We start from the raw sequence: 67003 nt of genomic DNA, 5'->3' as shown, positions 1-67003 counted from the left end.
AACCTGCTAGATGTCTGAAACGTGCTCTTTAAAACCGAAGAATGAATTCTGGGAACAGGAGGTCAAGAGTAGGAAGAGCTTAGCCAGGCGTGGTGGCACGCACCTGTAACCCCAGCACGCGGGAGGCTGAGGCAGGAGGATTGCCGAGAGTTCGGGGCCAGCCTGAACTACAAAGGGAGACCCTGCCTCAAAAAACTAAACTCAACCAAAGCCAGTGACAGAGCCACAGCCCACCCATAGGGGAAGGCCCATTTTATAGGTGCAACACCTAAGTGATCCATCCACGGATAAAGAGAATGGCCCGGGCCCGGGGATTCAGTGGTTCCACTGCCTGCCTCGAAAGCAGAAGGTCCCAAGTTCGAACCCTGGTACCAAATAAAATAAACAGGAGGGAAACAAGGGGCCAGGGATTTAGCTCAGTGGTTCTGCCGTCTGCTGCGCAATTGTAAGTTCCTGAGTTCGATCCCTGGTACCAAAAAAAAAAAAGAGTGGCCCAGGCTTATTGTGTTTTTAAAGGCCCTAGGAATTGTTGATTGCATTTCTGTCCGGCAACTGCAGTTTGCATTAAAAGTACAACTTTAAAATTATGTTTTTTCTTGTGTCCTTTTTGCCTGCCCTGCCTCAAAACCCTGGCAGAGGGCCCAGGGTGGGTGACGGCTCTGTCCCCCTGGGCAGCGCATCAGCAGCGGGCTGGTGTAACTGCACTGTGAGGCAGAACTTGAAAGTTAGATTTTTTTTCCCTCCGAAGACGAGTGGCTCACCCAAGTGTTCCCAGCCTGGGGCATAAACAGCTGCCCACCTCCCACCCAAAGTGTGGACAGAAGGTGCTGATCCTGGGGTGAGGCCCAGCCCAGTTTCATTCCCTCAGACAAGAGCAGGAGAGGTGCTTCGCGGTAGGACGAGCGGCCTGACCCCAGACGCTGTCCCTCGAGTAGAAGACCCCACAGGCCTGGATGCTGGAGATGGCGACCCAGGCAAATGGGCCTGTGTCCTCGGAGCCAGCTTTGAGTAAACCCCTGCTCCTTTTACCCAAAGAGATGGCCTCCTTGGATCTGGTCAGCGGTGGGCAAACGAAGCTGTTGTTTGAACCTAGGTGCTGGGAACTCTGGACCGAGCCAGATCCTGTGCGTGCTGTGACCACATGAAGAGGCAGCTGCCTAACACAGAGTATGGAGGGAGGCAAGGCCGAAAATGGGAGAAATAAGACCCACAGTTAGGTCCCTGGCGGTATTACAGACGGCCAAGTTAGGTAGAAATATTATAGGCAGTCAGGCAGGGCCAGGCCCTCAACAGAGTCAGCACGCAGAAGATGAAAACACATTACAACTGTGGCCGGAGACACATCTATTGGACACAGGCCTCGAGATAAAGATGAAATGACCAGGGCTGCATACTTCCCCAAGGACAAGGCACAAGGAAACTCCAGGCCTAATGAAGTCCAGACAGGTGTCAGCCACCCCGGTGACCAAGGCCTCCAGACCCATCGTTTTCTGGAAAAAGTCTTTGTTCTTTGCACGCACCCTTGTTTTGTGCCTTGCTCCCGCACTGGATCACTATTACCTAAGTGGCTATACTTGTAACCTTATTGGTTGTTCAGAGCTGTAACTCACATTGTACCCAGGTGGTTTTGCTTTATAAAACTTCCTTGTAAGTGGGGTCCTCAGCTCCCCATTTGGGGTCCCTCCTGCCTCTCAGGAGCCATCCCCTCAATAAACCTTTCTTACCCTTGACCTCCGTTGTTCCTAGAATTCATTCTTCCGTTTTCAAGAACACAGACTCGGTATATCAGACATCTAACAAGCTGGGAATGATAATATTTCTCTTGTCATTTGGAGGGCCTAGTACTGTAGACAGATAAGTTAATTAGTGGGCTTGTGGGCAGTTAGACAGGGCTGGGCCCAGGAGTTGATGTGAAGAACAATCGAGACATTTTCACTGGAGGTCAGCATTATAAAAAGAGAGAACCGACTCCACCCCGTGCTTTCGCTGGGGATGGACAGCAGTGATTGATATTCTACATAGGCATCAATCACCTGGGGGGGACTGAGACCTCAACCCACCCCTTTCTGGAAATGTGCCTGACCCAGGCCTTCCCGGAAATCCTTGGTGTTCCATGTACCCTTGCTAGCAACTTGCTTCCCCACCTGTTTTGGTTTTCTTTGGTCCGGGGATCGAACTCGGGACCTTGTGCTTTCGAGGCAGGCACCAGAACCACTGAGCTACATCCCCAGTCCATGCTTCCCCATCGGATCCCCATTTAATCAGTGTTACCTAAGCGACTGTACTTGTCATCTTACTAGTTGACTATAGTTTTGTCCCACTTTGTACCCGCCCCACCTCTTGGCTTTGCTATATAAAAATCCCCTAGGAAACAGAGTCCCCCAGGCAACCCACTTTCCGGTCCCCCTTCTGTCTCTCTTGGACAGAAGCTGTCTTTCTCTCAATAGATTTTCCTACTCTTTACCTCCGTTGTTTCTAGAATTCATTCTTTGATTTTAGAGAACTCACATTTCGGATACCTAGCAGGTTTGGGAGTTCCATCTGTTCCCCTATATCACTATTTTACCTCCTATATCATCCCTGTATAGCAAGACACCCCCGCCTTTTAAGGACCCAGTGTTCTAATCACAATCAGCAAGTTGGCCCAGGTGCACTAGGTACAGTGTTGGCCCTGATGAAGTCTTGAAGCCTGTCTTTGAAATGGGGAGGCAAGCCAGGCGGGCAGTGCATTGAATTCTAGCACTGGGGAGGCTGAAGCAGGAGGGTTATGGTACACATGAGGCCAGCCTGAGCTACCTCCTGAGACCTTGTCTCAAGAAAACAAGAAGGAAAAGAAAGGGAAGGGATGGAGAGGGCCATGTGGGGTCTTGTGGCACGGGAGGGAGATGGTCCGAGAGGCCATGGGGTGGGTGTCAGGAGGGTGGGGTTGTGGCTTGGAGTGGATCGGAGGAGGCAGCTCCCCTTGTTTGAGGCCTTGGGGCCGGGTGAGGCCAGCACCTTTGCAGGGCTGAAGGTGAGGCTGACTGGCCGGCCAGCTTTGTCTGAAAAAGGTTTGATTTTCTTCAATCCTTTCTTTTCTTTTCTTTTCTTTTCTCTTCTTTTTGAAATAGGGTCTCACTTTGTAGTGCAGACTGGCTTTGAACTCACTATATAGCCCAGGCTGGCCTTGGACTCTTGGTAATTCTCCTGCCTCAGCCTCGAAAGTGCTAGGATTCCAGGAATGCACCACCACGCAGGGCAGGAATTCATTTTGTTTTTTACTACCGGGGATTGAACTCAGGAGTTTGCACTTTCGAGGCAGGCGTGGTGCCACTGAGCTAAATCCCCAGCCCAGGAATTCACTTTTCGTTTATTTGTTTGTTTGGTACCGGGATCGAACTCAGTCCCTTGTGCTTGTGGAGCAGGTGGTGAAACCACTGAGCTAAATTCCCGGCCCAGGAACTCATTTTTAATAGAAAAAATAAAAGCTAATATTTTCCCTAGATGTGAAAGGGCATGGCCTCACTAAGTCTTTGGCAATTCTATTTCAAAGGTACTTATTTATAAACAGGGTGTCTCAGTCTCTTCCTGTCTCAAAGTAAAGCACTGAGCCTGGGTCAGCTACATGCAGAGAAGGCCACTGCCCACAGCGGCGGGCTGGAAGCCAGGGCACCAGTGCGTGGCCGTAGGTGCAGACCCTTCCTGTGTCCTCTCAAGGCCATGGGAGGAGCGAGCTCCCTTGGGCACCTTTCTGAGAAGGACACTGGCCCCACGCAGTGTGCCAGCTCAGTTAGCATATTCACAGACAGTCAGGACAGCCTGAGCCTGAGTGGATAAGAGGGGACAGCCAACTCAAGTAATGCAGCAAGTTAAACTCAGAAATAAATGTAAAGACGACCCAGGAAAAAGATAAAAAGTTGGGACCAGGAGGGAGAGACAAGTGGGCTTCCTTCCAGGATGAAGGTTCTTAGGCAGAGTAAGCTAAGCCAGCTGCCCGTTCCTCCCTCCCTCCTGCTCTTCTAGGAACATTAGAAATGCAAAATAACCAGTTTCCTTGAACTCAGTTTCTTTGGGAGGAGCAGAGGACTGAGTCTTCTCCTGCCTCTGCTTATTCACATGGGAGCAGGACACAGAGGACAATTTGGACTTCCATTAGGACCTGCTCTGGGGACAGGAGCTATTTCTCTTATTTTGTGATAGCCAACCTGACTCCACTTTGTGCCCCATGCCCATTTCCCCCATTTCACGTAAAGCTGAGTGAATCTGAGTGGTCCTCTCCAGAGCCCTCCCCGCTTGGGAGTCCCTTGGTTGATGCGGATGCAACCCAATTGGTAGAGCAGTCTGCAGCTGTGTGTTGTCTTTATGACCTTGTGAACAGAATACTCCACACCTGTGTGGTATTTTGTTTCAACTAAACTGTGAAACTTCCTAGACCCCCACTAACTTAGCACAGTGCTGCTCCTGTGAAATTCCCCTGCGGCCCCCCTCCTGGAGTCCTCCCCAACTAGAAGAGCTGCTTAAAAGAAACATGCGGCCACTTTCCGGGGGTCGAGAGTTTTTCTATGCTAGCCGCTCTGGACGGCCAGCAATAAAGGACTCGGATTTGGCTCAGAGTGTGAAGATTCTCTATAATCTCGAGATTGAGTATAATGATTTCTAATAAATACCCTCTAATTCCTCCTTTGCCCATTCTTTGAGTTAGTGAGGCTTCGAGCTGTCACCCCCACAGGCGTCCGGGGAGAGCAGGCTGTGCCCTGTGCTCACCCCATCCCGTAGGGAACAGTGGTTTTCCGGCTGTCCCTTGCTCCGAGGGACTCTACTGTGAAGCACATCCTCTCCACCGAGTGCAGGTGCTGAGCAGTGTTAGGCTGAGATCTAAAGTGTCCCCTGGGCTTCCATGTCAGAGGTGGGGCTGTGGAAGGAGACGGGATCATGCATGGGGCACTGCGGTCACCAGTGCGTTAGTCTACTCATCCATTCATAGCTGGACCGCTGTGGGGGAGAGCTGCACTTGGCTCTCAGCTTCCTGCCTGCCATGGGTTGAGCAGTTTTTCTCTGCCTCAGAGCCAACCGAGCATGCACAGACTAACCCTCCTGAAACTGCGTCTTAGTTACTTTCTTGTTTCTCAGACACAGTGCCCAACACCCACAGCTCTAAGGAGGAGAGGCTTCTTTCAGCTCAGCATGTGTAGAGGTCTCAGTCCCTAGCCCACTGGCTCCAAGGCAGGCAGTGTGGCAGAGGGGCCTGCAGAGAAGTAGATCACAGCATGGCAGCGGGAAGCAGAGAGACCGAGGGGGAGCTGGGCCCCCGGCTACGCCCCCAGCGACCCACCTGCCAAAGGAATCCACCTGCCAACTTTGCACTTAACCCCGAACTCATCGGTGCAGAATCCACTGATGAGTGTCACACCTGTGGCTCAGTTGTCTCCCCAAAACCCCACCTGTGAGCACGTGAGGCTTGGGGGACACCCAGATATAACCACAACACCCTGTGAGCCCAAATGAACATCGCCGCCTTTAAATCCCGGGTGTCACGTATCTCGGCCCGGCTGTGGGAGCCTGACCAAGGCAGGAACCACGACTCGGCGTCCTGCCCAGCAAGGAGAGAGCCGTGCTGGACACACAGGACTTACTGAGGACAACGGCCGCCCCCAAAGCGTGCTCAAAAGGCTCAGACTGATAAATAACTTATCACCAAGTAAAAATTACCACCTGTGAATATGTCACTTTAAATCAGGGGCACATCAAAGCTAAACAGAGAAGTCGGGTCCACGCGCTTGCCAGGCACCAGGCCACCCCAGGAGGCAACTCCTGCCCTGGAAACATGACGGAGTAGCCTGGGCACTGGTGCAGCAGTACCAGAGGACCCAGCACCTTCCCAGACCCCCTGGAGTTACAGGTGACCTTGAGGGACTCCAGCTCCCTTTGGGGTGTCACAACACCACCCAGGATTTGGGGCAGAGGATTTGGAGAGGGAGTGGCTCGCATAGCCTACAGGGGAGCGAGGAGAGGCAGCGGGAGCCCCTGTGGGCCGCTGTCCTGGCCCAGGAAGATGAGCAGGACCACGCTGGGCCAGGACGCCACAGAGGCCAGCTTTCCTGGACATTCTGATGGAGGTCTTATTTATTTTCTGTTCACGTGATTGGTTAACAGAATAATCAGTGGCGTGTAGCTTGAGAGCCTGGTGAGTTTAAATATAAATAAATGTGCACTGCCTTTAATTAGGCTGCCATCCTAAGGTTAACACAGGGACACGATTGGGCCTCAGGAAACTTGGGGAGAGTCTTTTCCGGTGCCCCTCACATCACTGAACAGATGAGACGGGAGGCTGTTCCTGAAGATGCGCGCCTAGGCTCGCCTGGCCGTATGTCCGGGCGGGAGGAACGCAGAGGCTCTGGGCCCCGTGGCGACGCTGTCTTGAGTCCTAAGTCACGTCCGGTGGGGGTCAGGGTTGCGCTGGGAGGGCCCCATCAGGTCGACCCCTATGGCCTTGTCTTCCCCAGGGGCTCCTAGCTGTCAGCAAACTTGGGGTTCATGACGGTGGTGGTGGCGCTCTTGAACAGGGGGTTATCCTGGGGAGACACCGCACAGCTTGTGAGCACAGAAAGGGCTTGGGGAGTGGACTCAGGGAGCCTTTACTCAGAGGCTGAGCCAGAGCCGGTGGCCCGGATGCCAGCCCCGCAGCAGCTCTTGCACACCCTGCACACACTTGGGGGCGAGCTTCCCGCGCTGGTGTGCACACTCCTGCAAGGGCATCCACGGGCCCGGAGCCCGGCCTTGGGGCCACCTACATTGTTCCACTGGGATTTGCTCCTCTCCTTCTCAAAGCGCCTGTACTCCCGGAGGTCACTCAGGTGGGTCAGGGCCTTCCAGACGACCAGGAGGAGGACGCCGATGAGCACGATGCCCGCCACGGTGCCCCCCACGATGGCGGCGATGTTGGGGCCCTCCACGCACTCTAAAAGCACGCACACAGCCATCAGGGCCCCCGGGTGGCGGCCATGGAGCTTACACCGCCACCCGCCCACCGCTATGGGTGGGCAACAGAACCAGCCCTGAGGCTCCAAAGGGCCTCAAAGACCACTCGGCACAGCTGCTCTTGGGACGAAGCGGAGGCCAGCTCAGGCTGTCGCCAGCCTGCCCACCGGAGGCCTCATCTGCGGGGACGGCCGGTTGTGCACCCCAGAGCTGCAGGTGCCACTCAGCTGGGGACGAGCCTGAGGGGCGGGGATGGGAACTCTCCACCCGAGCAGGCTCACCAGGGAGGCGGCCCTGGGAACCCAGGAAGGCGGGGCCACTGGAGGAGCAGGGCAGGGTCCCCCGATGTCACTGTGCCCTCCTCCTGGCCTGGGCCACGCCACAGCCCCCGTGTGGTCTCCCTGACGGCACCCCGGCCTTGGCAGGGAGCCCATCATCACAGGGGAGGCCGGGCCCCATCTGCCTCCCGTGGCTCCCGCCTCGGGAGGACTTGGGGCAGAGCACCCCAGGTCTTGGGCCTGTGCTTCCTGCGGTCACCTGTGTGTGCTCCCAGCTCATCCCTCAGGTCCCTGAGACCTAACAGGGTGGGGAGCTGAGAACCCAGGGCTGTGGGTCTAAAGCTCTGAAGCCCTTCATGTCTTTCTGCCCAGGTGCAGGTCCCCAACATCGTAAGCTATTGTCACCCAGCGTACAGACCAAGGCCCTGACCCTAGGTCCCCACGCTGTCTGCTGGGCCCTGCACCCCGACCCCCACCATCCCTGCCGTCCTCAAGGGCAGGCTCCATCCACGCCGCAGACCCTCCCTCCGCCCACCTCACTCTGCCGGGTCCTGGAGGAGCAGCAGCCATGGGGCTGGCAGCGTCCACCCGGCCGCCAGCGACTTGACCGTGAAAGCACAGCTCTGGCAGGTCCGTCTTCCGGACACTGTGAGTGGCTTCCGGGGGCCCAGGAACAGACCTGCCCCTCCCAACGCTGCATCCCCTGCGCTTCGCCCAGCACCGGACCTCAGGCCCTCGCTTCCCAGGTCCCGATGCCGTCATCGTCCCCGAGGGGACCACTGACTCCTGACTCAGGACCCGAGGGCTCTGCACCCTGGTGACACGGCCGCAGCCCACGCTGAGGAATCTGGGTCTCGAGTGGCCCAGTGCCTCCGCCCCCCTGGAGTGTGAACCCCAAGAGGACCAGGTTGGAGCCTCCAGTTCACAGCCTTCCCTGGCCCTGCAGGACCAGAGTTGAACAGAGGGCCACGTCTGGGGGGCAGCATCTAAGACTCCACTAAGATCCTAAGACTCCACTTGGGATCCTGATCCCCCTGGGGGACACCAGCCCTGGGGACCCTGCCACCCAGCAGGGACCCGGTTGCAATGCCTCACTCCAGGCCACAGAGTGCTGCCCTCCCTGGTGTGGGGCAGGGAGCAGAGGAGAGGGAGAGGCCGGCGGGCAGGCAGAGGGACGGTACCAGTCTGGTCTGCAAGGACCCTGCCGAGGGTCCCGGGCCTGCCGAGCACCGTGGAAGAGAGAGCCGTCCCTCTGACGCCACTCGCTGTTTGCTCACTTGCGCCTCCTGCCCACCTTACCTCGGGTGTCCTCCACGTGGATGTCGTAGCTGTCCCTCCCGTCCCGCTGCCGCAGGGTGTAGGTCATCCAGCAGCCCTGGGAGTCCCGCTCCCGGCAGGACTTGCCCGTTGCAGCTGAGGTCAGCGGCTTCAGGTGTCCACACGCCGTGCTGCAGTTCTTCTCGAAAGGGCCTGAGACGAATTTCAGGCACTCGGCACAGGAGCTGCAGGGGCCACGAGACACGGAGGGTGTGCTGGTCTATGAGGGTGCACTCGCGTGCCAGGGTGCACAGCGGAGAGGGTGCAGGGATATGTGCAGTCCACGGGCATGCAAGGGTACACTGGAGTCCGTGTGCATGAGTGTGCAAGGGGCTTGGGCAGCTGCACAGCAGTGGTTCCCAAGAGTGGCCGGGGCCCTCACCCGGTGAAGGAACCAGGGTGTGGACGCAGGCTGCTGTGCTGGAGGGGAAGGCAGAGCGGCTGTGTGGAGCCCTGGCCCGGCTGCAGAGGCTCAGGCCCCGCGTCCCCGGTGAGGGCCCCGCAGCCGAGCCCATGAGGAGGGCAGGGGGCGCTGGCGCCTGCAGAGACCCCCAAGGCCACCACGCAGGTACCCTTGGGGTCCCGGGGAGCCCTGGGCAGCGGGAACACTCACATGTGCTGGGCGCAGGGCGAGGGGCAGACAGCACACTCCTCGCACAGGGGCGGCTGGTAGCCCATGTCACACTCGCACGTGTTGCAGCGACACCGGCCGCGGCCACTGCACACCACGCGCCGTGCGTTCAGGCAGCCCTCGGTGGAGCTCTTGCACTGGCACGCGGAGCCCTCAAAGCCAGGCTCGCAGAGGCACCGGCCACAGTCACAGAGCCCCCTTCCTGCAAGACAGCGCAGCCACCCGGGCTCAGCTCCCCGCAGGCCAGGCCCAGGACAGCCACGGGGCGTGCGTGTGCGTGCGTGTGCGCATCCTCTGCTACCGCCTCCAGGGGCTGCCCCTCCACCTGCCCTGAGCCCCGTCCTCGCAGGTCCCCTCCTCCTGCAGCTGTGTCCGAGCACGGGACTGGGAGCAGCAGGCCCTGACGTCCCTCCCTCCACCAGCCTGGCCTCCACATCCCACCTGGACTGGGACCCCATCCTGTGGCCGTCGCCCCAAGAGACCCTCCCATGAGCTCGAGACACCCACAGAGGCAGGGACCCGCCTGGCAGGTGGAGGTCGCCTGGTCCTGCTGCTGCTCAGTGGCCCAGAGAGACCCGGGACCGAGCACCTGTGCACAACGTGCTCCCGCTGTCCGGTGCAGTGGACAGGACAGCCCCCCCAGGTCCCTCTGGGCTGGGCCGGGCACTCACGTGGGCCGCCGCACACCTGCCCGTCGTAGCGCTCACAGTTCATGTTGTCACACTCGCAGTAGCGCCCATAGATGACCTTGTTGGGGATGTCGCTGGTGTGGCACACGCACTGCCCGCACACGCAGTCCCCCAGCCCCGAGCACACGGTGGAGCTGTTGTCCTTCCGGCAGCTTCCCTCCAGCTCCTGGCTGCTGCGGCCCTGGGTCTGGCACTCGCAGCTCTTCCCGATGTAGCCGGCCTCGCACCTGGGGGAGGGGCGCGTGCTCAGGTCCTCCTGCAGGACCGGGCCGCCGCTCGGGCCCAAACACCTGCTCTCCCCTCCAAGGTCTCCTGAGCCAGCGGGACCTAGGCGGGCCATCCTCCAGAGCCACACAGTGACACCGTCCCTTTGAGCCTGGGGGCCAGCGTCAGGTGTGGATGTGGCACTGCGTTGGCAGGAGGAAGCAGGACAAGGCTTGGGGCACCCAATGAGCAGCCAGCTGGGGTCCTGAGCAGACGCCTGCCCCGGGTGGGGTGGGCGCCATGGAGCCTGTGCCCTCACCTGCAGACGCCGCACTCCATGGAGCCCTTGCCCCCGCACAGGCCCCGGTTCTGCCGCTGGTCTCGGCACCGGCACTCACACTGGGGCAGGACCCGCACGGTCACCGTGTCCGTAAAGCCCAGCGCCCGGATGTCGAGGGACTGCGCCTGGATGCACTCTGTGGCCGTGACCTTCACCTGGAAGGTGACCTGTGGGGTGGGGGGGCTCAGGGGGGGACCCTGGGTCACCGGGCCGCTCCTGTCCCTCTCCTGGCTGTGGGACGCGCAGCTGGTGTGGGGTGGAGGGCGCTGGGCTCCGCGGCCCCTGGGAGGGAGCAGGTCCATGGGGCCAGGAGGGTGGGCGGGTCCCGGGTGGTGACAGCCCCAGCGAGGGGGCTCCTGGGCCTCCTGGGCTCAGGCTTGGGAGGGGACGTCTTTGAATACTTCCTATCACGCCAGCAGCGAAGGGATTCCCAAGGGACCTCAGGGGGCGCCATGAGCATTTCCTGTCCACGGTCCAGGGCGCTGAGACGCGCGACCCCTCAGGAAGGCCGGTCCTGGGCCGCAGCTGCAGTCCAACCCCGGGTAAAGGGTGAGGGCCCGGCCAGCGAGGATGGCCAGGGAGCAGCGGGCCCGGGGTGGGCACCGGGCAGAGCCCACGTCCCTGCCACACGCTCCGCACAGCGGGGGAGGCCGGCACTGGCTTCAGGGAGCCGGCTGTGTCGGAGTGGAGGCTCGGCCTCGGTGAACTTCAGGATCTCTGCTCGCACTTTAAGACGGAGCAGGCTTGGCAGTCAGACTGCAGAGGAGCACCCGGAAAGTGGAGTGGAATGGGGTAAACGCCCGGCAGGGACACAGCAGGGTCCGGAGTTTTGTAACAATTCACATGCAAGATCTAGGAAGGGACGGGTCTGGAGGAATTCCGGATTCCGGTGTCAATGTAAAGATGCAATACACTCTGTAACCCCAGCGCTGAGGGAGGCTGAGGCAGGAAGACTGCAAGTTTGAGTCTCACCTGGGCAACTTAGCCACTTAGCAAGACCCTGTCTTGCCCGGAGCGTAGCTCAGTGGTAGAGCACTTGCTCAGCATGCCCAAGGCCCTGGGTTCCAGCCCCAGTGCCTCAAACAAAAACCGGAGCAAAATTCAGGAAAACCCAGCCCAACCCGCTCCACACTTCCAGCAGCTGCCCCCAGGGGGCGCTGTCAGACCCCAGTTCAGTCCCATAAGGGACCTGGGCTTCCCCTCTGCGCTGATACCTGGCTCTGGGGCGAGGAGTGTGTCCTGGCTCCCGGCCTCTCCCGGCCTCACGGTGGGACCCGCGCTGGAGGGCCAGGCCGGTCACAGAGGGGGCTCTGGGGAGGGGGCTCTGGGGTGCAGGTGGACGCCGTGGCTGCCTCCCTCCTCCCTGTCCCTGGGGCTCGGGGACACCCTGGGCTGGCCAGGCGCTGGGCTGGAGGCCCGGGCCCTCGGAGCCAGGCTCACCGGGACGCTGATCTGCACGCCATCGCAGTCCCCCTTGGGCTGGTCGGTGTGTGTCACTCCGTTACTGCAGAAGGAGTCGTAGGTGACCTTCAGGGTGTCGGGCAGGGTGCTGTGGCCCAGGACGACTCTGGAGGAGAGTTTCTGCAGGGAGAGGGCAGCGCTCAGGGCGGGTCCCGCTGTCCCACTGTCTGGCCGGCCTTGTGGACTCTGGAGCCCTCCCTCCCAACAGCAAGCCACGGGGGCAGGAGCCGGGCGGGTGCCAGGGGCCATGGAGGGGCCGCCAACACCACAGGGCTCCCTCCAGGGACCTGCAGGGACCTGGAGCCCTCAGGACTGTCCCTTGCCCTGGACCGCGTGGCGTCGGTGGCTGAAGGGAGGAGAGAGGCAGAGACAGGGACGCCGACTCGAGAGACAGAGGAGAGAGACAGGGGAGAGAGACAGGGGAGAGAGACAGGGGAGAGAGACAGGGGAGAGGGACTGCAGGAGAGGGAGGGTTAGGGAGGCGGAGCTGGCGAGTAACATTCGGTGATGAGCCCACAGCGGTGTCACCTGCGTGGTTTGTGTGGACACTGACACAGGGACAGGCACAGGAGGGTCTGCATGGGGTGCGCAGGAGGCTGAGGAGGAGACAGAACCCTCCCGGGCTCAAGTTCACCCCAGCCACGGTCCAGCGCTGTGTCCTGCAGCCTCGAGGACCTTCGGTGCAGCCCACTAGGGGGCGCATCTCCAGGGCCCTCAGAACCTGCTGGCCCCAGGCCCTGAGCAGTGCCTGCCCCACCCGTGTCCACCAGGACCACGGGGACCTGGACGGCTGCACAGCAGGGAGGGGGACAGTGCTTGAGGGTCCCAGCAGGGCTTATGGGGGCCTGGAGCTTAGGGGCTGACCCACAAGAGACGCCTCCTTTGTCGCAGGCCAAGCCCACTGCAGGGCCCACCCCGGGTCAGCCTCGGCCCTCTGTCCCAAGCCCTCGTCCTCGGGCTCTTGCTCCCTGGCTGCCCGGCCGGCCTCCCCCACGGGGACTCACGTTGTAGGCGTTCTTGATGAGCTGCACCACATTGCTGGAGTCGTCGGACAGCTCCCCCACAGCCGCCTTGGGGATGATCTCGGCCAGTTTCTGTGGGGACAGGATGCTCGGGCGTTCAGCGCCTGGCGCATGCGCGAGGGGCCGGGACGCTGTCCACAGTCCTTACTTCCCACTGAGCCCAAGGGGGCGCCACTGGGGGTGCTGCCCAGGGAGCCAGGCTCTCAGGGAGGAAGAGGCCACTTCCTGCTGGGCATGGGTGCCCCACCCCGTGTTGCAAACTGGAGAGGTTGCTGAGCTGGGAACACACCAGTGAGAGTGTGCTGAGAGCTGCCAGGCCAAGGAGCAGCCACATGGGGTAAAGTGAATCAGGAAGGCTAAGTCCTGAGCATCTCAGGGGGCTGAGTGATTCCCCCGCTTTTTTAAACCCAGGGCCTTCACACTGAGCTCCATCCCCAACTCTTTTACTTTTGATTTTGAGACAGGGTCTTGTTAAGTCACTAAGTTGGTCATGCTGGGCTTGAATTTGCAATCCTCCTGCCTCAGCCTCGCAGAGTGCTGAGTTTACAGGCCTGCGCCATAACGCCTGGCAAGTGACCTAGTCTGAGCAGTGGCTGTCACACGGCGTTATGACAATCCTCGCTGGCAGCACAGTCCTGCTCTGCGCAGTGCCCCTGAGTGTGGCCGGCCAGGGTCGCTGGGGCCCAGCTGTGCTCCCTGTGGGCACGTGCCCTCCTGACTTCCTAGAATGCACCTGGGCCCCCCGAGCCCTCCCCAGCACCATGGCACACCCCCCCCCCCCGTCACCACCCTCCTCTGGATCTGTGGCCCGCCTGGGGAGCCTCTTCCTCTTGGTCCAGGGCAGGTGCGGGGCTCTGGTATGGCTGCTCCTCATCTGCCCCTGTCATCTTAACCCTGGGGCGAGAGGCCCAGCAGGGCTGTCACCTGCGGCACAGCGAGGTGGAAGTGAAGGGCAACCCCAGTCTCCACCTGCTACTCTTCCCTCACCGCCCTGCTGTCTCCTGCAACATGATGACCACTCCGGGCAAAGCCGTGGGGCGGCAACAGCACTGCGCGGAGGGACCATCAGCCCCCTGGGGATGAGGGCGCAGGTGCCATGGCCTGGCCAGCGGGCAGGCTTTCTGCCTGTGGCCCTGTATGAGCCCTGCCACTGGCCTGGCAGCCTGGTGGAGGGTCTCACGGACACCTGCCTGCCTGCTCCTGTGTCTCCAGCTCCTCCTGTCCCTGTCTGCAGCCCGGGGAGCCGGGCAGCAGGAAGACTGGCCCTGCTGGTGACCGGGGAAGCCGCAGTCTTGACTCACTCCTGCTATGTGAATCTGACACCCAGGCCCTGTCGTTCAGCACTGGTTTCCTACAGCCACCTGCTGGGGCGCTGTGTTTTTCTTCCCTAGAATCCAAATTCATCCTCGGTTCTGACCATGGAGGTTCACAAGACCTTTGAAGGTGAGGACTGGCCTGGACTTCGCACTGGTCGCTCTCTAGGAAGGGTGGTGCTGGGAGGAATGTGTAGGGCTGGACGCTGCACCCAGGGGGCAGGAGAGCATGCAGATTCGGCTCAGTAGCCCTTTGGCGTAGCGTTGCCCTTCTCATAGAGGAAAGATTGAGGGTTTCCGTTAAGAAATGGGCTCAGGCCATCCAGGTGCGACAGAGCAGGGAGCTGACTCTTAAGGCTTTGCGAAGGGCATCAGACTTTCTAGAGGACGCCCGGGACCATGTGCTCCTCTCTTTACTCTGTCGGCAGGGGCCAGGGCCATGCAGGAGAGGTGAGCAGTGTGCTGCTGGGTGGGCTGCAGGGAAAGGCTGGGCCTTGCCTGTCTCTCCTGGCACCTCCTGCTGGCAGGATCCTCTGTGTTTACCTGGGGCTTGGCTCGTCCAGGGGTACAAAGCATCACCTGGGGGCTGGGGCCACGAGAATCAGCTCAACCTCTGCAGGGGCCGGGCCACAGTCAGCCACGGAGACAGCAGGCCGTGTCCACAGGACCAGGCTGAGCCTGATGGAGCTCCGACTCTGAGGTTTGGGTGTCTGACTCTGGGTGACAGCACTCCTGCTGTGATCACCCGCTGCTTTGGGGAGAATTAGGTGATGTTCACAGCTCTATGGCGAGGGGACACCGAGAGGCCCACACTAGGTTGCTCTGCGAGTCTTACTCCCAGGCTGCGATGGCACAAACTGGAACTGGCCCTGGTGGCTTCCCGAGACCGGAAGTCCCCCTAGCAAACCACTGCACTGCAGAGTGGACACAGGACCCTGGAGGCCCCTGAGCACCTTGTACACCTTGTCCTTCTGGCCCTGGGGACATCGGCCTGGCATGTGGCTCCCTGTCCAGTCGGCAGCAGAAACACAGCCTCAGGACCACTCTGACCTCCTAAATGTAGTGCCCCCTCAGCCACTCCTTTCAAAGCCACGTCTTTGGATCCAGTCATTGCTGTCCTCACAGAGGAGGGGACACGGGGTGGGGGGGGCTCAGTTTTCTCCTGAGCTCCTGGATGCAGGGCCTGGTTCTAGCTGTGTTTTCCAAACTTGGCACTTAGTGGGGACAGTGGCTGCCTCCCTCCCCGGGCAGGCGGGGCCGGGCTGGTCCCTGTGGCCCAGACACTTCCGGGAGGCTTATCCCTGGGCACAGATGGAAGTAGGGCTCCAGTGGCTGGGGCCAAGGAGCGCAGACTCACACAGGGCTGGCCGTTTGGCTTTTTCCTTTTCGAAACACCCAGCTCTGAGCTCGAAGCTCTAAACTTTGCTTTATGTCTCACACTCCATGAAAATGTCACCTTCAAGCATGTGTGGGTATAAAACATGAGTTTCCCCAAACAAAAACTCAGCTCTGTGGATTCCAGAGACTTGGGGTGTTCTGGCGAAAATGGGAACAACCACCCACACGGAGACAAACACTGCTGTCAGGGCCCTGAGGGAGGAGGCGTCTCTCACACCCACAGGACAACATCTGGTTGCGTAAAGGGAGCTTGGCTCCTCCACCCGATGCTGGCACCCAGAAACACCTTGAGTGTGGCGGCGGCCCACAGGCCGGGTGCAGAGGCGTGGTGCACTGCAGGCTTTGTCCCCTTCCAGCGTGACCCCCCCGCCAGCTCAGCATCAGCTCTACTCACCTCATAGGTTGTCACCATCTTCTGGGTCACCGCAAAGATGGGCTGGATGTTGCTTTCGGTCAGTTTGTGCACCAGCTGGCCCACCGACGGGTAGTCCTGCAGAGAGGGCACACTGGTCAGCTGGCCCCGGGCTGGAGACGAGTCCTCTAGGCGGCCTGGCGGAATCAGGCGCCCAGGGCCGGAGGGCACAGACAACAACTGCCTGACAGGATCACGTGGGAAGCCAATCAGGTTGAAATACGGCTGAGAAAATATTGTGCCAGGCATGGTGCAGGCCTGTGATCTCAGAACACTGGGAGGCTGAGCCAGGCAGATGGCAAGGTCGGGCCCAGCCTGGGCAGTTAGTGACTTAGTGAGACCCTGCCTCAAAACACACAAAAAAGGCTTGGGATGTGGCTCAGTGTGAAGACCTGTGTTCAATCTCCAGTACTGAAAAGAAAGAATGAAAAGAAAGAAAGAAGAAAGAAAGAAAGAAAGAAAGAAAGAAAGAAAGAAAGAAAGAAAGAAAGAAAAAAGAAAGAAAGAAAGAAAGAAAGAAAGAAAGAAAGAAAGAAAGAAAGAAAGAAAGAAAAGATGGATTGTGATGTGTCTTGGTCAGCATGATAAATACTGTAACTTCTCCCGACTTCTGAAGCCTTTGGGAGCTTGGGCGGCATTTTGAGGCGTCCACACTGGGGAGAGCAGGGAGCTGCTGGGTTCTGTTGGGGGCAGAACCTCCGACAGCTCCCTCCCATGGGCGGCCTCCTCGTGTGACCCAGGGACCTTCAATTCTGGGCGGAGGCTCATGTCCCCGTTCAGGATCTCCAGAGTCTGCAGGCTCCAGATGGGGACCCTGAGCTCCACAATTCTAAGTCCTTCGTAGCACCGTGGGGGGCTGCCCAGAGATGGGAGCTGCCCTCAGGGGGCTTCTCCAGGGGAGGTGGGGGCTGGCTGCAGCCTGGAGAGGAGGGGCACTTCCTGCACCTGGGGCAGCTGTTGGGGACACTGTGAGGGTGCTGCCCCACTAGCCACGTCCCCCCGGCCTGGGGCTGGGTCCCAGGGCCTCACTGCCCCAGGGCTGGAGCTCCTGGCTGTGTTGGAGGAAATGCCTGTCCCCAGGCGGCCTGCATGCACTGGGCACGACCTGGCGAGAGTCCGCCCCAGGGGTCCCTGCCCTCTCCAGGACAGCCAGATGGGCTGAGGGATGCTCACAAACTCATTGCTCCTCTTGTACATGTTGTCCTCCAGGTGGCAGTGCCCATCATTTGGGGTCAGGATGGCGCCCAGCTTCCCATCGCCCGCGAAGTGGAAGCCATCATCCGTGGCGAACACCAGCAGCCGTGTGACATTACGCCAGCCGATTTCCTCCTGGGCAGAAGGCAGCGGGGGTTGCCTGCCTCAGTTTCCCAGCTGAGCTCCCAGAGCTGGGCAGGCAGCCAGGGGTCAGCACCGTTGCCCCCACACCCCAGGGCTTTCACAGCCGTGGGGGACTGAGAGCAAGGAGACCAGCTGGCACCAGGAGGAGCCCCCTGCATGCCGGCAGAAGGGCCAGAAACGCACAGCTGAGTTTGGAAGAGGCCATTGTTTCAGACCTGGGAAGAGATTCTGAGAAAATAACCCCAAAGAAGAAAATCCTGGGCAGAAATGTCCATTGCAATGAGAAACTTCGCAAGTGCAGAAGGACCTGAGGGCCCCCAGCGGAGAGCCACGGCAGCCCTGGGAGGTCCCTGAGGAAGGCACGCTTGATCATGTGTGTCATGGACTGTGGCCTTACACACATGCAGTGTGACTGGTGGGACCAGGAAAGCCCAGGCCTGGAGAAGCAGGAGAGCTAGGCAGTGGCTGAGCAGGGGGAGTGTGCGTGGCCGTGATACAAAGCCAGGCCAAGGATGTGTGGGCAGGGACCCGGAGCAGGGGACACCTGAGCTGGGGCAGCTGTCGCCTCCTGGCCTAGGGAGGAGAGGCGAGTGTGCTTCAGGAATGACAGCGTCAGGCTGCCCAGCAGCCCGCTGTGGGCAGGACCGCTGCATGTTCAGGCTGTCGGGGTCACGAGTCAGCAGTGAGAACTGAGGTGCCTTGGGGTCCTGTTGCCGCTCTCCCACCCGGGTGGCTGGGTCACCCTGGTGTGGGGCGGCTCTCCCAGGCCAGGCCGACTGGGGTGGCCAGGCAGGGGGAGCACACCCGGCTCCTCGCGTGGGGGCCCGTCTGCAGAGACCCGGGTCTGGCAGGGCAGCGGCTCACCTGGCAGGCGGCCACCTGCATCATGGCATCCAGCCCGCCCTCAGGGGCGTCCAGGTTCCCGGAGATGAGCTGCTTGCCCACCTCGGTGCGGAACTGGTTGGAGTTGTTGGTGAGCTTGAGCACATGCCGGAAGGCGAAGGGCGGCTGGCACTCCTCCTCCTTGCTGGGGCACGGGTTCCGCAGCTTCTCGGGGTGTGTGTTCACGAAGGGCAGCACCGTCTTATCCACGAAGGACCCGAAGCCTAGGGTGGGTGGGGGTGGCGCAGGCTGGGGATATGGGCGGCAGCCCTGGGGCTGAGGGCTGGCCTCGGTTTCCCTAAGGCGAGACGGGCCCGTGGGGTGCACTTAAGTGTGAGGCGTGCAGGCACGCGTGTGGTCACGCGTGTGTGCATGTGATGCATGCATTTGCTCGAGTGTGCTCTTTACCTGCAAGAATGACCATGTGCAGACATGCAAGCGTGTGCCTGTGGTTGCATACATGTGCATGGGTGTGTCACGTGCTGTGTGTGTGATCGAGTTCATGTGTGACCATGTAGCTGTGAGTGTGACTGCATGCTTGTGCAGGAACACATGCATGACCAGACACGTGTGAATGTGCGTGCATGGCGAGTGAGTGTGTGGACATGGTGTGCAGCATGTACGAGCACACGTGCACGTGTCCGGGCGTGCACGTGTGTGTTCCTGCACACAGAGCGGCCAGCAGCCCTCGGGGGCAGAGCACTGGGGTCCAGCACCCCGTCCCTCACACTGGTGTGTCCGTGGCCCTCGGTGACCCTGTCAGTGCTGCCCTGGGCCCGGAGGAGACACCGGGGGACGCTGTCCAGGGCCTCTGCGGCCGCCCCTGGGACCTGTGTGGGCGCAGGACAACAGCACTGGCCTCACCGATGCGGCCGGACTCAGTGATCTCGTTGAGCGCCTGCAGCAGGTCACCGCCCAGCTTCTTGACGTTGATGAGGTCATCCAGCATGGAGTAGGAGAGGTCCATGAGGTAGTACAGGTCGACGGGGTAGCCCTTGGCCCGCCGGAAGGTCACGTTGAACGTGGCTGCCTGGCCTGCATCGGGAACAGCGGGATGGGAGCCCCCTGGTGCAGCCTGCACTTCCCAGCCCCCAAATCCCAGACAGCTCCTCTCCGCGTGGCAGCCTGCAGCACCCATGGGTTGGACGCTCTGGGCAGATTTGAGTTCAGGTAAAGACCAGTGCTCCCAGGTCCAAAAATGGCCATTGGTTCAGCCGAATGTCTGTATCCACCCAACCCACAGCTTGGACCCTCAGCCTCCAGGCGATGGCAGAGACGGAGGTGGGTGTGAGGGTGGAGCCGTCAGAGGCTGTGCAGCCCCCCACGCCTGTCACCCAGCTAGGCTGAGGCAGAAGGAGGGAAGGTCAAGCCCAGCCTAGCAATCAATAACTTATCCAGATCCTATCTCAAAATTTTTTTAAAAAGGACTGGGATGCAGCTCAGTGCAAAGGCTCCGGATTCAATCTCCAGGTCCTAAAAAAAGTGCTTTCTATGGCTTGTTGTCCTTTCTAAGATGGAACCCAGGGCTGAAAGAGCAGATGGCGAGCTGTGCACAGCGGGGTCTGGGGAAAGGGCCGTGCAGGGTTCCCCGAGCCCGAGGCCTCACGCACCCCCTTGACGAGCAACCTGCACACTCGCTGGCTCACGGGGCGGCCCTGACCCCGGAGCCGCCCAGCCCCTCCCGGCCGGCGCCAAGCCTACCTGGCCTCAGGTACAGTGTGACCTTCTGTGGGAACAGCTGCTTCTGGCCCCCTGCGTGGTCCTCCTGGGGTGCGGCGAGGCTCCTGGGGTCCACGATGTCATCAGGCACACAGCCCCTCTTCAGCAGCTGCTCCCGGGTGTCACAGCGAGCAGAGTCGGGCTCCCCTGGCCCCGTGAAGTTCTGGGGTGAAGAGTTGGGTCAGGAGGAGCCTGGGGCAGAGGCCTCCTGGCCTGGGGCCTGCAGACTTGACCCGCAGCCTTGCTGTAACTGAGGCTCCGGAGCAAGGCGCTTCCCCACCTTCAGCCGCCACCGCAGCCAGAAGGAAGGAGCCGGGAGGGGCCCAGTGTCGCCTGGCGCTGGTCCTGGGACTCAAGCCCCTCACCTGTGGGACCGGATCCCATGGTTCTGCTTCCCCAAGGGAGCCTGCATGTGCTGTCACCAGCATAGGGACCCCCGGACCCCAGGAGATGGGCCAAGCTCAGGCCTAGCCCCGTGCAGCTCTCTCCGGGGCTCCCTCTGACCCAGGGCTGGCTTAGGGCAGCTGTGTGTGTCCTGTGTCCCAGACAGTGCAGGGTGGGGCCACGAGCTCCTGGGCCCGGGGAGGCAGCCGGGGCTCAGGCAGGAGGAACGGGGGCCCCGGCGCCTCTGCACCTCCCTTACCAGGTTCTGGCACCAGGCGCAGCCGGGCCCCGACTGGATGCAATCCCGGCAGGTGCTGACCTTGTACTTGGTGCATTCCTGAGAGAGGGCTGGGGACACAGGTGGGCGGGCGTGATGCAGGGGCACGGGGAGGCCTCAGCCACAGCCCCTGCTGCTGGGGACCGGACCAGCATCTGCCACTGCCCCCGGCCTCCCAGGAACAGCATGGCCCAGGTGGTGGGATCCTGCCCAGCACTCACCGGACCCAAGGCAGAGCAGCCCCAGGAGGGCGGGTGGCAGGCACGGGGCCAGCATGTCCTGGGAGAGGGCAGTGCCTGGGAGCCTGTCCTGGCCGGGGCCCCTGTCCTTCCCACCACAGGGTGCGGGACCTGCATGGGGTGGCACAGGGGTCACCCTGAGCAGGGCTGCACCCTTGCTGCAGTGGATGTCAGCACCACCCTAGTCCTTCCCTTTCGCGGAAAGCAGAACCCACGGCCTGGGGTGGCTTCCTGGGTGCAGTAGCTGTGGGGAGGCGGTTGGGGTTCACCGAGAGCCCCACCCTCCCCATCCCCGGGGTGCGGGACTCAAGCTGAGGCAACTGTGGCTGGCCCCACCTCCCCTCTGCCGCGCGAGGCCGCAGCCGCTCTGGGTAGGGCAGGGAGCAGCCCCCAGCACCCCCGGCCATGCATACAGTGCCATAGGACAGCAACCTTGGCTCTGGGTGTGAACCTACAGCCCCAGACTGGGCTTCCCACCCCCACAGCACTCGTGACGATCGGCATGGAAGCACCTTGGGTCCCCAATGGGGAAACTGAGTCCCGATCGGCAGCAGGAGGCAGAGCTGGGCGGCCCATCACTTACACACCCCAGGGAGGGGAGCATTTGGTCACAGCGAGGCCAGCCACAGACCGCAGGACCTGGCCTTGACCACAGGAGGCCGACCGAGGACTAGGGCTGCACCTCCTGCTGAGCTCCCAGATGGGTAAAGGACAAGCCTGGCAGCCAGCCCTCCTCCCTGCGTGGGGGGCAGAGTAGGAGGCACCCCAGCCACTCTGCCCCGGTTTCCTTTGTGTGGCTGAGCCGACCATGGGCTGCTGTTGGAGGGCAGGCTTGGGTGACTGCATCTGGAGCAGTCCCCAGGGCCTGACACATAGCTTCCATGCGGCAGGCAGCGGTGCACATGAACAAGGAGGCGTCTGGCCACCTGCAGTGTCCCCAGCACCCTGCGGAACCGAGAGAGGGGAGGGCGGGCGTGGGGTCCTCTAGCCGCCTGGTGGGGCTGGGCAGTGCTCTGCCCTGCAGTGGCCACCCCAATGGTCATCAAGGGTCCTCCCTGCCACTGTGCCCCAGGTGGGAACGCCCGTCTCCTCCAGCCCCCAGGCTTTGACCCCAGGCCCCACACCAGGACACAAAGTGCAGAGCCCAACAAAGGCAGAGGCCTTTGAGAAGCCCGAGCCCCTGTCAGGCTGGAGCCAGGAACGGAGTCCCCGTCAGCCTGAGCCTGCCCAGCAGCCAGGGACCATGCACACGTCACTTCCGCTCTGCCCCCCCCCCCATGTCCTCCACTGTGACAGAGCAGGGGTCCTGGGGGGGTGGATCTGTTGGCACCCAGGGCCCCTGGACCCTGACATCTGCTCACACAAAGGCAGAGGGGACTCCGGAAGGGACTGAGGGCATTTTAGGTGCAATTAGCATTTGAATCTAACCACTGAGAAAAGCAGATTGTCCTCCAGCTGCAGTGGCCTCCTCCCATCCCTGGGCCACCAGCCAATTCCACCTGGCCTCCAGGAGCTGTGGCCCCCAGTGGGAGGGCCCTGGCTTCTCGCTCCGCGGTAGGGAGACGGCTGGGGCTTCTGTGCCTTCCCTTCCCCTTGGCAGTGGGTGCTGCCCTCTGGGGCCCCCAAGTGCCTGCTCGGGCCGGGACTGCATGGGATGAGGGTGCTGAGCAGGGGCTCAGCAAAGCCCAGGTCCCCGGCTGCAGCCTCTGTCCCTGCTGCCTTGGCCGCCTGGACACCTGCTCCAGAGGGTTGGCCCGAGGAGGCCTGGCTGGCACAGCACGCACAGCCAGCTTCTCTGCCGAAGGGACAGGGTGGACATTAGTGCTGCCCAAGCACTGGACACCAGCTCGCCCCACCTGGAGAAGGTCTCCCTGCTTGGGTACAGAGGGACTTTGTCCTGAACCCGCCACCCCTTGGAGGACTGGTGCCAGCCGTGCTGAGTGATGCACACGCGGAGAGGCAGGCCGGGTCCCGGTAAGCAGAGGAGGTGTCTGCCTCTCGGGGTTGGACGGGAGCACAGATCCAGCCGTCACCAGGCCTGGGCCGCCCGCCAGGCACAGGGCCTCGGGTGGGACCACAGCTCTCACACAGCCGATGCCGGTCCCACCTGCCCCCTGCAGAATATCTGTGGCCTGAGTGCACAGAGCTGACCAGCAGGGGCCCCTGCTGTCCCCACAGTGCCATCCGGGAAGTGAGTGCGAGTTGCTTTCGAGCGCAGGACAGCTGGAGTTTGTACGGTTGGCCAGCCCGCTCCGCAGTGCGCACATGCGGAGAGCAAGTCCCAGCCCCTCCCGACAGCCAGCGGAGCCCTCCGCGGCAGGCAGCCCCAGGCCGACCTGCAGGGCCCCTTGTGTTTCAGGCTTCCTCTGCAGGAAACGCCCGCAGGAAACTTGTGCCCTGCACACCTTCCATGTGATACCGCTCCAACTTCAGCCTTGGTGGTGGGACTGGAAGTTGGACCTCTCCAGCCCACCCCTCCCTTGTGACTCCGGGTCCTTGTCCTGGGCACCTCTGCCAACCGCTCACCTATCACCTCAGACCTGACCTCGAAGGACCCTGGTCCCTGTCCACCAGGCCCTGCAACCAGGTGGCTACAGGTGGCCCTGGACAGATCTGCCCGTGCTCGAGCCGCAGGCTCTTCGGGGACCGCAAGGCCCAGACACACAGCCATGCACTTGGGGGCTGGCTGGGCCTGTTCTGAAACAGGAGTCCTGAAGTCGCCTGTTATCAGCGGCCAGGTGATGGCCAGGGCCCTGGTGTTGCGTGTCCTGTCCATGCTCAAGTCTCCGGCAGCCGCCCAGTACATGGATCTGGGTCGCCATCCCAGGGAGCAGTTGACAGCGCCTGACTTCTTGGCCCACAGTGCGCCCGGCCCTGCCTCCTGACTGCTGCCGCTCCCATCATGGCTGCCCCTCCTCCCAGTGGTGTCCTAGGCACCGCGCGGAGGGGCCCCGCATGTCCCTCACCTGCCACCCCCTCCCCAGGTCTCAGGAGCAGGGACCGGGCCTGGACAGTCCCCAGCTGGGGACTGAGGAAGCAGACAGGACCCCAGGGCTGACCCCAGGGTCAGGGTCTCGGGGCGCAGCTCCCAGGGAGCAGGGAAGCCGGGGCTCAGGCGTCCCCTCCTGGGCCACCAAGGCCATGGGGCCTCACTCACCGCTGGCTCCCCGGGCCTGGGCCGGGTCGGGCTGGGCAGGCGGTGTGTTCACCTGCTCCTTGCCAGCTGCGCTATGGTCACGTCTGGGGGAGCAGTGGGGCCCGTGGGGAGGCTGGGCTTCCTGTTCCAGCTTCCTAGAGGAAGTGGAGTGACACTGTGACATTGGCAGTTCCCCACACTGCCCCACCCGCCCTCTGCTCCCCACTTGGGTCTGATGCCGACGGCAGCAAAGAGGCAGAGTGTGGGGCTGGGCACCTAGGATGCACTGTCACCGTGAGGGGCAGGACGGTGGAGGTCAGGGGCCACTGTGGGGATGGCACCCGTGTTGAGGGCCGCAGGACCTGAGGACCGCAGCAGGGCCGGGGCCGGTGCGCTCAGGGTCCTGGGGAAGCCTGGGGTGCCCAGGAGCGTGGGTGGAGGACAGCGCTGCAGGGGCCCGCAGGTGGCAGACAGCCGAGGCCACACAGCACGGTGAGCAGCAGGAGGAGGCCGTGAGCACATCCTGGGCAGACTGAGGCCACAGCTTAGGAGGGGAGCGGGGAGAGGGCCGGGAGAGGGCCGGGCGCACGGACGGACAGCAGCGTCCAGCTCAGGAGCTCCAGGCAACGGGCAGCAGGGGCAGAGGGGGGGGCCCAGACGTAGAGGAGGGAGAGCGCTGAGGTGAGACCCGGACCAGGGGTCTGTGTGGAAAGGACTGAGGCCAGGGTCCCAAGGACAGCTGCCCTGGGACCATGTCAGCAAGGTGGACACAGAGGAAAACAGGCGGGAGGAGAGAGGTCGATTCTCCTTCAGAAGAGCAAAAGCAGACTCCTGGGTAAGCAGGGCCTCCACACTCCCCCTTGAGACCCAGAAAGACCACGCGCTCCAGAAGTGGGCGACCTGGAGGGATGACCCAGAGACAAGGACATGCTCGACGGGATGATGTCCACCCTCTGTCGGTTTAAAAAAATGCATCTCAGCAGAAGCAAGGGGGGGAGCGTGGAGTGCTTCAGTGCCCGCTGTCTAGGGAGGGACCGTGTGACACACACGGGAGGGTCCGATGGAACACAGCACTAAGGATCCGTGACCGCAACGGGATGCGGATGAGGATGGACACAGGGTGCGTGCATCTGAGAGAAGGACAGTATGACAGGAAAGGCACGGAAGTAAAAACGGAGAAGAAATGTAAACAGAAAACACAAGAAGATACGGGGAAAGATTTCAAGTTTCCCAGAAGTCACAGTACCTGTGGGCGGGTTCTGGGACTCTTCAACTAACTGTTGTACAGTTTTGTTTTTTCTTTTCTCTTTTTTTCGGTAACAGGAATCGAACTCAGGACCTTACACTTACCAGGCAGGCTTGGCACCACTGAGCTAAATCCCTGGCCCTTGTTTTTCATGTTTTGAGACTTGGCTTCGCTATGCAATTCAGGCTGGCCTGGAACTCACAGCAATCCTCCTGCCTCTGCCTCCCAAGTGCCGGGATAACAGGTGTGAGTCGTCACACCTGGCCTTGCATAGTTTTCAAAATAAATCAACGAAGCAAGTTCTAAAGAAATGTTCTCTGTTCCTTCTAGAGGGACCCTAGAAGGGGGATACATGAGGTCTCACACAGGCCTGCGCGTGAGCCGAGGGCGGGGTCCACCTAGGCTATGATGGAGCGGGCGGCCGAGAGGGTGTGCAGCCCGCGGACAGTGAGCTAGGGCCGGGTTAGCCGCACATCAGGGGCCAGTGGCCAGGGCCCTGGAGACAGGCGGCGGATGGCAGAGTGGCGAGCAGGGGAACGCAGAGCAAGGGGCTCTGGGAGGCTCGGCCCTGCAGCGCAACCACATCACGGCTCGGCAGCTGGCTTTGCAGGTGTGAAGGTGTCCTGTGGTCGCGGGCGGCGAAGCCTCCGCTTTGCAGCTGCAGCTCACACCCTATGGCACGGGGGTGGGGGGGAGCTGCCGTGGGGTGGGGGCCTCCGGGTCCTTTACACCATCCTCCCTGCTTCTGTGTGTGCGAGACACTTCTGTTGCAAAACTGTTTAAAAATACTTTTAGAGGAAGTGTGAGCTGTTCAGTGGGGGCAGAGCTTTGGTTTTGCAAGATGAAGAAGCTCTGAAGGGGCCCTGGTGACAATCTCAGCAACAGGGCCCCTGAGCCGGACACTTAAATGGGTGAATGGCAAATGCTATGCTGTGCACATTTTAAGAGAATTGAAAAGAAAAAAGTATAAAATACAAGCCGGGGGTGGCAGCGCACGCTGTAATCCCACCACCTAGGAGGATCGCTGCAGGTTTGAGGGCAGTTACACGGAAAACATCCGCTGACAAATGTGCAAATGCTCTGACTGCAGTTCCCGAAAGAAGACGTACAGCGGCCAACAGGTACATAAAGAAGCGCTCAGCATCACTGAGGATCAGGGAGATGCAAATCAGAGCTCAGTGCGGGGCAGGTGTGGGAAAGCAGAGCCTCCACACAGCCCGCATCCGGGGTACAGGTCTCGGCGGCAAGGGGGCCCGGGACAGACGTGTGCATCACGGCAGCACGGCCACAGCGGCCCGCGTGGGAGGAACGGAAAAAGGCAAGGTGGAGGGTGAGGCAGGAGGGCCAGGAGTTCAAGGCCAGCTGGGGCAACAGGGCAAGACCTGCCTCATAGAGAAGGAGAGAGCAGAGAAGCCTGCAGCTCCGGGAAGCAGGTGTGAGAGCTTCAAGGTTATGCTGTGAGATTTTGTTCATTAAAAAGAAGGAAGAGAGCGGGTTCCTCCAGTGGGAGCGCAAGTGACCAGTTTGCACACCCCAGCTCTGATACCTAAGGGACAGGAAAAGTCCCAGCCACGTGTGAAGATCCGATAACGGGTGGAGGTGTGGAGGTGCTGGTTAGTGGCACCTTCATTCGCCCTGTGTTCTCTAAATATTTTGCTGTTTAAAAAAGAGCACAGTGGTACACGCCCATGATCCAGTCCTCTGGGCGGCTGAGGCAGGGGTCCTGAGTCGGAGCCCAGCCTGGGAAGCAGTGATTTAGTGAGTTGGGTATGAAGCTCAGTGTGAAGGCCTTGGGTTCAATCCCCAGCCCCAGAAGAGAGAGCGAGGAGCGAGGTGGGACGGGAGGGAGGGAAAGCAAGGCGCGAGGACGGGTGCGGGCAGCGGGCAGAGGAGCGGCCCTTCCGGGTGTCAGGAGCGTTCTCACGCTGGATGAGCCATAAGCGACCGCCACAAGCTTGACTACAAATCGCCACATTTTGCGCCGGAAGCGAGTGGGTGTCAGACACTGCCAGCAAGGTTCCACTCCAAGATGCCGTGGGCCAGAGCACTGGGAGGAGAAGGTGGCAGCGTCTGGCCTGGACTGGCCTTGCGGTCCCCGACCCCGGCCACGGGGCCAGAGAGGACCAGCGCGGAGGCGAGGGGCTCGGATCCTGACAAGCCCCAGGCGCACGGAGCTGCGGCACACTGGGGGCACGCAAGGCGGGCGGTGCCCTCAGTCTCAGGGCCGGTCGCACGGGCCTCGGGTCCATCCCCACCCAGCACAGTGGGCATGCAGCTCACAGCAGGAGCGGGAAGAGAGAGCAGACGGGCGCCGGGCCTAGGGCCTGGTGGTGCGCGCCTGTGACGAGTCCAGCACTCTAGGAGGACGGACGGGGAGTTCAAGTCCAGCCCGCGCACCGAGTGAGACACTGTCTCGAAATGAAACATAGGCCGGGCTGGGACACAGCTCAGGGCAAACGTCCTGATTCAGTCCCAGCGCAGAATAAGAAAGAAAGGAGAGGGAAGGAGGGAAGAAAAAGGGAAAGGAAAGGAAGAAGACAAGGAAAAAGAGAAAAAGAAAACAGAGAGGACAGGCAGAAAACCACTCCTAAAAACAAAAGCGCGGAGGCCTAGATGGAGGGCCGGACCCCAGCGGGGCCGTCAGGACGGGAAGTGCGGGTCACCTCAGCATGGGCGCTGGCCGGGCGCCGGCGGGAGGGGATAGAATGAAGCCCGCTGCATTTTCACTCTAACTGTGCAGTGCTGGGGTGGCACCCAGGGCCTGGGACAGCACTCTGCCACCAGCTACGCCCCCATTCCTGTGGTCACGGTTTTCACTTTCTTCTCTCCCTCTCTCTCTCTGCCCTCTTTTCCATGCCTTCCCTTCTCTTTCCTTCCTTCCTTTCCACCCACCTAATTGTCGGGTGTTAGGGATCAGACCCAGGGTCTTCACATTGAGCTACATCCCCAGCCCTTTTAAAATTTCTTTTTATTCTGAGACGGACACGAAAGTCATTAAGTTGCCTGACTGGGCTCAAACTTGTGATCCACCTGTCCTAGCCTCCTGCGAAGCTGGGATCACAGGTGGGCACCACCACTCTACACAAGGTAATAAAACAGGCTAAATGGACGAGGCTGGGAAGGGCTGAGACCCTCAGAAGGGCCACTTCAGGGCAGGGCCCGCGCTGGGCAATCAGGGCCCCCGGCAGCAACTGTGTCCAGCGAGAGAGGCCAATGCCACTCAGGGGCATTGCTGGGGCCTTGGGCAGCAAGAGCACCCTGCCCCTCGGGACATCAGAGCCCACGGGCGGGGTGGGGGCGCGGGTGAGGGACCGGGAGAACCGCGATGTGCTCCCTGCGCAGGGGCCGGGCGCCAGCTCCTGCAGTGGACAGAGGGACCGGGAGGCAGAGGCAGGACGTGCTTCCACTTGCTGGGTGCCCAGGGGAGCAGGTGCGAGCGTGGGGTGCGTCTGCCCCACCTCCCCGCCTCCCGGCCAGCCCTGCGGTCTGCGGCCCCTGCCCCGGCGGGGACCACTTCCCCCAGGGCCGCCTGTGTGCTCTGAGAGCAGCCCCAGGAGCCGCCCAAGCCGCCCCTGCCCCTGCCCCACCGCAGGCGACTGGGCCGCCTGCTCCCCACCTTGGTGCAGCTCAGTGGGGGCTGCCAGACCGAGTCAGGGCCCCACCTTCCACGGATGCTGAGACGCTGAGGGGCGCTGCCTGGGCCGTGGGAGGGCAAGAAGATGCGGCTCTAGGCCAAGGGAGATGGAGCAAGGATAAAAATTAGGTAACGATCAACTGGGGCGGGGGGCAGGAAGCTGTGCAAGGAGGAAGCAAACGGGATCATAGTCTGTTTGTTTGACTGACTCAGTAGTGAGCCATGTTTACGTGCTCAGCAGAGCAAAAAGATCACAGTGTGGGAGGCCACGGCGGGAGGATCTCAAGTGTAGGAGTTTGAGACCAGCCTCGGCAACACAGCAACTTCCCGTCTCAAATCGGAGCAGCTCTGCTGGGGCTGGGGGGAGAGGAAGTGATGCCCCCGGCTGCCCGCCACCCTGCCACCTGCGTCCTCTCCCAGGCCGCCCGACCGTGGCCCAGGCTCCCCCTGGGCCCACCTGGCAAGACCTGGCCCTGCAGTGTCGCTTCTCTCGGGCACTTACCGAGCCCCACTTCCTGTGCAGTGCGGCTGCCTGCTGCTGGTGCCGAAGTGCCCCTCCCATCTGGCTCTGCTCCCACGGGCAGGTTCCAGGCCGCCCTCTGCCTGGGTGGGGGCACCGAGACCACGTTAGAGCGAGCTTGGCCTCGGGCTCTGATGTGGACCTGGAGCCGCAGGGACACCCGAGGACCCCTGGTGCCTCCTCACCCTTGCTGTGAGTCCGGAGGAGGGTCGGCACACAGCAGGCGCTCGGTAGCGCAAAGGTGTAGACAAGGAGAAGATGAATGAGACTCAGCTGGCTGGGCACACACCTGTGATCCCAGCACTGGGGAGGCTGAGGCAGGAGGATCGCCGGGTTATTTAGTGAGTCCAAGGCCAGCCTGAACTATGTGACCAGACCCTGACTCTAAATAAATAAGTAAATAGGGCGGGGGATTGAGCTCAGTGGTTCCCGCAACAGCCTCGAAAGCGCAAGGTCCTGAGTTCAATCCCCGGTACCAAAAGCAACAAAACAAAACAAAAATAAATAAACAAATAAATAAATAATAAAAAATCACAGTGGATCTACGAGGACATCAATAATTATATAGAGTGGAACATCTATAGCTGGACTTAGAGAGAACCTTCTTCCCATTGAACTTTCTGCTTCTACCTGTTAACTTTTGAACCTGGAAGAACCGTTTTAACTTTTCTGCCTCAGCTTCCTGTGTCACGGGCAGGAATCAGGTTATCCCTTCCTCTCCTTGACAGGTGATGAACTGGGCCCCTCGGTTCTCCAGACGACAGCTCGGCCTGGCCCCGGTTTCGAGGACGGCCAGACAAGGAATCAGGGCATAAGGGCGTTGGGGCTCTGGGAGGACAGGGGAGCGCTGAGAGGTGGAGGCGGGCTCTGCCCTGCGGCTCCCCGCCCCCCGTGCCCCCCACCAAAGGTCTGACCACAGCTGTCCTCAGCCCCTGCACCCACAGCGCCCCCTCCCCGCTTGTCCTCCCCTCGGGTCCCTTGCTGGTGGCCGGCATCCCTTCCGGGCCGCTGTGGCTCTGGACAAGGCAGGCAGGGGGCGGGGAGGCGGAGGTGACAGAGGCCGGGCTGGAGGAGGAGGACAGAGCTGAGCCTGGCAGAGGGCTCCAAGTTCCTCCCTGGCCAGCGCCCCGCGCTCCTCCCCCTGCTGCTCCCCAGGGACTGCAGCTCCCAAGCCGGCCTGGGTCCCAGAGGCAGCACAGGGCCTCGGCCCCCCAGCCCTCGCTCTGGGCCCCCAGGGAGGGGAGAGGCCGCCCACTGCCGGATGATGCGAGCCAAGGTCTGTCTGTGCCCAGCCCTGCAGGCTGCCTCGGCCGCACTCTCTTCCCCGTTTCTGCCTCTCAGAAGAGGCCTGGGGCAGGCGCAGGAGGCGCTGTAGGTAGGAGAGGCTAGGACGAGGCTGCGCTGAGCTTTGCTAAGATCAGTAGGGAACTTGTAAAAGCAGCTTCTGCCTTCATAGGCAGACTCTGCAGCTGGGGTGATGACAGAAACAGGAGGGAGAGAGAAAGTAGAGCGAGAGGGCACAGGTTAGTTGCCGTGAGCCTTTCTCAAGAAGGGTTCATACGGAGGAAGCTGGACACGAAGGCAGGGGAGCCTGCTGTCCTCACCACCAGACAGAGCGCAGGGAAGGAGAGAAAGACACCTAAGGACTCTGACTTGATGTGCCAGACACGTATGCACACGTGGGCACATGCACACACATCCATGCACACCCATGTGTGTGTCCTCACTGTAGCTCAGTGGCTCCAGCGTCCACCTGGGGAGGGGAAGACATCGTGTCCCATAAAGGGAGCCCTGGACGGGAGCTCCTGGGCCTTTGGCTCTGAAGCCCCTCCTACCCATCCCAGAGCTGTCTATCCTGTTTCTTTTCCATTTTTTCTCCCCAGATAAACCGCCTTTCATTACGCTAAACTTGCCCTTTCTTAGTTTGTAATGGCGCCGGGTTTAGCATAGGGAAGCGGGGTCCAGAGAGCAGTGGCACAGAGCGACACAGTGCAGCAGAGGCCACCCCTGGACGTGACATGGGGCGGGCAGCAGTGGCTGCCTGGGCCTGTGTGACAGAGTGACAGACCTGCCTCCGGGCCCCTGACGGACAGGGCGGCCCAGGCCCGGGAGCCTGCCGGGCGGCAGAGGATGGTCCGAGGGCTGAGGCTGAGACTGAGCGGCCCGGAGCAGAGGACATGTCCTGGTGCCGGTGTGCCGGCCCACACGTAGAGCAGCAGACTCTGCAGGCTCGGGAAGGCTGGGCCACCTGGCCACACACTGGAGAGGGTGATGATTCCAAGTCAGAACCGGCTTTGGAGCCAGGGAGTGCAGACCCAGCTGCAGCTCTGGGCAGTGGGACCAGAGAGGTTTTGACTTTTAGCAAGGCGTGGTGGTGCACGCCTGGGATCCCAGCACCAGGGGAGGAGGGGGCAGCGCGTCCCAAGTTTGAGCCAAGCTCGGCAACTTGGTGACTTACCCTGTCTCAAAATCAGTCAGTCAGAAATGAAGGGCTGGGGACGTAGCTGACTGTGAAGGTCTGGGGCTGAACCTCCGGGGAGAGGGAGAAAGATTTCCTCTTCTTAGACCCACACTCTATTCTGCAGGGCCTGCAGTAGCCGCCACTCCCAGCCCAGGGAGAGTGACCTGAGTTCTCCCACTGCCCACTTCCTCCACAGCCTGGGAGCGGAAGCTGCTCACAGTTTTTACCCCTGGTGCTTCCGAAAGTGGGAAATTCACAGCCCCAAAGTTGCGGCTGAACTCCCCATAGTGCCCTGGGCAGACCAGGCAGGAGGATGCCCCAGGACCGTGCCCAGGAGGGACGCGTCCTGCTGGCCAGCTGCCTGGGGGGTGGGAAGTGCCACAGGACCCTCCTCTCATGCCCAGTGCGCCCGCCCAAAGCCCAGGCTGCTGCCCCTGGGCAGAGGTGCCGGCCCAGCAGTCTCTCGTGGGCCAGGCGAGCAGAGTGGCCTTGGTCTGGCGCTGGGCCGGGGCTGGCCACTCCCGAGGACAGTGTCCCGGGACCAGGTGGGGCAGCCACTCACCAGGGCGGTGCCCTTCGGGGAGCTTCAGGAGTGAGCAGGGCGTCCTTGGGGCGCTGGGCCGAGCTGTGCAGCGGTCCTGCCTGCCTCAGTCTCCAAATCTGTGTCCCAGGATGGGGCTGCCCACTGTGTGTGCGGGCGGCAGGAAGTCAGGGCTGGGCCGAGGACACGGGCTGGGCGGGGAGGGCTAAGGGTCACGGCAAACAGGTCGGGCAAGTTGTTTCCTGCAGGCAGGACCTGCGCACACAGGGAGGGGCCTCAGTGCTCCCTGTACGCACGCACGGCTGGAGGCTCCACACCAGGGCCGAGGGCGCAGCTCGGGGCCTGCTCTCACCTTGCCCGTGGCCAAGCGGGCACTGACGGGATGTGGAGGCCACGCAGGAGGCACTGCAGATGCAAAGCGGAGTGGCCTCTCCTCCACCCGGAGCAGACGCCCTCCGCCTTCTCTGCTGTCTTGTTTATGTTTTGTGTTAGGGGTCTTTTTTTCACATGAACGCAAGTTTTATTCAAGAGATATTTAAAGAGGTGAATTCTAACAAAGCTTACGAGTCATGTACCCCACAGTACGGAGTAGAAGTGGGTGCCCCCACCCCCACCCGTCCCGGCTCTGAAGGCATCGACTGTGACGGCCACGCGGGAGCCAGCGAAGACGGAGCAGCCTTGCGCCCGGGTCCCAAACACCGACTCTGCTTAGGGCTTCTCGTGGGGTCTCACATGGGGCCCAGGCTGGTCACTGCTTTTCCTGTCTGTCCAAGTCCTTATTCAGTCACCAAGGCCCTGGGCAGAAGCCCCCGGGACCCCACCCAGTGATACTGGAAGGGTGAGGGGCGGCAGCACCGGGTGGGCCTCAGGACTTTGCTCCACGGGCACAGCGGGCGAGGGGCTGCGCCAGGCTGTGCAGGGACCACAGCCCCACTGCAGCCCTCCTCACCCGCCCCGGGCACAGGACTCATGGTAGAGATGGGGAAACTGAGGCTCAGGAGGCCCAGGCCTTGGCTGAGTCAGGGTGCAGGCAGAGCAGGGACCCAGCCCCCGGGCCTGGGCACCGATCGGTGGTGGGCAGCCCGTGGCTCCGGTGGGGGGCCTGACACTGGGCATGAGGATGGGCATCTGCCCAGGCTAGGTCAGCTGCAGTGGCCTCAGGAGTGAGCAGGACCAGCACCTGCCAAGGGGCCTGCAGGGCAGCCCCACACTCCCTGGCCAGGAAGTCCAGGAGCGCCTCAAGCACCGGGTGGGTACGAGGGCGAAGAGCGCCCTCTGGTGACGGGAGCAGTCACAGGGGAAACCCGCAGAATCCTGACTAGCCAAGGTTGGCCTGTGACGCTGGCTGGGGCAGCTCGGGACCGGCCAGGAGCAGCGCCCAGACGAAGGGCAGTGACCACTGCTGTCCTCGGGCCTCACACACTGGCAGGAGCCGGAGCAGTTGCTGGACAGGCCTTCATTCGCCTGCAGTCCCGTCCCCAACCCACTCAGCAGCTGCTCTAGAGGGGGCGCTGGTCGTTCTGGGGGGTCCTGGGCTCTAGAATTTCGGTCAGAGCACATGGCTGACAGCTGTCCTCAGCCACGCTCCTGAGCACAGAGTCTCACATCCACCAAGCAGGCACCAGAAGGCCTGGACTTGGTAGATGAGAGGTGATCAACATGCATGGCCAATGTTCAAATTAAAAACTTTATCACAGTGAAAAACACTTTGGTAAGAATCCCCCTGAGTCCTCCCCTTTCCTCAAACACACTCATCCCATCATTCTGGCCACTTTCCTGAGCTGCTCTGGAGTCCTCTTTCATGAGTGTCTCTGTGAGCGTGACCAAAAACACAGTGAATGCTGCTGCGGCCTCAGTCAGAATACCCATCACCTGCAACCAAAGGAGGAGAGGTTTATCTGGCTCACGGTTCCAGAAGGCTCAGTCCATGTTCAGATGGCTAAACAGACAAAGCATGGTGGAAGGGCCTGAGCAGAGGACAGCTGCTCCCATCACGGCGATCAGGAAGCAAGGAGACAGGCTGGGAGCCAGGGTGCGATGTCCTCTCTTCCAGATCACACCCCAGGGACTGCTCTCCAACCAGGCCCCACCTCTGAACACTTGACACCTGTGTCCTCATCCACCTCATCCACCAGAGCTGGCACCGTGCGACTTCCGGCTCTTCCCCAGAGTCAAGATGGCCATGACAGGGAAACGTTTTGAATCCATTCAGGACACCAAGGCAGACAGGACAGCACAGCTAAAGGCACTCGGGAAAGAGGACTGCAGAGCCGGTGCAGGAAGGGGCGAGGACCACGAGAGGAGCATGTGTGAAGTGAGGCTGAGGACTTTGAGGTTTGCTTTTCAAGGCAGCATTCATGTACTTTTAGATCACACCTTGTAAATATCAGTCGCCAGACCTGTGACACACCTCTCCTGAAAGTGCTCTTCAGCAAGCTTGTTTGTGTGTCTAAGGGGACACCGTGCTGTCCACCGCGGCTGGAGCCCGGGGAGCGATGTGCTCGGATGGGGCCATGTCACACCAGCACTCCTGTGTGGCCCTGGAGAGGGCAAGGCGAGCGGGGCGAACGTCAAAGTCTCTGTTTCCTGGGAGAAGGGAGCTGCAGAGCAGAGTGGGGACCTGACCCGTGTGACCAAGGACAATACCTTTCCCAGAGAAGATCTCTTGGTGCAGAAGTTTCTAGAAAGTCGACCAGAAGCCACTGGTCACAGCTGGGCACAGGTGGGAAGCAGGGCTGGGAGGCCACAGCTGGCCTTCGTCAGGAGGATTCCTCAGGGACAGGCCTCGGGGACAGCGGGTCAGGGCGGTGGTGCCACTTCCTCCCCTCCTGAGACAGAGCCACCTCTCCTGTGAGGGGCGCGCCCGCAGGGCCGGGGGAAAGGACACGGCCTTCACGGGGAGGAGCCGTCGGCAGGACTGGGAGAATGGCAGGTCTTCCTTCAGCCTTCCTACCAGCTTAGTTTTCCACTGCCGCCTCTTGTTGGGCCAGAGGCTTCTGTCCAACCAAGGCTTTGCCTTGCCTTTGGGTCTTTACTTCCCGTGAGGCTCCTGGGTCACATAAGCCTATGGTCCTATGTAGCAGACATCCCTGCCCAGTACTAGCAGGCTATGAGTGGCACTTGCTTCTTGCTTTCCATAATTCGGCTGTATTGTTTTATATCAGGAGTCAGACCAAGGTCCTGTGTGACTGAGATGGGTGGGTCAGATGGCGGACTGGGCGAGTATAGTGTCTCTCTCAATGGCTGCCACGGAAACCTAGGCCCTGGTCTATGAAGTGCAGGGCTCTGCTGAGTTACGTGCAGCTGAGGTCAGCATGACTCCAATTAAAGTCCTCTCCCCTGAATTACAGCTTCTCATGGACCTGATGGGTTGCTAATTGCACCTGGTCACAGTACCGGTCTGTTCTATCCTAGCAAGATAAACAGTGTTTCCTCCCTGACAGCCCTGCCTGGCGCCATCATGCCAGGTGTTGGGCAGTGTTTCACTGGATGCCTTCAAAGCCCAGCCTGCTCCCTATTCCTTCCCACGGGTGTATTCAATAAACACTGGATGCAGTTGGGGCCTTTGTCTTTGTTGCCATCGGCAGCACTGACCAGGACCCAAGACCCTAAGTCTCATTTCCTGTCTTTATTCTTTAGCCTTGTGCTGTAGTGGCTCATAGGAGGCCAGGACCCACTGCAGGGGTTCTGGTAACCTCCCCGTTCCTATTCCCTAAAGCCCCATGTCTGCTTTTCCCATTTATCTTATGTCTGTTTAATGTCCAGCCCTGGCTCGGACTGCAGGAAGATGGAGGTGACAATGCCCCTCCCCAACCTATCATGTATGTAGTACCTCTTTTCAAAGAACGTTCAGCAGTCCCAGCACTCAAGAGGCTGAGGCAGGAGGACTGCCACGAGTTCCAGGCCAGCCTGGACTACAGCAAGATTCTCTGAAAAAACCATCCCACCCCAGAAACCATCCTCCGGGAACTGATGGGGACAGCTCCCCTCTTGGTCATGGTCCCTTCCAGAGCCCTCTCCCTCCCTGAACCTGACCAGCTTCCTCCAGGACTTCCACCTTCGCCCTAGGTAATTTACAGTGAGCGGGAACTTGTTGGCTCAGGGGCTCTGGAGCTGGGAAGCCCCAAATGGAGCAGCTGGTGCTGGGCGAGATCCTTCTCGCTCCCCGGTCCCGGGGACAGGTAGAGAGGATGGGAGAGTCAGAGGGCTGGTTCACCCTTTCACCCAGAGGGCTGGTTCACCCACGATGGCTTCGACCCACTCACTGGGCCAGTGCCCTCGGGGGCTGCTCGCCTATCAGGCCCAGCTCTTGGTGCAAAGGCGAATCCATGTGAACAGGAGCTTGGCAGGTGGCGACTGTCACTCGGCCGCTGACCGCAGTGCTGTGGGCAGGGAGGAGGAGGCGGCTCCCGCTCGGGCTTTCGCAGCCAGTGTCGTGTGTGAACTCAGGCAGAAGGGTGAGCGAAAGGAGCCGCATCCCAGGCACAGCGCCCCAAGCTGGGGGCTCAGACAGAGCAGATGACAGACCCCAGCTGCACAGTTAAACAGCGCTCCAGGGCCTACCGGTCAGAGCTGTGCTAGGTGAAGAAGAAAACTTGTGAAAGCTGCTGAGTCATCCACTGCGGACATACGCTCAGGTCAGCCTAGAATAAGTCCCCACGGCCGTCTATCACAGAGGGCCACCCTTGGGTTCACCTGCATCTCCTGGCATCCTGCATCCTTCCTGGGCGGGGCTCCAGTTCTGCCTGGACCCCACTGCCCCTCTCCAGAGCCCATCTCCCTGTGGGTCCTGGACAGGTTTGTCCTGTTGTCCCGTGCCCTCACCATAATGGGGGGTTATGAGGGGATGACCCTATCCGGGCTGGGCCTGGACTCAGCCGCCTTCCTTGGGGCCCAACCAGAGCACGTTGTGTTTTGCTTTTCACTATGTTCCCAAGGGGATGGTGGGAATCACTGCTGACGCTTGGCCTGTTTTCCCCAGCACCGGGCTGGATGCACTGAGGCGGATGAGCAGGGAGCAGACTGCACGGAGGGAGACTGGCATGGCTGCAGCAGGTCATTCCCCCCTGGTCTCCCCTAAAGTGTTCTTATAACCTCAGATTCCAGGGACCTGCCCTGAGGCCACATGCAACAATGCACAGGAAAAGACTGCCGAGGAGGGACAGGGGACAGCCCCACCCCGGCCCACTCCAGCCTGCGACAATGACGCCGATCTTCCCGCGCCCTTTCTTCCTCTTGCCCGCGGCCTTTTGCTGAGGACAACGGCCACGGGTCCCAACGTCGTTTAGAGCCCACCACGGGCCCCGGGGGCCAAACTGCGCACGCGCGCCGGAAGCCACTTCCGGTGCTGGCGGAACTCGGAACCCCCGCGCTGCCGCTCCTGTTTCCGCCGGGCGGTGTGCGCGGAGAACCAACTTCCGGGTTCCGCGAGGTTCTCACCGGAGAAGATGGGGAAAGTGCGAGGGCTGCGAGCCCGGGTGCACCAGGCCGCCGTGAGGCCCAGGGCGGAGCCCGCGGCCGGCCCCGCACCCCCGGCTCCCGGGGCGGCCCTTCCACCGGCCTCGGCGGGCGGAGCGGGTGCGAAGGTGAGGCCGGCCTGGCGGGGAGCCCACGGGGCGGGGAAAGCGCTTTAAACAGGCGGGGCGGCGGGGCGTGCCCGGCCTCGCCCGCGAGCGCCCTCCGGTGGTCTCCCAAGGCGGGTGAGGGTTCCCTGCCGGGTCGGCTCGCTGCCTGTGGAGGGCGGGCCCGGCGGCGGCGGCGGCGGCGGCGGCGGCGGCGGGGCCTGCGGGGCCTGCGGGGCCTGCGCGGCCTGCGCTTTCGCCTCGGCAGTGGCAGTGATGTGCCGTGCCGCTTTCTGCGCCCGCTTCCCCTTGGCCGCCCTCTCCGGTAGAGCCTGTGCCTGAGGGCGCGCTCCTGGTGTGGCCCGCAGCCCTGGGCCAGGGGAGCTTCCGGGTCATTTCTGTGAGGTGAAGGGGAGCGGTTTGTTTCCTTTCTCCCTCTTACCCCCCTTCCCCCTTTCCCCTCCTCTTTCTTTTCCTCCTTTTTTTGTGATAGGCTCTTGCTATGTAGCCCAGGCTGGCCTTGAACTCCGTGGCGATCCTCCTGCCTTGGCCTGCTGAGTGCTAGGATATGGGAGTGCAAAGGTTCAATCCTTAGTACTTAAAGCAGCAAGCAGAACTTGAAAGTATGAAAAATTGAAGTTTAATGTGGATAGAGAAGAAAGCAGAAGTTCGGATTTTTAATCTAGTAATATTGTAATATTTGAGAGACACACAACATCGCGCCGGTGTGTCTTTTATGTTAAGCATAAATCCTCGGAGAGACGGGCTGTCTTTACAGCATCTGTCTGTGCAGGGTTTCCGGGCTCTTCTGACCCGTGCGCGCAGAGGAGGCAGAGGGAGACGACTCCCCTGGGGTCTCCTCTCCTGCTTTCAGAATGGGGCAGTCACAGCACCTGCTGTTAGTTCTTCTGGCACCTGCTGTTAGTTCAGGTCCCTTTAGCCCGAAATCATCTTTCCATCAGGAGCAGCATATTTGGGGTGGTCAGAAAGGTCCCCTCTTGGGCTTGATGCTGTGGTCTCTGTGGAATCCATAGAGCTTGGGTATTGAATGAGCTAGGTGGGGCCTCTGGCCTACCACAGTGTGGCCAGCAGAGGGGCTTGCTTCAGGGTGATGTGGGTCATAGGTAGACCTGGGAGCAGGGCTGGGAGCAGGGCCAAGCTGAGCTGCTGTGCCCTGTGCTTGGAGAGGTGGGGGGAGCCTGGTTCCTGCTCTTGAGAGCGCTGCTGAGAGTGAGGCGCAGGGGATCGGGAATGAGGCAGGAAGGCAGCGCCCCTCCAGTCCCCAGCGATTAAGCAAAGCTCACCTGGTGATCCGTGTCTTGTATGTCCTCCCTGTGCTGGACCACTGGCCTCCCATCTCCTGAAGCCACGGAGCCAGCCTGATGTCACCTTTCTCTCCTTTCCACTGGGCCTTGCAGGACGGGGGGTTCATCCACACCAACGTCTTTGCCGGGACCCAGATAGACCCGAGCGCCCTGGTGCAGAGGCTGGAGGTGGACACGAGAAGTGTGGCCTCCTTCGGGAGAGGTGAGTGGCTGTCCGGAGTGGGGGTGTGCCGCGGACCAGCCCCAGTCGATGTAGGGTAGGAAGGGGAGATGTCCTGGGCCGGCGATGAGAAAAGAACCTTCACAATCAATGTTCAGGTTCCCTCTGAGAAGTCTCAGGGTCTGATTTATTTTTATATCTTTAAGCAATAGCGAAGAGGCATTGGGCGGAACATGTTGCCTTAGCAATATCTGATGAGGTAAAGGTTATTTTTGTTAAACAGTATATTTTTTCTAAGCTGATTCATATCATTGAACATCATGAATACATTTCTTAAAAATTACAATTGTTCCCTCATTGTCCCATACCTAAGCAGAACAGAAAGTAACTTAATCAAATTAAATGTCAAACTTGTGGTCACCAGCTAGCCCTTGAGAAACTGCACAACGGTTAATATAGTTTGCTATTAGCTCTATTCATCTTAACTAAATGTCATTTGGGTTCATAGTCCATGAGCAGGAGATATTTACAGCACTTTGAGAAATACTGAGTAATTTGCCTCCTTAATGCATTTACCTGTCTTAACGTTCTTTCTATTTCCCATTTCCCACTATTTCTTACATCTAAAGTCTGTCCTTTCAATCTCTTTATAAGACCCCTTTAGTAAAAAGAATGTCAGCAATAAGAGGGGGGAGTCATAGTAGTGGGAAAACAGCGGGGGTTTTAAGAGAGGTTTCTTTAGGAGTGGATGTGGCAATAGAACTAAGAGAAACTGGAATTTGAGACTTTTGAGCCAGATCAGATTTCAATACATCGTTGCCAATTAGCCTTATGGAGCGTTTGTTGTTAGTCACAAACACAATGACTCCTGTGACCAGAGGAACAATTGTAAACATTATGGCAAGAAAAAATAAAACATGAGGGTACGATGTGTTCCACCCTTTCTTTCCCCCAGCTGGAACTTTGTCAAGCAGCATTGGAGGACGGTTGGGCTTCCCCAGGGGTGCCAGTGCTGAGCAAATTAACCTGTATTTTTATTTTATTTATTTATTTTGGTACCGGGGATCGAACTCGGGTCCTTGCGCTTGTGCAGCAGGCGGCGAAACCACTGAGCTAAATCCCTGGCCCCTAACCTGTATTTTTAGAAAAGATCTGATTTTTATGGAAAAATTAAGGAATAGTTTTGAGAAAGCCCATGAACCTGTCATGTGCCTTCAGCACCCACATACTAATGGTTTTAAAGTGAATCCCAGACTCTGGTGTTTCATTCGGAAGTTCTTTGGTGTATTTCTGAGGGCTTTTAACAGAGCTTACCTGCAGTACCGTCATCTCGAGGTGGGCAAGCAGTTCCTTTCTATCATGAGAACAGCACACACATCCGCAATGACTGTCGTGGCGGGAACAGGTGCGACCATGGCTCCTTGCCCAGCTTTTCCTTCAGGTTCCTTATGCTGTGGAAGGAAGTCGCTTCTCACGTCTGGGGCTTCGCTGATGCAGTCCCCTAGCCTCCTTTATTCTGGTTCTCCGACCAGCTGGCCTGTTAGGCCTGTGGGTGGAGAGCAGCCCTCCACACTGGGAGCTGCAGGGCCTCAGGCTCTGCCTTGGCTCTGGAGAGGAGCCTTTGTGTACTCTGAGTGCTGGCAGCCGGGTGACCAGATCCTCCCAGGAGGCTGCTGGCCCTGTTCTTTGGGTCTCTGCTTTCATCTGCACACTTTCCATCCTGTTTAGCCTTCGGTGCTTGGATAGCTTCCTTTTTGTCTCACTAATCCAACACTTGTTGTCTCAGTGATGTGTTTGATTTTTTTAATTGGATTGAACTCCTGATGAACCGCTCCCGGGGTTTCCTGTGATTTTTATTTTTTTTCAAGTTTCCATTTACAGTTTGTAAGCACCTCTCGTGGTGAGTTGTAATTATGTCTCAGGTACGGTTTTAGCCAGATGTTTTCTGCATCATTGCTTTGGATTTTGTGATTTTGCCGGGGTCACGTTCGGGTGCCCTGCTGTCCTTTCAGCCGTGACTCCCTCTTGTTGACAGCTCTCAGGGTGACAGCTGGAGTGCATGGCAACTCATGCTGCCTGGTGTTTCCTGACTGTGTTGCTGGGCCTGCCCGGCACCCGGCCAGCTGTGCTAGCTGAGTCTGCCTTGTGGCTGGAGCCCAGGCCTGTGGTTTTTTGGGGACTCACAGGAGCAAATGGCTTTTGCATGTTTTCATCCTCCCAAGCTTTGTGTGCAGTTAGGGCAGTTTGAGTCAGCTTCCTTAGATGTGAGAATGCTTTTTGGGGGGCTACTGGGAATTGAACCCAGGACCTCACACATGCGAGGCACATCCAAAACTGCTGAGCCGCTGGGTTAGGTGTCCCTCGCATGCACTTCTTGTTGAGTCTCCCTGGTTGGCACCATGCATTGGTTGTCCCATCCCTGGCATACAGCACTCTGGTCAGGTTTTCCTCCAGTCTCCCAGAGCATTAACAGTGAATTAACTGCCTTGCCTGGCTTTGCAGCCTCCACCCAGCCTATCTTGTCCTGTGCAGACCGGGTAGGCTTGGTTTCTACCTGTTCTCTGAAGTCCCAGGGCTCTAAATCCCTGCCCTGCAGCATGCTGCTCCCTTGGTGTCCTTGGGAGGGCTCCCCAGTCCCTTCCCCATGCCGGGGCACGTGGCGGTGGAGCAGGAGTGGCCATCCCAGGTGCAGCTGGCAGGCGAGCGTCCTGTGTCTGCGCACAGACCCTCTGCCTGCCCCTCGTCATGGAGTGCTTTCTCAAAAGGCTTAACAGAACAGTTAGTCTGAGTACTTCGGATGAGGAATACAAAAATCTGGACCCTTTTATTTGTTCATAAAAGCCCTGGGTAAGAGGGCAGCAGTTCTGCTCCGGACGGGCCCAGCCCCAGTGTACCTGGGTCCTTGGCTTCCTTTCCGTGAGGGTCCCAGGGGACTGGGTTATCCAGCTGCACCTCCCTGCCTCGCTCTGCCCCTGCCTGGCCCTGGCCCAGCGTGGCCTGCACTTTGCCAGCTGTGACTTGTGCCACAGTCCCAGGAGGATTCGGAGAGATGCTCCTGTGAGAGCCCACCCAGGTCCTGACAATCTGGGTTCCTGGTGGGCCCAAGGCAGCTTCCAGCACGCTCTCCTTGGCTGCACCCCTCCCATCCCCCATCTTCCGGGGAGCAGCCTGGCTGCTGTGTCCTGGACCATGGCTCTGGGCCCTGGTCTCCGGTGTGTGTCCTCAGCACTGGCCCTGGGTGGACATAGGCGACTGGAAGCTCACCGAGGATCCTGGCGCAAGCGGCCAGCCATGCTCCCTCTGTGCCATGGTGTGAAAGATGTGGCCTCTAGCTGTGGCCCAGAAGCTGAAGCCTGCAGACCCTAGGGAGGCCGCCCAGGTGTGGCGGGCTCCCTCCTCTGAGGCCTGGCCTGGCTAAGCCTCAGGGTCCCCAGGCAGTGGGGCCCAGCTCAGCCCCTCCTCATCCATAGGTAGAAGAAGGGCTTGCAGCTCCCAGTCTCCTGCTAGGAGGGTAGGTGGGTCACAGGACTCCTGCGCATGCAGTGCTCATCCTTGTCATGCCTGGCGCCCTGGAGCTGAGGAAGCCTCAGAGGCATGGCCCAGAGGCAGAGCCCTGCCCAGTCTGCGCCCTGGGACCCTGCCCTGCCACAGCACCTGCAGCCCGGGGGCAGAGTCTCCGGGTGTAGACCTGGGTGCTCCGGTCTTTTCTGTTTGTGCTGGAGCCCCGTCCCCCGTGCCCCTGCTCTGCCCTTCCAGGCAGGGACCCTGGCTGGGAGGATCTGTGTAGCTCTGCAGCAGCTCTCTAGGAAGAGGGGCAAGGAGAAAGGCAAGAGCTTGCAGAGAGTGGCTGCTCTGAAGCACCCTAGCCACTCTCCCATGACCCTATTCCCACACAGGCTCCGCATTGCCCTGTGCGTCAGGGCCAGCGCTGGAAGGGCTTCCTGGGGGTGCTGGGCCCATGTGAAGCAGCTCTCGGCAACTCCGAGTCCAGCAGTGGGTGGGGCTTGAGGACAGTGCCAGACCCAAGCAAGGCCCCTGGAACCCCGGGATGTGCAGCAAGCTAGGAGCCTTGTGCTCGGCCTGCCCAGGGGTGCACCTGGAACCTGTGTCCTTCCACCTAGGCACAGAGCTCACACCAGCACGGGCTCGCACGGAGGCCAGCTGGGACCTCAGACAGGCACCTGGGGGACAGCCCAGTGCTGTCTCATCACTTGGGTGGCGCTCAGGTGGCTGTGCAGGCTTCCAGGAGGAGCCCTGAGGGCATTCACGCGGCCCCCTCAGGTGTCGGTCCCCTTTGGGAGGTCAGCGTCCCCTGTGCACCCGTGCTCTGCCCAGCAGAGGGCAGCAGAGCCGTGTGTCCTTTCAGGTCAGCTGCTAGAGGACAGGCCAGGGATGGAGCGTGTGCGTTGGGCTTCCCCCGCCTGAGGAAGCCCAGGGTCTCCTTCAGGTGTTTCTAGAAAGACAGCTGAGACAGGAACCTCCTGTAACCAGCTCTGCACGTGTGTCTGCCTGGCCCCAAACTTACAGTGGCGCAGGCGAGGTGAGCTCTGAGAGACCTCTGTGAGGCCGCCCTGCCTGTCACTCTGTGGGAGCTGCTGAGCCGTGCCTCGTCCTGCAGACATGGCCAGTCTGGCCCTGTGTTTCTGTATCGGCCGTCGGTGGGATTTCTTGGGTGTCCTGTCCCACTGTCATGGAGCACAGTGCTGCAGGGTTTTCTCGGCCAGGCGGACAAAGAGCCAGCGTGGAGCCAGCTGACTGGGTTCTGTCCTGTGCACCGCCCACCCACCCCCAACCTGGGGCTTTCTGGGCTCAGTGCCTTTGTCCTCAGGGATGGGGGACCTGGGAGCTCATCCTTGTAGAGCTGGACAGGCGGGTAATGAGACCGGGCTGTGCCCCTGCCAGACACAGAGGCCCTGTCCCTCCCCAGCAGTCCCAGCACTGGCCACAGCTGCTCAGACAGCATGGGGCCCGAGTGGAAGCCTCCTGTTGGGCTGAAGGCCTGCGAAGCAGTTGGAAGGTGCAGCAGAAGGCTGGTCCTGCTCTGGGGGCTCAGCCAGTCATGCAGTGCGGGAAACCTGTGTCTCTAGGCCCAGGGGGAAGGTTACTGTGTTAGTTACTTTTCTCTTGCTGCTGAGAGGAAGTATCCCACACCCAAAGTTAGGGGGAAAGACTTATTTAGTGTACAGTTTGGAGAGGTCTCGGTCCATAATCAGGTGGCTCTGAGGCAGGGTGGAGGCCAAACAGGCAGCACAGGAGAAACAGCATGGAAAGTAGCAAAAGCAACAGCGTCTTCCTGCCTGTTGCCTTACTCAGACCACCTAGGGCGGGCAGCACTCAGGACCTTAACCCTAGTGCCCCGGGCCCAGTCCCACCATGAACCAGTCACACTCTAGATTCAGCCGCCTCTGTGAGAGTGCGAGGTTTTGGGGAGACATCTAAACCCACGCCACAATAGTTACCATGGTGGTGTTGGAGCCGAGCTGTCGGTGGCCAGCATCTGGCTGTGGCTGGCACTTCCAGGCGTGAACCCAGTCCCCGGCTGCTGCTCGCACCCACTGCACTGTGGCAGACTTGAGTGTTGCGCGGCCTCTGCCTCAGTGACTAGGAGTGATGTTCCACCGTCGAGAAGGCAGCAGTGCAGCAGCCCGGAAGGTAGAGCCGCTGCCCTGCTCTGCGGGGACCGGGGACCACTGTGCCCAGGCCTGCGGGGTGCTGCATGTGTCATCCTGCCTGCCGCCTGCTTGCTCACCCACTCTCCAGGGAGCAGCCGTGCCTCACTGTCACCAGGAGGTGGCAGTGGCCTTGGGAGAGAGAGGATGACCGACCTTCAGAGCTCCTGCCGTGGCCTGAGACCGGCGGGCACGGGGTTTTTGGCAGTGCTCGCCAGAGCTTTCGCCAGGGATGTGGCTGGAAGACCGACCCGAGCCTGCTTTCCTTCCCTATGGTCGGTCCAGCTGCCCCCTGAGGAGACGGCGCCAGGGTTCCCTCCCTAGGCTGGGTGTTGCTGCCCGGGCAGCGTGTCGGTGTGGTGTGCTCCGGCACTGAGGCGTCCTCAGCTGGGGCCTGCACATGGCGCTCTGGCCCTGGCGGGAGCTGCTGCAGTTCCCGGCGTGTTTCTGCTGTGTGTGAGCCCAGCTGCCCTCGCCCACGCCGTCTGCCTGCATCTGGGTAGAGGGCGGCGGTGGGGAGCCCCAGGCTCTGCCCGTCCCTGTACTCTAACCCGTTTCCCACACCCTGCATGGACGGCTGGCAGAGCCCGGGAAGGGGCACCCCTGCGGTGTCCCTCGTGGTTGGGCCCCAGACCCCGACCCTCAGGGCAGTGCAAGGTGACACTGAGCATGCAGTGGCCGTGGGCGCCCTGGCCTACAGGCTCATTGCTGGGTGCATCATCCCACCTCGCGGTGGAGCATGGACCCTTGGTGGTGCTGCGCTTTTCCCAGGTGCTGGCTTGAGAGTGGGCCGTCATCTGGGGCCCAGCCCCCAGCCCCAGGGTGTGCATGCCACAGCACCAGCCCTTGGGTGGCAGAAACGTTTGGGCCAGACCCAAAGCCTGGCACAGGGACTCTGACAGTCACCTGGGGCTGGCGCTCCTCCCCAGTGACACGGCTTGCCCAAGCACCTGCCGTGCAAGAGGTTGGCACCCTGGCTCCACTGAGGTGGCGAGGGCACATGCGTCAGCCCCTCTGGTCCTTCCTGGTGCAGGGTCAAGGGACACCCCCCCCCCCCCGCCCAGGTTGGGGCAGCTGCAGCCCCGCAGGCTGCAGACGCTGCGATGTTTTCTGTGCATGCAGCCACGTGACACGAAGAGCGACTGCGTCATCCCTTCTTTCTGTTTTTGTGCCTTCCCATTTCTCTGGCTGTTCCCTCCTGCACCTCCACAGGGTCTCAAGGTGTCCTGGTCACTTCCAGGGTCCCGTGGGACTCACCAGGCTGACTGCAGGAGGCACATGCAGGTCTGCTGGAGGTCTGTACTGTGCCTCTGAGACGGCATGGGGTTTGGGCCCACACTGCTTCCCGTGTTAGCTCCGTGGACTTTGCTGATCCCCCATGGGTGGCAGAGGAAAACAGGGAAGGGCACCGGGCTGTCGAGAGGCCGTCCTGGGGGTCTTGGGCGTCATCCTGGACATCCTTTTCCTTCCGGGGAGGCTGGTGTTGGCCCGAGGGCATCTGGATGGGCCCCAGGACCCGTGCCCACCCCGGCGGTTTGTCTCTGTGGCTTGGCTGGCTCAGAAGCCTCCCCTCAGCTCATCTGTGTGCTGTGCACCAGACCTGCTGTCCGTCCTGGGCCTCGTCACATCCGCGCTCCTCTTTGAGGCTGCTGTGGTCTGGTTTGTTGTGTACGCGCTTGTCTCTGGGCATGTTTTTGTGGACAGCACCGTGGCTCTCTGTGCTATGTGCGTGCGTGTGTGACATTCTTCATGAGCCAGGCTCGAGTGTTGTCTCTGTGCCCTTTTCCTGTTTTTCTTTCAGGCTTTCAGATGTTTTGTTTTTCTTTTTGTCTTTTGTACAGTGCTGTATGGGGGATTGAACCCATGGCCTTCGAACTGAGCTCCATCCTCTGTCCTTCTTTAAGTCTTTATTTTGATGCAAGTGTCTCTAGTGCCTGTATTGCCCAGGCTGAGCGCATGCTCCTGCCTGAGTCCCCAGAGTGCTGGGATCACAGGTGCTCTGTGCTCTGTGAGCGCAGGAAGCAGGCCATCTGTCTTCGCCCGCCAGCACCTGGTGTGTCGGCCGAGGGGACAAGCATCCCCCAGAGCTCACTGCACTCCTGGGGCCGTGGGATGCTGCTTCCTGGATCTCTGATATCCCCAGGAACTTGCAAGTTGAAGGCTTGGGCCCCAGCGGTTGGCGCTGTGGGAGCTGGTAGCCACTTGAGCGGTCTGTCTGGGGTCGTTGGGCCCTTGAGGGGAGTGGGGACCTGGCCCTGCTCTCTCCCTTTGCCTCCGAGGGAGCTCCTCCTCACCAAAGCCCGGAGCCAGGGGCCCGGACCAAGCATGAAGCTGAAACCACGGGCCAAGCAGCCCTTCCTCCCCTCCGGCTCCTTTTCCCTGGGTTTGTCACAGCACCGAGAGCTCAGCACAGGGACCTGGTGAAGGGGCCTGGGCAGGCAGACGGCAGCACTGGGTGATGTCAGAGCCTGCTTGTGGGTGACAGTGGAGGGCACCACGGTGAGGTTTGTGGCCCGGCAGCCGCCACGCTGCTGATGGTGCCTCGGTGGCTCGGTCGCTCCAGTGGTCTCCAGTGTAACTCTGAGGAACGGCTGGCTGCTGGCTGCTGTGCTGCTGCCTCGGGCTGGGCTGCCCCAGACCCAGTGTTTCTGCTCTGCTCCAGTTCTGGTTCTCTGGACGCAGCGTGGCCATTGTGGCTCTCGCTCTGTCCCTGAGGAGCATGTGCTGGCCTGTCCCCTTCCCGCCTCACTGGGGCTTCAGTGGTGATGCTGTTGACCTGGTGTTCAGAGCGGGCCTGGTCTCCCCGCTGTGCCTGGGGGAATGTGCTTCTGTTGCAGCTGCCCAGGATGCACCCTGTGTTGGGACAGCACCTGCTGCTAAGCCCCAGGCCCTGTTGCTGCATCCCCACCTCTGTCTCGACAGAGACTGAGGGCTGTGCGGCCCAGCTCCTCCCTTCTGGGGGCTGGGCTGGGATGAGTGCAGAGACACCGGCCCACGGGAGCTGGACGCACATCCAGAAGGTAGATGCAGCCTTCTCACCCTCGATGGTGGTGCTGGGTGGGGCTAGGCTGTGGGAGTACAGTGGCTTAGGTCCTGTCCTACCTCGAGGAGGACGCAGCTGGGCTGGACTCCAGCCATGCTCTCGGTGGGACTTGCTGCTGCCTCCTTTCCCTCAGCCAGTGGGCTCTCCCCAGTACAGGCCAGGAAAGTTGGCGCTGGAGACCAGGCAGCACCTGCAGACCCATTCTGAAAGAGCGGTCCCAGGCTGCAGCCGTCTGACTCAGCCCTGGGGCTTGTCCTCGGGGCTGCCCTGTTCCAGAGCCGCCTGGGGCATCTGGTGCTCCCCACCCATCCCCATCCTCAGCCACTGAGTGGGGGCCGAGCAGGGGCACCAGCGGGCTCATCTCCCCATGACTCCCTGTCCAAAGCCCACAAAGACTCTGCAGAGGTGACACGGTCCCACATGTCACATGGGAAGTGTACCCCGCCCATTGGCTCAAGGATACTGGGCTCTGGAGGCCCAGTCAGCAGCGAGGGCCTCCTGCCCTGTGTCCTGGCCCTGTCCCCAGGTCCTGCATCTGCACAAGGCTGGTGTGGGCTGGGCTGCCCCCCGCCAGCCACACACTGTCTGAGCACATCGGAGCTGTGGCTGTCCCGAGTCTTCACTCACTGCCTGGCCTCTCCGGGGCCAGACCACCTGGCCTGCATCCAGGTGATTCAGGCGGACACAGGTGGACACAGCTCAGCACGTCTGGTGAACGAGGGGCAGGCCTGGCCGTGGTCACCCTGGGCATGTGGTGCTGGCCCTCCCCACCTCATGGTGCGGGGTGGGTGGTCCTGATGGGCCTGGGAATCCTGTGTCCTGCACGCAGGGCCCAGTGCATTTTCCTGGCCCTTTCAGAAGCTGAGCTGTGTCCACTTGGGTTGTGGTTCACTTTGGCGACTGAGCCTCCTACAGCTGCAGGGTCCCTGGGGTGCAGGTGACCATGAGCTCAGCCCATCCTGCACTGCAAGGCGAGTGGCCATCGTGACTCCTCACGTCAGGGGCCCACCTGTCACCCTTCCTTAAACGTCCCGGTCCTTGGCCGTGCTTTGTAGCTCTGGGCAGGGTGCTACTCCTGCAGAGCCTGCTTTCTCATGGAAAATCCAGTGGGCTCCTGACTGAAATGCAACCAGTCCCCCAGTGTGTCTAGGTGACTCGCCTTGCATGTGCCTCCTGGGTGACCACCAGTGGTGGTGACGGTGACAGTGAGGTGGCCCTCAGGAGGCCCAGCATGGTGCGTTGTTGCCAAGGCGGCTGGCTGTGGTGGTGCAGGCTGCCCACCTACGGTGCAGAGCACTTGTGAAAGCAGTTAGCTCTCAGTCCTGGAGCTAGGGGTCAGCAGCATGGTGTCACAGGGCTGGTCCCTCTGCAGTCTCCCCTGGGGTTGCTAATGTCATCCTCTGTGTGTGTCCTGGCCTTGTCTTTTGTAAGGACCCTGGAGACCTCGTTTTCCTTTAGCTCCATGATACTCCATGTCTACAGAAGCAGTCACACTCAGAGGCCCTCGGCTGGGGACAGTCCAGCCCCTCCCAGTGGGGATGTGCAGCACGGCACGGGGCCGTCAGGACTATGCCGAGCCGTAGACGACAGGCGGTGCTGCAGGGACAGGAGAGGGCATGGGCAGGCCTCATTGTCACATTTCACCTCGGGTGCTGGCACCCTCCGTGTCCCCGTATCCCTGGTGGGCCTGTGCCTGGGGGCTGCTCTGCAGCTGGAAGGACTCTCGAGACTGCAGGGCCAGCGGCTCTGCCACCATGGCTGGGCGTTGGCTGTGGTGCAGGAGCCCAGGTCTCCTGGGCCCTGCCGTGTGGCTGTGGCTTCTGCTGAGTAGTGGCTGGGCCCTTGATGTCCAGGGTGCTGGTGGCCTGGGCTGCAGTCTGGATGGCAGCACAGTGAGGAGCAGCTGGCTGGACCTGGGACCTGGGGCCGGGCAGGTGGCACTGGAACAGGGGGCGCTGCGTGTCCTCGCACAGGACAGTCCTCCTCCCACCCTGCCCTGGGGTGATGAGATATCTGCCAGAGGTGGCAGCACCGTGTAGAAGGCCTGGGTCATGGGGCAGCTGGCACATTGCTGCTGTCCCGGTGGAGCAGGGCTGGACAGCCAACCTGGCTGCATAAGGGGCGTGGCAGCAGAAGGAGGGCTGGGTACTCGTCTCCAGGGCTGGATGGGCAGTAGGCACAGGGATGGTGCAGGCGGCCAGCACAGGAGCCCTGCTCTGGGTGTCCTTGTCGTTGGCCTTCACTGGGACATATGGTAGTGCTTTCCTGGATTGCAGGGCCCCAGGGATGTGCTCCTGTGGTCCCGGTGGTAGCCTTGGGGTGCAGCCGGGAGCAGGCACGTGCCTAGGACCGACTGCCATCCTGTGTCCGCTGACTGCTGCCCAGTTCACATCCCGCGTAGGCTGTGGCCTCCCCTGGGCTACGTGGCCAGCTGCTCTCAGTCCTGAAGTCACTGACTGGGTGGGCAGGTCCTTCTCATTGGTAACTGCCTGGCTCTCCAGGCAGCAGTGGGCAGGGGGCAGGCCGTCATCTTGGAGGGTGCTGGTGCCCCGAGAACCCAGCACTGTGCTGGCGCCTGCTGCTTGTGTCCCGGGGCTGACCTCGCCATGGGCACAGCTGACTGCCGTGAGCTGCCACCAGCACAGTGGGAACCTGCTCTGTCCCAGCCTCGGGCACCATGGGGCTGAAGCACCCAGGACTCATCCGTCATCCGTGTGTTCTCTCCTCAGGTGCTGAGCCGAAGGCCATTTTGCCCAAGAAGGAGAAGCTCAAGCAGCGGCGGGCGCGATGGCTGCAGAGTAAGTTCATGCCCTCGACTCTGGGGCAGCCATGCCGCTGCTCTCCGCTGCACCCGAATGCACAGCGGGGCTCCCACACAGGGCAGCATCGGTTCCCAGCCAAAGGCACCTGCCGGGAGCCCAGAGTGGATGCCCAAGGAGTCACCTGGCCCCGTCAGGGAGGCGGCAGCTGCCCCTGCTGAGGGCGAGCACTGCAGGCCCATGTTTCTCGCTCCCCAGAGTGCCGTCTCCTGAAGCTGCTGCTCTCGGCCCCTTGTTTGTCACAGTCCGTTTTGGCTCCTGTGGTGCATGTTTTCGTTTCAGAAGTCACTTGGGCTGTGTCCTCCCCTTTGTCCGCTGGCCCGCGCTCAGCCGGCCCCTCTCCCGCCTGCCGAGGGTGGACGTGCCCTGGGCTCCCAGCCAGCCTCCCTCCCGGCAGTGCAAACGCCTCTCTTCTCACTCCTCTTGGAATGTGTAATTGTTTTCTGTGACGCTAACGAGCTGCTAGCGTTCTTCTGAAGATTTTCTTATCTTTACACAGTGATCACATGAAAGACTGTTTTGTAATTTTTTTCATAGTTATCTTTTTGTGGTGATTTTGTGACTTTGTAAACCTAATTTGTAATGTCTTCTTCTTTACATTCTCAGATCTTGAAATGTGGTTTATGTTATCTTTTCCTTGAGGGTTTTAAAGACAATGTGTTCTTTGAAGGTAGTCGTTAGACTTGTCAGCTTATTCCAGGAGTACTAATTTTATGTTTTCTGCCACTTTTTGGGTGTTGTTTCCGTGGTCCATTCCTTCATTTTCTCTTTCATAATTCCCAGTATAAACCGTGCAGAGTATTCTTGGTAAGGTAGCTTTGGAAGCGTGCAAGGACTGAGCCATGCAGGCCCAAGCATTTCTGGGTATATTTTTGAGATGTGTAATTTTTCATCTCTGATGCTTGGTTTGTTTTTTTTTTTGCTTTTTGAGACAGGGTCTCGCTATGTAGTTCAGCCTGACCTTGAACTTGTGGTGATCCTCCTGCGCCAGCCTCCGAGTGCTGAGAGTATAGCTGTTCACCACCACGACTGGCTGGTGCTTGGTCTTTTTATTAATTGTTTGACTTGATTTTTGCCACTTGTATTTTTCTGAAATAATCAGATCTCAGCCTTTATTAGCCAAGGGCTGTATGTTAGTTTCTCATTATTAAATGTCTTTCATGTTCTGTCATTCTTCACTGTGCCTTGTTTCTGATGAGGAGCCAGGCAGTTTTGTCTCTTCCTGTCTAGGAATTCTTGAATTTAGTCATCAGTCCTCTTTGGGTTTTCTAAATCGTTTGTTTCTGCTTTTAGTTCCCCGCTCAGGCTTTCTTCAGGTTCACTGGCCTCCCTCACCCGCCTGTTGCCATGTTTCCTTTAGAAATGAAAGGCTGTAAGTTGGCCTCTGAGTGTAGCATTAGCCACATCTCCCGAGTTGTTTTTACTTCACGTTTTCATGTCAAAATGGGATTCAGAAAAGTGGGAAGCATTTATAGCGAACACCCTCATCCCGACCTGTGGGTTTTACCCTTGGTGCCCTGCCCCTCTGGTCACAGAGCCACCATCTGTCCATCCCTGTCTCGGTCCACCCAGCGATGCTTTTTACACATTCCCGAGTGGTCCTGTCGGGGTTCGGTTTGTTATGGAGCCTTTCTTCTCTTCCTGAACCCTGCGTTTGTGTGCAGTGGTGGGGATTTTAGACAGTTGTGTGCACTTGTGCAGCTGAAATCCCCTTTGAGGGTGTAGCCACCTCACCACCCACAGTAGCCCCGTGAGATGCACTGGTTGGTTCACGACTCTGCCCCAAGAGCCGCCTGTCGGTCTTTCTGCAGGCGGCATGGTGTGGGGGCAGGCTTCTTGGGAGGACTCTCCGTATGCACCTCCTTGCCCAGTCTCCTGTGGCGGGCACCGGCTTTGCCATGTTTGGCTCGACGAGTGAGGCTGGACGAGCACCCGTCTCCCATGGCCATGTTTTCCCTCCTCCTCTTGTGTAAATACTCAGGAATGGAACGCTGGGTCATAGGGTGGGTGCATGTTTAGTCTCATGAGCCACTGCCAGACGCCCTGCATCTGTGCCCCTCCCGCAGCGTGGGAGAGTTGGTGTCCGCAGCCTCACCCACACGTGTGCCATCCCTGGCCCGGCCTGGCATCACGGGAAGCATTGTCATGAGCCGCCTGTGTCTCCCTCCTGCACTTCCTCTCTGGGGCAGTTCCTTTTATTACTGAGATTCTCCGAGCTCTCTGTGTCCTGGACACTAGTCCTCGGCAGCTATGTTTGCAAATATTTCCTCACAGGCTGTGATTGCCCTGTTCATTTTCTTAAATTTTTCTATGACAGGAGTTTAATTTTGAGAAGTCTGGTACTTTTTCTCACGTGGTTATGGCGTATGTGTCCTATTTAAGAGAGCTTTGCCTAATTCCACATCGTGACGATGTTTTTCCCGTGTTTTCCTCTGAACACCTGAGGCGCCAGTGTTATATCCAGCCAAGCTCTGCTGAATCCATGTCCGCGTGGTCCGTGGCTGGCTTTGCCCGCTCTGCGGGGGGTGGGGGGTGGCTGCACTGCCCTCAGGGGTTCCAGAGACCCTCCTCGCCAGAGGCCTCATCCTTGGGCAGGCACCCTCCTCCACACGGCCCAGGTATGAGGGCTCAGCCCGCACCACCCTCCCATCCACGATGGCGATGGGGCCCCCAGTTCTTGCCTCTCTGTGGAATCGTGCCGTTTGTTGTCGTTTTGCTCAGCAGCACTCTCGTGAGCTGCAGGTCGCCTGAGTCCCGGCAGTCTCGGTGGCGTTGCCCTGTCGGCAGTGCCAACCTTGAGGCTGCTGGCACTGCGGCTCCCCTTGCAGACACTTCTTTCCTTTTCCCTTGTCTTATTTATGTATTTGTTTATTTTTTTGGTGATTGCTTGGTTTGGACAAACTTACTGCTAAATATTTCAAAACTTTTGATGCTATTGTGAATGGAATTCTTCAAGTTTCTCGTCTACAAAGGTCCGCTTGACTTGTTTTTTACAGGAATTTTGTGTTCCGTGAGCCTGCTACAATCTCACATCGGTCTGGCAGCTTCTGTGGGCTCCGGCATGTTCAGGAGTGTGTGCATTCCTCAGGTGGCTGTGCACCTTGTGTGCTGGAACCTGCCATGCTCTGGTTCTGCCCCGCCCCTTGGCCACGCCCCCCGTCCCCCACCTCCAGTGCCAGGGCCACCACGCTGACTGGCTCCTTGTGCCCTGGGCAGGTGGTGCCAGAGCACAGTGGCTGCCCTCTGTCCCAGGTCCACACACACACTGCCGGGCTCCTGCCCGCTGCCCCGTGTTAGCAGACTTCTCTAACCCTCAGTCTGAGAGGTGAACAGTGTGTCTGTAGTCAGGATTTTCTTTTCCTTTATTTCTAGTGAGGTTGAGTGGCTCTTAATGCATTTTTTTGGCCTGTGATTTGTCTGATTTGTAGCATTATTTACTCATTCATTTATTTGGTGACAGGGCCAGCTTAGGCTGACCTCAAACTCAGCCCTCCTGCCTCAGCCTGCTGGGTTGCTGGGATTGTGCAGGCACCTTGCGCCAGCCTGTAGCGTTTAACTCAGGCATAACTCACCCTGTAGAGCGAGGAGAGAATGGCCGCCACCGGTCTGGTACACGTCGCCCTTGCTGCGTGTCTCTTCCTCCTGCCCCATTCTAGGTCCTGTTTCAGGTTTGTTTTAGATCCAGGGGCCTGTGCAGCTGACTCTCTTGTATGTTGGGTTCTTTTAAAAAGACAGCTTCACAGGGTTGGTGGCTGAGGCTGCGTCTCGTGTCGACACAGTGGCAAGGACGCTTTCCAGGGGCTCTGTGCCTGGCTGTGTCTGGCATCTGGCTGCAGGTGTGGTGTTGACTGGACGTGCTCTGTCTGGGGGCTTCGTCCCTGGGTGCCTTGTAGCACAGGGCACTGAATGGAACCAAGCTGTGCAGGGTCCAGGCCTTGGCTCCCCAGGTCACAGAGACTTCTGGCCCTGAGCCCTCCTCAGGTCCCGGCCTTTGGTGCTGCCTGCCTTGTTCCGGGGTCTGCAGCCCCAGCCCTCCCTGCCACCTGCTCCCCACTTCAGGGAGAGGAGCTGCTCCACATAAACACCACATTCATTCCCCTCCTCCAAGTTGTCACCTTGCGTCTCAGCCATCCCGGAGGTGAGAGGGAGGGCGGCCTTTCCTGGGCCACCGCATGAGCCTGCTGGGGGCTGGTGGCCTTGTCTGTGCAGCACAGAGCTCATCCAGGCTCACAGGCGCCCGGGTGAAGGTCACATCTGCAGGCCACACCCTCCCTCCATGCCTGTGCCCCTCGTCCCTGTCCTGCAGGAGCCGTCAGGCTGTGCCGGTGTCTGCATGCTAAGGAAGCAGAGAGCTCCAAGCTCGCACTCAGCCTGTAATTAAAAGGCCTGCTCTGTGATTACAAGGAGAAAATAGCTTGGAGCTAGCTGACCCTCTGGTCCCCGGTGGGGTGTGGGTGACGGCAGAAAGCATGCCAGTGACAGGCTCCTGCCCCTTCTCATCCTGTCCCCTCGGCCCCAGAAATTGAAGCCATCAAGCTGGCCGAGCGGAAGCATAAGGAGGAGCAGAAGCGCAGGGCCACAGTGGTGGTGGGGGACCTGCACCCCCTGCGAGACGCCCTGCCGGAGCTGGAGGAACTGGAGCCCCACCGCCCACCGCCGCCCAAGGGGTGAGTGTCCCGTGTGCCAGCTCCTGGGAGCTGTGGCCCCCGGGGAGCAGGGCCACGTGAGCTCAGCTGCACCTGACCTGGGACCCTTGTGGCACTATGGCTGTTGGCCAGGGCTCGGGGGCACCCCCACCCTTTGCATCCCTTCCATCAGCCCTGGTGCCCTGGACCAGCCGCTGCCTGGCCTGTTGTCACATGGCAGCCCACTGTGTGCCAGATCCCAGCCTCAGGGCCTTGGCATGTGCCTACTCGTCCCTTCCTGCTCCTGCAGGTGGTGTCCCTGGCCTGCTCCTCAGTGGTCGCCTGCCCACGCTGGCTGTGCGTGCCTCCCTCCCAGACCCCAGAGGCCTGCGTGCCGATGCCTGGTGTCTGTGTGGAGCCCAAGCCTGTCCTCATCAGGTCGCCCATGAGGGACAATGGGGCCGAGAGGTCGAGGAGCTGAGCCTCACTTTGGGGAGCAGATGGGGCAGCATCAGGGGCTTTGTGTCCTGTCCCAGTGGTTGGGCTTCCATCTTTGTTTCTGACATTTCTGATTTTGCTGCCTTAAAAATAATTCTTTTCCGCTGCTGCATTTCCTTCTGAGGGGCTGGCAGGGCGAGCACTGTTGCAGAACCCAGGGGTTGCAGGTGCTTTCCACCGAGGGGACTCCGGAGGCTGGTGCTGAGGGGCATGGGGCGGCACTGGCCGTGCCGACTCCATGCCTGGGTCTTGAGCAAAACTGTGACCTGGTCAAGGGTTCTCCCCTCTTCTCGGGCTTCTCATCTGAAAAATGTGCTGGGCCCCGGGAAGGGAGGGGGCCTACGTAAACAGCTGCCCAGCGAGGAGGGGTGTGCTGGCCCAGGGCCTAGGGAGGTCACACCAAGGTGATGAGGTGACCGCAGCTCCGCCACCACGCCTGTCTCCACACCCAGCTCCCTGTCAGCGCTGCTGCCCAGCAGGGTTCCCACCCCTGGGCAGGGCCCCTGGGGGACCTGGCGTGCGGGCAGCCTGGGCAGGCCAGTGGCCCCCAGCTTGGGAAACAGTGACACAGAGCCAGCAGGCACAGGGTGCCCCTGGGCCCCGAGGATCTAGCCTCGCTTGCTTTGGAGGCCATCGTCCTAGAGGCTGGGCAGGGCACACCAGAGGTGACAGCCCTTCCCTGGTGGGCAGCAGCTCACACACTGTTCTGGGAAAATGGAATGTTTTCTGTTTTTTTTTTTTGTACTGGGGGTCAAACTTGGGACCTTGCGCTTGCGAGGCAGGCGGCAGAACCACTGAGCTAAATCCCCGGCCCTTCTGTTCATATTTTAAGAGAACATGAATATGAAAGCAGGCCCTGGTCAGGAGGCTGAGTTTAGGTGTTTCCCAGAACCTGGGCTCTCTTCGCCCTTCCTCCGGGCTCCCGCCCTGCAGATGGTGTGTGGCCCTGTCACTGGCTTCTTGTGAGCCCACAGCTCCTGGAAGGAAACTTGGCGGCCGCTCCATGGCCCATCCTTGCCGACCCCTGGGCCTCTGCTGCATTCCGGGAGTGCTGCAGTGTGAACAGGGGAGCTGGGTGCCCCCACCCGGGGGTCCCTGGGCACACACGGGTGTCCTCGGCATGTAGGCAAACCTGGGTTCCAAGGTCACAGCAGCATGGCGCTTCCCACCAGGACGGATGATGGGCGCTGCTGGCCTCCTGGGTCCACTCGTAGACCTGGCAGGCGCTGGCCCTCAGCTGCGGTTTTCGGCTTGGGCCAGGCGTGGGAGACTCAAGGCATGAGTCACGGTGTATCTGGCCATATCACTTGGGGCCGTGGGCATCAACACGGACGTGGTGACGGCTGTTCCTGCAGGTCGCCCTGCAGCTCCAGCCAGCACAGGGCCCACGCCTTCCTTGCCTGGGCACACTGGCTGCCCAGATGGGGAGGGCTCGGGTGGGCATGTTGGTGACAGGATCCCTCCCCTGTGTTCACAGCAGGGTGAGCAGCAAGCCCCGGCCAGCCGAGCTCAGCCGCATGAGTGCAGCCCAGAGACGGCAGCTCCTGTGAGTACAGCTCCTGGGTGCCCAAGGCTGCGCTTCCATGTCATCACCCATTGATGTCCCCAGTGTCCGAGGCGTTTCACTGGTGCCTTGGGGAGTGTGGGGCCGGGGCGCCAGCAGCAGGAAGAGAGGGTGACAGTCGGGCCCAGCAGGGCCCTGGCAGCCCAGGCCTGAGAGGCGTCCCCAGGACGGCCACCCAGAGCCCAGGCCAGCATGGTCTGGAAGTGCCTGTGGTCGCCTGGGGCTCAGGCAGCATGTGTTAGAGCCACCACCTCCAGTGCCTGTGTGCAGATTACACTCCAGGCTCCTGGTTGTCCTCCAGAGCACCCAGCCCGAGTGCTCACATGGCCTTTGGGCTACAGAGCTCTCCTGGAGGGGCCCTGGGGCCCTCTGGGACAGCCTGTCCCACCCCTGCTCAGGCTCTCGTGCATGGCTATTTTGGGCTCACCAGGGAGCAGGTGCCTCTTATGTAAGGCCCGTGTGTGTCTGCGGGGCGTGCAGGTCACCACACTCCCACCTCTGCTCCGCAGGGTGACCCCTGCAGATCCCTGGGCAAGCGAGTGGCCCCAGGGCAGCATCCCCCCCCCAGATATCCCCGGGTACCAGGCACTGTTTGGGTGGTGACGCCAGGCTCTGCTGTCCACTGCTGTCGGGGCCTGGGTGTTCGGGGCCGGTTCTCCACGTCCTGGATGGTAGTGCTTCTCAGCCCTCCCTGTGGGGCTGGGGACTCCCCAGCCGCCTGCCAACCTGTGGTCTCTTCTTGCAGTGAGGAAGAAAGGACCCGGTTCCGGGAACTGCTGGCCAGTCCGGCCTACAGAGCCAGTCCCCTGCTGGCCATTGGGCAGCAGCTGGCCCTCCAGATGCAGCAGGAGGGCGTCAGCCAGCTGTGACCAGAGCTGTTGCCCTGTTCCCCAAGGCCGCACCCTCAGCAGTGCCCTCCCTGCAGGGCCTTCACCTCACCAGCGGAGAGCAGCCTCCCTTCGGCTGGTGCAGCCTTCGTGACCCCTGTGCTGCTGCCCAGGGCACCTGCGTCGGGGTGGAGCTCGGTGTGGCTGAGATGGAGGCTGGGCAGGGGCTGCATGTGCCCCACGGGGCCCTCAGGCCTGGCCTCTCCGCCGTCGGACACCAAGCACGGGCTCCCAGCTTTGCCCGCAGAGGGAATCTGATGGTGCAGAGGCCTGGCTGGGCTGCCTGGCTGAGCTCCTCACAGATGCCTGCAGCCGCCCTTGGGGCCCCACCTGGCACCCGTGTGCTGCCCCTGGGTCGCCGAGGCCCCTACTGCTCCTGTCCCCTCGTCCACACCACCCTTGCCAGGGCTGTGGCCTCCTGCCGCTGTCAGCCTGCTCAGTTGTGCTCCTCACCACCTTGTGGGGCCTTTCAGCCAGCCGGCAGGGTGGTTTCACACAACTGCCTAGCCACTCGGGTTTGCGGTGGCTGTCAGGCCTCCTCCTCAGGATGCAGAAGGGGAGGAGTTGTGTCCCGGCCCCAGAGTCCCGTGGGCTCTTCACTCGCCCAGCTGTACCGCTGCTGTGCAGGCCCCTTGCCCAACGGCCAGCAGGGGCCCTGAGAGGCTCAGGACCACATGCATCTGAGGAGGGCCGGGCACCAGTGCCTGTTGCCCTCCTGCCTCTCGTGTCCGTGTCCCCAGCCTCCCACGCTGTGGCCAGCGTGCTCAGGCTGGCCCTCCAGCAGCACCCACAGCCTGGCAGTGTGGCCGAGGCACAGTTGGAGCCCACGTCCTGGGCCCCCTTTCCCGGGAGAGCAGCAGGACTCCACAGACACAGTGTGGACACCCTGGAGGCACCTGGCACTGAAAAGGGACAAACCGGGGCTCAGCAGGCAGCAGATCCCAAGTCCCGAGGTCCAGGCGAGACCATGCCCCCAGGCATGTCCGGCTGCCGCCTCCACAGCAGATTCCCAGTCTGGAGGTGGTGTCGGTGACACCTCTTTCTGCAGGAAGCATGGACAGCCTGCGGGTGCACAGCCTGGCGGGTGGCGGGTGGCTGTTCTCAGGCTCTGCGTGCAGCTGGGTCTTGCAGCACGTGTACCTTCACGTGTGGCTGTGTGAGCCGTCCCCTGCCTGCTGGGTCTGAGGCAACGTGGGCCTGCATAGCCTTCGGCCACTGTCCCTCCTTCCCGAGGACCAGGGCCTTCCCTTCAGGGTCCCCCGGGGAAGCAGCAACAGCAGCAACTGGGGCATGGGGCAGACTTGGCGGGCAGGCTGGGCCCTGAGGGACACGTGAGCTGAGGGTGACAGGAGGGACCACCAGACTCCTGTCATCTGAGCAGCTGTGGATGTGGGGGCACCTTGCGTTTGTGCAGGGCTCATGTCCAAGCACCTGCCAGCTGGGATGCCCACAGGGCCAGGCGCCCCATGCGCCCAACAAGGCACACGGACCCTCCACGTGTGGGCAGACGCAGATGCCCCGAAGCAGCAGGCCTGCGAGTGGACCACTAGGACCTTCGCGGTTCTTGTGTATTTTCTCTTTGCAGAATGAGTGAACATGAATTACTTTCTAATAAACTTAAGTGGAAAAGTTTTACAGTTGAGTGGTGTTCATGCTTTTTAAACCCAAAGCCTTCAGTCCGTTTTCTGATTCCAAGGGTAAACAGCAGATGGAAGCCCCCTGGGGCACCCCACGCTGGCCTCCCTGGATGTGTCCACCTCTGTGTGGCCTCGCAGAAGGACCTCGGGAGGAGCTCAGTGTCCGGCGAGTCTGGTGGGAGGCGGGCAGGAGGAAGGTGTCACTGGGCCACGCCCTTGGGGGAGCGGCCACCCCCATGCTGTACCTCATCATGATTCTGCCTCAGCACTGCAGCCAAAGCAAGCCTGTTGTCTTGAGTGACTTGTGGGTATTTTGTCACAGGCGTGGCCAGCTGACTTACAGACACCCCAGATAACCACAGGTGCCAGTGCTGGAGTGAAGGGCCCCCTGCCAGGGCCCCGGGAGTCCTTGGCCCTGAGCAGAGTGGGGCTGGGCTGCCTGGGCCATCCGGGGCTGCACTTGGGTGGGAGCCAGGTGCTGCAGCCTGGGACCTGCCCTGCACTGGGCCAAGCCACTGTCGCTGCCGCTGCTGCAGGCAGATATTGATACTCAGGCCGAGGACTCCTCCCAGGCTGCACTATCCGTGCAGTGGTTTCTGTGACCACCAGGGCAGGACAGTCACAGCTAGGAGGCCCGAAGTGTGTTGGAAATGTGGCGTCCCCATAGCCTGTCTGAGTCAGATGAACACCGTCATGCTGGCTGGGGCCCTACTGGGTGCGACCTCTTGGGAACTAAACATCTGCAGGACTTGGGCCTGCTCCCGGCTCCACAGTGGATGTGGCTCCTGGGGGCGTCCTCGGTCGGGGGGCATTGTGGGCACCAGGTTTCTTAGACGTTCCCTTACCCCCTCCCCAGGGAAAAGACAATAGGCAGTCGGTGGCCTCCACTGACGTGGGCAGGGAGAGAAGGTGCCAGGGGACTGGGCTTCGGGGCCTGAGGAGGGACACAGTCGGGGCAGGGCAGGGAGGCGAGCATTTGCGGGAGAGCCCGCATGGCTGGGGCCGTGGGCCTGGCCTCAGACCTGGGCTCTGTCCGAGGGCCGACCCCGCCTTCGCCCTCCCCCGCGGCCGTGTTCCCAGAGGTCTGGGCCATTTTCCTGCTTCCCCACCCCATGGAAAATCCTGCGAGCAGAGACCGCTCCCCTGTGTCCCGTGGCTCCCAGCTCTTTGGAGGAGCTGCTGCTGGGCGAGAGGGAGGGAGGGAGCGAATGTGTGAGCACTGGGTGGGTGAGGAGTGGGAGGCACACGTCGGGGCCTGTGGGCCATGCGTGCGTCCCGAGTGAGGTTGCTGTGCCCCGACACGGGGGTCCCCACCACCCTCCATGTGCTTGTGTGCCTGGTCCTCCTTCCCCACAGGGGGCCGTGGTCCCCTGGCTGTCACAGCAGGTGACGGGTGACAGGTGACGCAGGGGACGCATGGCGCCCAAGCTCTGGCTCCGGGATATACCTTCAGGGCCGCGGGCCCAGAGCTTGTGTGGGGCCACGCGCGCCATTCCTGGGGTGCGGAGCTGGCGGCCGCCCAGTCCACAGCCAGTGTGACTTGTCTCCACAAAGGGAGGTCCATGGCTGGGCAGCCTGGCGGGCAGGGTGGGACACAGGCACAGACATGGCTCCCGGCTGGGCCAGGCAGACGGGCTCCTGTGCCACTCGGAGCCAGGAGCTGAACAAACACCAGGCGTGTTGCTTCTGGAATGTTCCTGCAGTGATAACATCGCTCCAAGACGCTGGGAGCGCTGGCCGCCACCCAGGACTCTTCTCACGCGGCTCCCGGATGCGGCCCATGGCGTGGGCAGGGGAGGCTCAGGCCCGCATGGCCTCCAGCTGCCACCTGTGGCCAGTGTCAGGGCGCTGCTGTCAGCCTGAGCCTCCAGGATGTTGGGGAGCCGGCTGGCCGGTGAGATAGTGGTAGCCTGGCCGCCCGCCGTCTCCCAGAAGCCAGGCCTTGTTCCTGGCCTGGGACCCTCTGCCTTGTTCAAAGCCAGAGCCCTGGCTCAGCTGTGTTTTCCTTCCATGCTGTCAGGATGACGTGGTTGAAGTGATTTAGGGACTGTTCCGGTGCTGGGTGGTAGTTAGATCTTTCTTAATATCAGGGGATCTCACTTTTAAAATCTTTGACTATTCCTCAGAGAAGATCGGCAGCTACTTCTGTTTCTGAATCCAGATGTTTCTTCCCAGTGCCATGGACACAGAGACCCGGAGACCCCTCAAGGCCCTTCCTGTCCCTCTGCCCTGTACCACCCAGAAGACGAGGCTCTGGGGCCAGTGAGGACAGCCTGCTGGGAAATCCCAGGACTTAGTGTGGTCCTTCCTCCCCAGTGGGGAAACTGAGGCATGCTGAGCGTTGGGGGGGCAGTGCTTCCCTCTCCGGTCGCCCTGCCCTCCTCAGACCTCTCCAGCTCCTGCTGCTGGGTGTCAGGTCTGTGCCAAAGCCACATGATGAGCAGGGGGTGGAGCCCAGGGCTGGCACATCAGCACACCAGCTCCCCAGGCTCGGGTGGGACAGTCACACACGCGTGCAGACAGGCACAGGTACCTTCAGACATGGGATGTACATGCATGTACATGGGACCTCATACTGCATCACACTGCACCCAGAAGCGCGTGCAGACATGCAGACACACTCGTCCAGACAGCGTCGTCGGCACACAGCTAACCCCCTGCACGTGTACAGACTCCTGCCGGTGGGTGCGCACACCCAGTCTTGTGGCCAGGAGCCCTGGCCCCATGGGCAACCATGACAACGGGCCCTCAGGGGCTGAGCAGGGCCCTTGCCCCAGGCCTGGGTGCCGTCTCTGCACCGGGGGCCCTGAGTTCCAACATGGCGTTAATTACCTTCCCGCTCCCCTGGGCTGGGAAGATTCTAATTACCTGCAATGTTAACTGGAGAACAGGCACGGGCCAGGCCTCTGCCAGGCTCCCCGGGAGGGATCGGAGCCTTCTTCCTGCTGCCAGGCCCAGCTGGCGCCTGCCTGCACCAGAATCTCATGCCCCAGTGCCTGTCCCCAGCAGGGGCACCCTGGGCTCCACCCCATGTTCTCGGTCACCCGCCGGAGCCCAGTCTGGGCAGCCCTGCATGACCTCAGCATGGCGGGGCTGCCCCTCTGGAGAGACCAGGCCCTCAGCAGCCCGGTACCACCTGCCATCATCCTCCCACTCAAGCGTCACTGCAGGAGCTCAGCCACCTGGTCCAGGCAGGGCTAGGGGAAGGGCACAGGGCAGGAGGGAGGGGAAGTTACTCTGTCCCTTGAAACCTTCCCTCTGGGCTCACCAGCGATGTCCGTGCACCCTGCTGGCCAGGGTGGGTTCTGTACACGCCAAGGTCCAAGGGAGGAAAGCCCCACCTGGGAGCCACCTGCCCTGCATCCCGGGCAGGGGTCCCCAGTCCCCGTCCACGGCCCCGCCCCTGACCCCAGGCGACGGCCTGCTGTGCTGGCCCTGAACAGCACTGGGAGGGCGTGGCCGGCCCTGGGCCTGTCCTGCGGCTGAGGCAACAGACTCCTGTGCACTGGGTGCTGGGCTCTGTGTGCTGGGCTTGGGCTGAAGGCAGAGCCACAGGGAGTCTCAGGCCGCAGCGGCCAGGTGGCTGGGGCGGGACCCAGAGCCTGCTCGGGACGTCTGGCAGGGACCTGGCCTGCAGCCTGGTGAGCACAGTGGCCCCTAGCCCGAGTCACCACTGATCCCCGGGATGGCTGAGGACTGGGCTCTGGCATCCAGAGCCTCGGCGTGGGAAAGCGGCGCCCCAGGAGGGTGATGTCCCCATCGTGGGGCGGCCTGGCTGTGACGGGGCCCGGCGGCCTGAAGTCCCTGTCATCCCTCCAGGGAAGCCTCTGCCTCCCTGCCTGTCTGGGCCTTAGCCTGGGAGACGCCGGCCAGGCCAGGCCAGGCCAGGCCACACAGCCTGAGCATCAGGGTGAGCACAGGCCGAGCGAGCCAGAGCTGGAGAGAGAGAGAGAGAGAGTGTGTGTGTCTTCGGGACAAACCAGAACATTCTCTGCTGGCTACAGTGTAGGCATTGCTTTTACCCGCGAACTCCACCAGACTAAGAACGAAATCCGTTGTTCCTGGCCGCGGCGTGCCGTCAGAGGAAACGCTGCGCCTCACTGAGTCCCACTGGCGCCTGTGAGCCCGGTGTTTGCTGCTGGTTGTTTCCCGCAGGCACGGAGGGGCCTCTGGGCGTGGCTGTGCTCCCGTGGCTCCCGGCTTGGAGTTGTCCTCCTGCTCCAAATCACCGGGGACCCTGGGCTCTGGTTGGTCACCCCGGGCTGAGCCGAGAGGTGACGTCCGTGGGCCTGGTGTCCCCACGCTGGTGTCACGGAAAGAGATGACCCAGGCTGTTCAGTGCCTCCCTGGCTCTGGCACGTCGGGTCTGGCAGGCTTCTCTGGCCTGGCCTGTCATCTCCTGCCCTGCTGAGCTCCCCGGGGTTCTCAGGCCCTGCGCCCCTCCCTGCTCTGGCCACACTGGCCAGTGGGACCTGGGCCTGGCCTGGCCCTTGGTGCCTCCATGCTGGGCCGCTGTCCTCAGTACCCTTCCAGCAGGAGCCTGTGGTCCCCCCACCCGCTGGGCTCCCCCAGCCCCTAGCTGGACAGCACCCGACACCCTGGCTCCTTGGGCCTGCTGGTGTCCTTGTCACCTGGTGAGACCTCCCACATGAGGCCACATGGAGCTGGATCCTCGCGCTGCGCCCACCGGGCTCGGGCTGCCCTGGGCCCCACCCGGATCAACCCAGGGGACGAGCAGCCAGGTCACTGCCCGTCCAGGCATTGGCTCGGGCACCCTGGGCATGTGTGGTCTCCACGGCAGGTACGTGGTATGCACGGTGTCGCTCGAGCTCTGCGGGGTAGATAGTGAAGCCTGCGACACACGCGTGCTGGGACACACATCTCTGTCACTGCAGTGTGAGGGAGACACCGGAAGTGACACAGGTGCCCCAAAGGCAGGCTCCGAGGGGCCTGGGATGGGGGGAGCTCCGCGGGCGCGGCTGTGTGCAGTCACCGCCCATGCTTTCCCTATGAGTGGTAAGTGGCCTCTGCGCCGAGCCTGGGTTCCCACTGGGGAGAGGCGGAGATGACCCTTCCCGCAGAAGCGGCGGGCTCTGTGGGCAGAGATAGAGCAGCGTTTGGTTTGGGGACAGAACACAGGGTGCTGAGTAGCCCGAGGCTGTGGAGCGGAAGCGGCAGCCTGATCTCTGCCTCAGGCCCCATCCGGAGGCCACTGGCCTTGCTGTGCAGGGGGAGTGGCCCTGGGCCAGGTGACCTCAGCTCCCCGTGTGCTCGGCTGGGCGGTGGGCGCTCCAGGTCTTCCCTGGGACCCGCCGAGCTGTGGTCCCTCCCTTCTAAGCTCAGCACATGTTGGTCCTGGCTCTGTGACCTTTTTCGCTTGCTACTGGACATGCTATGTGCTGCCGAAGGACACAAACGGGGCTGGGGGACAGTGCAGTGCCCCGAGGAGCCCTGTGGACATGGGACAGCGGACAGGCTGAGGTCCCCACCCCAGGCCGGAGCTTTCAAGGGTTGGGAGGGCTGGGGATGAGGCCTGAGGGAGCCCACTGTGGGGGGCTTGGGTGTCGGGCCACTGCTGTCCCTGGGGGTTTCTTGTGGCCAAGGGCTCTCATGGGGACCCAGGAAGGAGCCCAGGGCCAGCGCCCCACAGCCTGAATCAGGCCTGCAGCAGGAAGGGCCACCTGCACCTACAGGAGTCCTGTCCAGAAAGAACCACGCTGTCCCCCGTCGGGGCCCTGGAGACACAGGAGCCCTCCCCGGGCCCCGCCCTCCCCGGAGATGCTGTTGGGGTGAGCCTGCGGCTGTCAGCTGGCCGAGGGACCAGAGCTACTGCCCTCAGCCTCAGCGAGCGGGAGGCCGCAGCTGCTCAGGGCACAGGGAGAGCTGTTTATACGAAACCTAGACAAGTACTATCATCTGTCACAGCAGCTGTAAAACAAACTTAGCCTTGTGATAATATTTTGGTTTCGTTTCCACTATACACACCTAGAAAAATGCGAGCGTCATCCCAGCCCGCTAGGGAATTGTGTTCCAGGAGCCTTGGCGAGCCTTGGCGTGCCCCGGGAGCCGCCCGGCAGCAGCCCAAGTGCCCTGAGAGCTACTGCTCAGCTGGGCTGCAGGGAGAGTCTGCTGCCCGGCTCTGCTTGTTCACGCCTCGAGCTGAAACTGCAGGGCCTGCTGTCGCTCACTGGCTGGAGAAGCCTCGGGACCGGGGGAGCACACTCCTGGGTGTGTCTGGGTGGCCATGGAGGGGTGGCCTTGGGTACAGCGTCTGTTCCCTGGCCCCTTCCTCGTGGAGCTGATCCCCTGCTCTGCTTCCTGGCCACCATCTTCCCTTCTCCATGCTCCTCCGCCATGACACCCCTGCCTTGGAGCCAGCCAACCACGGACTGGGTCGCCTGAGCCATGAGCCACCTGACCTCTCCCCTCTAAGTGGTGGGTGTCAGGTGTTGTGAAATGTGGGAGTGGAATTGGGAGTGGCTGGTGGGGGCGAGGCTGCACCCTCTGGCTACAGGCCATGTGAGTTCTTTGCCCTTCCCAAGCCTGCTGCCCTCGGAAGCCCTGAGCCCTCCCAGGCCTCCCTGGTCACTCCTGTGGAGATCGTGTGCCCTGCACCCCAGGATGCACCCCCAGCCCACTGGAAGGGCTGTGATCAGCCTACAGCCCCAGCCTGCTCAGGGTGCCGCCCCACACCTGGCCATGGCTCCCCGGCTCCCCACTTGAGCCCCCGGGAAGGCCACACTGAGGGCTTGAGAAGGAAGGAGGGCTGGGTGGGCACCGACGTGGGTGAGGGAGGGACAGACGGCATCTGAGGCG

General features: G+C 61.0%; 2 protein-coding genes and 2 long non-coding RNA genes across 7 annotated transcripts; 2 read left to right on the top strand and 2 right to left on the bottom strand.

Annotated features, from left to right (window-relative positions):
* Positions 1-6084: 6084 nt before the first annotated feature.
* On the bottom strand, positions 6085-24173 carry Itgb2 (integrin subunit beta 2). 3 transcript variants are annotated; one of them, XM_004842511.3, is made up of 16 exons: positions 24019-24173; positions 20844-20972; positions 20605-20693; positions 19944-20124; positions 19107-19277; positions 18225-18466; positions 17196-17351; positions 16005-16100; positions 12882-12971; positions 11857-11997; positions 10396-10583; positions 9855-10099; positions 9166-9385; positions 8535-8737; positions 6771-6937; positions 6085-6551 (listed from the first exon to the last, which is right to left on the bottom strand). In XM_004842511.3, exons 2-16 carry the CDS (start codon positions 20896-20898, stop codon positions 6489-6491), a joined length of 2307 nt encoding a protein of 768 aa, XP_004842568.1. In that variant the 5' UTR covers positions 20899-20972; positions 24019-24173; the 3' UTR covers positions 6085-6488. The 3 variants fall into 3 exon arrangements, with proteins under 3 accessions (XP_004842568.1, XP_021112059.1, XP_087067104.1); XM_021256400.2 differs by lacking the exon at positions 6771-6937; XM_087210978.1 differs by lacking the exon at positions 20844-20972 and having other exon boundaries at positions 24019-24143.
* Positions 24171-25554, top strand: LOC147830300 (uncharacterized). The gene is made up of 2 exons (XR_015451210.1): positions 24171-24489; positions 25321-25554. It is a non-coding gene; the product is annotated as an uncharacterized LOC147830300 (long non-coding RNA).
* A 12245-nt stretch (positions 25555-37799) lies between these two features.
* Positions 37800-60185, top strand: Slx9 (SLX9 ribosome biogenesis factor). 2 transcript variants are annotated; one of them, XM_013071381.3, is made up of 6 exons: positions 37800-37984; positions 39379-39487; positions 50887-50955; positions 55496-55643; positions 57580-57645; positions 58409-60185. In XM_013071381.3, the coding sequence occupies exons 1-6, from the start codon at positions 37847-37849 to the stop codon at positions 58530-58532; spliced, it is 654 nt and encodes a 217-aa protein (XP_012926835.3). In that variant the 5' UTR covers positions 37800-37846; the 3' UTR covers positions 58533-60185. The 2 variants fall into 2 exon arrangements, with proteins under 2 accessions (XP_012926835.3, XP_004842570.3); XM_004842513.4 differs by having other exon boundaries at positions 37801-37984; positions 57577-57645.
* Positions 38578-39454, bottom strand: LOC106009213 (uncharacterized). The gene is made up of 2 exons (XR_001183320.3): positions 39265-39454; positions 38578-38979 (listed from the first exon to the last, which is right to left on the bottom strand). It is a non-coding gene; the product is annotated as an uncharacterized LOC106009213 (long non-coding RNA).
* Positions 60186-67003: the final 6818 nt, after the last annotated feature.

The sequence above is a fragment of the Heterocephalus glaber genome, unplaced genomic scaffold (genome assembly GCF_053883595.1).
Source record: "Heterocephalus glaber isolate CG9 unplaced genomic scaffold, H.glaber_assembly_v1.0 deba00000122, whole genome shotgun sequence".
Lineage (NCBI taxonomy): Eukaryota > Metazoa > Chordata > Mammalia > Rodentia > Bathyergidae > Heterocephalus > Heterocephalus glaber.
This window is presented reverse-complemented; position numbering and strand designations above follow the sequence as displayed.

What these genes read in the sequence shown, in the direction of transcription:
- Slx9 (XM_004842513.4), top strand. Translation starts at nt 37,847, where the DNA reads ATGGGGAAAGTGCGAGGGCTGCGAGCCCGGGTGCACCAGGCCGCCGTG. An exon ending in GCGGGCGCGATGGCTGCAGA is followed by an intron (nt 50,956 to 55,495) that starts GTAAGTTCATGC and finishes CCTCGGCCCCAG; the next exon opens with AAATTGAAGCCATCAAGCTG. An exon ending in CGCCCACCGCCGCCCAAGGG is followed by an intron (nt 55,644 to 57,576) that starts GTGAGTGTCCCG and finishes CTGTGTTCACAG; the next exon opens with CAGGGTGAGCAGCAAGCCCC.
- Itgb2 (XM_004842511.3), bottom strand. Translation starts at nt 20,898, where the DNA reads ATGCTGGCCCCGTGCCTGCCACCCGCCCTCCTGGGGCTGCTCTGCCTT. An exon ending in ACAAGAGGAGCAATGAGTTT is followed by an intron (nt 16,101 to 17,195) that starts GTGAGCATCCCT and finishes CCCTCTCTGCAG; the next exon opens with GACTACCCGTCGGTGGGCCA. An exon ending in GCGTGCAGATCAGCGTCCCG is followed by an intron (nt 10,584 to 11,856) that starts GTGAGCCTGGCT and finishes CCCACCCCACAG; the next exon opens with GTCACCTTCCAGGTGAAGGT.